This window comes from Telopea speciosissima, chromosome 2, assembly GCF_018873765.1.
Source record: "Telopea speciosissima isolate NSW1024214 ecotype Mountain lineage chromosome 2, Tspe_v1, whole genome shotgun sequence".
Lineage (NCBI taxonomy): Eukaryota > Viridiplantae > Streptophyta > Magnoliopsida > Proteales > Proteaceae > Telopea > Telopea speciosissima.
In genome coordinates, this window is record NC_057917.1 from 33176282 (window position 1) to 33248370 (window position 72089).

The 72089-nt window shown below is 40.2% G+C and overlaps 1 protein-coding gene across 1 annotated transcript; it reads left to right on the forward strand.

Annotated features, from left to right (window-relative positions):
- Positions 1 to 39356: 39356 nt before the first annotated feature.
- LOC122650657 (uncharacterized mitochondrial protein AtMg00810-like) lies at positions 39357 to 40433 on the forward strand. The gene has a single exon (XM_043844052.1). The coding sequence runs from the start codon at positions 39357 to 39359 to the stop codon at positions 40431 to 40433; it is 1077 nt and encodes a 358-aa protein (XP_043699987.1).
- The last annotated feature ends 31656 nt before the right edge of the window (positions 40434 to 72089 follow it).

A 72089-nucleotide genomic window follows, 5' to 3' on the forward strand; every position in this document is an offset into this window, starting at 1 on the left:
CTAAGGTTTGAGGTAATCTTAAACTTCTTAGTATTTTACTTTATGTTTTAATTGAGTCCTCTTACTCGGAATCAAGAGTAGTGAGTCCTCTTGCTCGAAATCAAGATTGGTTGAGTCCTCTTTTTCGGAATCAAGAGTAATTGAGTTCTCTTGCTCATTTCTCAAGAGTAGTTGTACTAGTCCTCTTGCTCTTACTCAAGATTCTAAATAGTAAATTTCTCTCTAAGGTGAGAGGACTGGACGTAGGCACATTTTGGCCAAACCACTATAAATTGCTTGTCTCTTTGCATTGCTTGTCTTTACTCTTCTCTATCTTCATTGTTGTTTTTAATTTCGCATAGTTCTTTTAATTTTTAAATCTACACCTATTCACCCCCCTCTAGGTGAATTCACATTTGGTATCAGAGCGGGAGCTCAAGACCGTGATTATTTTTCAACCCAATTAAGAGTTAAAGACCATGGGATCCTCTAGCAATCGAAGGATTGAGGGATACACCATTACTAGACCTCCCTTCTTTGAAGGTGAAAGATTCTCCTATTGGAAGAATCGCTTCAAGAACTTCGTGTGTGTCAATAACATTGACAAATGGGAAGTTATAGAGAATGGACCTAATACCATAGACAAGCCCAAAGAAGAATGGACCCCAGCTGAAAAAGCTAAGATGCAACTCAATTATGTTGCTATAAATTATCTCCAATATGCATTAGGAGAAAAGGAGTTTAATAGGACATGCATGTGTGACTCCGCCAAGGAGATGTTTTATAAACTTTTAGTAACCTATGAAAGTACCTCTGAAGTTAAGCAATCTAAGATTGACATGTTAGTGAATGAATATGAATTGCTTAAAATGAAAAATGTTGAAGATATATATGCCATGTTTACTCGATTTACTAACATCGTGAACAAGTTGAAAAGATTAGGTAAGGTTTACTCCAATGGTGAGAATGTTCAAAAGATTCTAAGATCTCTCTCAAAGGAATGGAGACCCAAGACTACAGCAATCAAAGAATCCAAGGACATCGACAAACTAAGCTTGGATGAACTGTGGGGATCACTCCAAACTCATGAGATGGAGCTCAAACAAGACACCAAGGAGATTGAACCAAAAGAACTAAAGAAGAAGGTTGTAGCGTTCAAATCATACCATGAAGTAATTGATGATGAAGAAGAACTATCTAGTGATGAGATCGAATATCTCTCAAAGAAGTTTTCAAAGTTTCTAAAGAACAAAGGCAAAGCCATACTCAACAAGAGAAGACTCTCAGGAGACCAAAAAGGTAAAAATGCTCTTAAGGAAAATAATGATTCTTCTTCAAAAGCCATTGTTTGCTACATTTTAGGGGAGATTGTCTAAAGATAAAGAAATATAATAAAATATACAAAGCCGAACACTCCGTCGATTCAAGCAATGAAGAAGAGGAAGACGAAAAATCTCAAGAAGAAGAGCAAATCAACCTTGCTTTTGTGGCTATTGAAGATGAAGAAAATGAAAATGAGGTAACCCCCACTTCTCCATCTCATAAGAATAAAGACTTTCTAGAATTAGAAGAAGCCTTTGAAGATCTTTACCAAAGTAACATGCAATTAGCTATTACTAAAATGAATCTCTTAAAAGAGATCAATACCCTCAAAGACCTAAACACAACTCTAACTTCTCAAGTAAATATCTTGAAAGAAGAGAAAGAGAAGTTGTGTAAAGCCTTAGAGTCCTTTACAAATGGCGAAAAGACCCTTGATATCTTACTTGGAAATGTCTCCAAAGCATCTTTCAACAAGGAAGGGCTAGGCTATGATGTGAACATGAGTTCAAAACAAACCCAAAAGCCAAGTTCAAGTAAGATAGCAATCAAAGGAACTAAGAAAAATAAATATTGTAACTACTGCAGAAAGAAGGAACATTCTCTTGAGGAATGCTATTCCAAAAAGAAAAATCCTCAAGTTAAGAACCCCAATCCCAAAGGAAAGACTCAAAGTCCAAATACCCCTCAAATTATTGTATGCAATAACTGCAACAAGAAGGGACATACTATCTGGGAATGTCATCACATGAACCAATCTTTTCACCATCCTAGAAGACCTTACAATGGTCAAAACAGGAGGAGTCAACCAAAGGTGCAAAGACCTACTAGAACTCCACCTAAGATGCAAAGACTTCCCAAAAACCAAGGTTCATGTAGAGTACCCCAAAACCAAAGACCTTGGAAGCCCCAATCATACCCAAATTGGTATGGTAATCAAAGGGAAAATGGATACCAAATGGTTTGGAGACCAAGAGGAATATATGATACTGACATTGACGGACCTAATATACAATGGGGACCAAATTTTTATTAAGTTCTTTTCCTTCTATCCCCACTTTTTGATAATGCCAAAGGGGTTGAGAAATGGGGAGATAAAGTGGTAGTTTCTCTCTTGAACATATATTGTCTTCATATTGTCTCTTTATATCAATTGATATTATTTATTTGGCATCATCAAAAAGGGGAAGATTATTGGGGTAAATTCTATACATCATCCATTATGATTTTGATGAAAACAAATAAGTTAGTTATTCTAACTCTTATCTAAAAGATGCATAGATAAGAGCAGAGCATCAAGTGAGGGGGAGCACTCAATTCAAGAGATTGATGCTCAAAGCATATTAAACTTGTCCAATCTTTCAAGACATCAAAGAATCATGAAGAATGGAGAACAAGGTTTGAAGACAAAGATCAAGACAGGTTAGAGGAACTCACTTTGAAGATACTCATGTAAAGAAGTGAAATTCAAGACTTGAAGAATTGTGAAGACTTAGAATTGTACTAAGTTGTAAATTCATTTGTTAAAGTCACAATTGATGTAATGCACACACGCACGCATTCATCCATTTAGAATGTCCTTAGGAGGTGTTTTGACCCTTTAGACATGTGACTATTGAGTTTTGGAACCCCCTAAACTAAACCCTTTTGGAATCTCCCAAGTAAGTCCAATAAAGGACTTAATAATGCCAGCAGAGGTTTTATGATCCAGCATACCGGATCATGAAACGGCATACCGGATCAGTGTTGTAATCTCAGGAAAATGCTCATAGTAGCCTTTCGGAGTACGTCGGATTATAATCCAGCATATCGGATCCTGAACAGACATCCCGGATCATAATCCAGCATACCAGATCAGTGTATTACTGTTATGATATAACCGTTATACCTGTGTTTTAAATGGAAGTTAGGTGATCCGGCATACCGGATTCTCATCCAGCATACCTGATTATTTATAGACTGTGGAATCCAAATGTTAATTGGATTCCTAATTGGTCCTAGGCCTCTAGCCTATAAATACCCTCTTGATTAGTGTTCTAAACATAACAATTATCTACGATCAAGAGCTCTAAAAGATCAATTACTCCCTAGTGGGATTATACACTCAAGATCCAAGAGGATCAAAGAAGTTCAATCTCACTCTTACTCCCTTCATACACATTTGCATTTAAGCTGCAAAGATTGAAAGGTAGCACCTATTCTACTAAGGTTTGAGGTAATCTTAAACTTCTTAGTATTTTACTTTATGTTTTAATTGAGTCCTCTTACTCGGAATTAAGAGTAGTGAGTCCTCTTGCTCGGAATCAAGAGTAGTGAGTTCTCTTGCTCGGAATCAAGATTGGTTGAGTTCTCTTGCTCGGAATCAAGAGTAGCTAAATTCTCTTGCTCGTTTCTCAAGAGTAGTTGTACGAGTCCTCTTGCTCTTACTCAAGATTCTAAATAGTGAATTTCTCTCTAAGGTGAGAGGAGTGGATGTAGGCACATAGGCCGAACCACTTTAAATTGCTTGTGTCTCTTTGCATTGCTTGTCTTTACTCTTCTCTATCTTCATTGTTATTTTTAATTCCACATAGTTCTTTTAATTTTTGAACCTACACCTATTCACCCCCCCTCTAGGTGAATTCACACGTTCACTTATTCACCCCCTCTAGGTGAATTTACATTTGGTTTCAGAGCGGGAGCTCAATACCATAATTATTTTTAATCTTATTAAGAGTTAATAGACCATAGGATCCTCTGCAAATCAAAAGATTGAAGGATACAACATTACTAGACCACCTTTCTTTGAAGGAGAAGGATTTTTCTATTGGAAAAATCATTTCAAAAACTTTGGGTGTGCTAATAATATTGATGCTTGGGAGGTCATTCAAAATAGATCGAATGTCATAGACAAACCCGAAGAAGAATGGACTATCACTGAAAAAGCAAAAGTCCAACTTAACTATGTAGCAATTAGCTATATTCAATGTGCTTTGGGAGAAAAAGAATACAATAAAACTTGCATGTGTGACTCATTTTGATAAACTTGTTGTAACCTATGAAGGTACCTTGGAGATGTTTGACAAACTTGTTGTAACCTATGAAGGTACCTCGGAGGTCAAACAATCCAAAATAGATATACTAGTAAATGAATATGAATTATTCAAAATGAAAAATGATGAAGATATCTATACTATGTTTACTCATTTTACTAATATTATGAACAAGTCGAAAGGTTTAGGTAAGACCTATACAAATGGAGAAAATGTAAGAAAGATCTTGAGATCTCTTTCCAAGGAATGGAGATCCAAAACAACGGCTATCAAGGAATCAAAAGATATCGATAAGTTGAGCCTAGATGAGCTATTGGAATCACTCCAAATTCACGAAATGGAACTCAAGCAAGACACCAAGGAAGATGAACCAAAAGAATCTAAGAAGAAGATCGTGGCTTTCAAATCATGCTACAAAATCAGTGACGATGAAGAAGAACTTTCTGATGATGAGATTGCATATCTCTTAAAGAAGTTTTTAAGGTTCCTGAAGAACAAGGGCAAAACCTCATTCAACAATAGGAGATTCTCTAAGGATCAAAAAGGTAAGAACATTTCTAAAGAAAACGTTGATTCCATGTTAAAAGACATTATTTGCTTTGAGTGTAGGAAACTGGGACACTACAAGGGAGACTGTCCAAAAATAAAGAAATACAAAAAGACATACAAAGTCGAACACTCATTTGATTCAAGTGATGAAGAAGAGGAAGACGAAGAATCTCAAGAAGAAGAACAAACCAACTTGGCACTCATGGCTCTTGAAGATGAGGATAACCAAAATGAGGTAACCCCTACATCTTCATCTCATAAGGATAAAGATTACTTAGAATTAGAAGAAGCATTTAAGGATCTTTATCAAAGTAGCATGAAATTGGCAACCACAAAAAAGAATCTCTTAAAAGAGATCAATTCCCTTAAAGACCAAAACATAACTTTGATTTCTCAAGTTAATGACTTGGAGGAAGAAAAAGAAAAATTGCGTAAAGCCTTAAAATCCTTTACAAATGGTAAGAAGAACCTTGATATTTTACTTGGATCTTCATCCAAAGTACCTTTCAACAATGAAGAGTTAGGCTATGATGTGAACAAGAATTCAAATCAAACCAAAGAGCCAAATTCAAGTAAAATAGCAAGTAAGGGAGTAAAGAAGAACAAATATTATAATCATTGTAGAAATAAGGGACATTCTCTTGAGGAATTTTATTCCAAGAAGAAAAGTCCTCAAGTTAAGAACCCCAATCCCAAAGGGAAAACTCAAAGTCCAAAAACTCCTCAAATCATTGTATGCAATAACTGCAACAAAATGGGACATACTATTTGAGAATGCTATCATATAAATCAAGCATTTTATTATCCTAAAAGACCTTATACTGGTCAAAATAGGAAAAATCCTCCAAAGATGCAAAGACCATCTAGAATTCTACCAAAGGTGCAAAAATCATCTAAGAACCAAGTATCAGATAGAGTACCCCAAAACCAAAGACCTTGGAACCTCTAATCATACAAAAAATTGATATGACAATCAAAAGATAAATAAAAATCAAATGGTTTGGAGACCAAGAGGAATATATGATACTAACAATGATGGACCAAATACACAATGGGGACCAAAATTTTATTAAGCATTATTGTTTTGTAGGTACACAAGAGCAACATGGAATGGTACATCGATAGTGACTGTTCAAAGCACATGACATCTAACCCAAAGCTTTTGTCCAAGTTCAATAGGCAAAAAGGAGGATGGGTATCCTTTGGAGACAACAGCAAAGGAAGAATCATTAGAAACAGCTCAATCAAATTTGGAGGTACAGTAATCTCTAATGTTAGCTTGGTTGGTAACCTAAAGTATAATCTACTAAGTGTAAGTCAATTATGCAATAATGGATATTTTGTGAATTTTAAAGCCTCTAAATATGTGATTAAAGATGTTGATGATAATGTGATACTTGAAGGATGTAGAAGAAACAATGTTTATACTTGCATATTTAATGTAAACTCACATGATGCATGTCCTATATCAAAATTTGATGATGCTATCTTATGGCATTGGAAATTGGGATATATAAATGCTAAAATAATTAAATCCTTATCTTCAAAAATTTTGGTGAAAAATCTGTCAAAGTTGAACTTTGATGAGCAACACACTTGTGGTGCATGTCAAAGAAGTAAACTAACAAAGGTTTCCCACAAGGCCATAAAGTTAGTTGCTACTTCTAGGCCTTTAGAACTACTCCACCTTGACTTATTTGGACCTATCCAAACTACAAGTTTAGGAGGTAAGAAATATACTTTTGTTATAGTAGATGACTATTTTAAATTCACTTGGACTCTCTTTCTCAAGCATAAAAATGATGCATTTGAGGAATTTGTATCTCTTTGTAAGAGAATACAAAATTAGAAGGGTTATTTGATCACCTCTATCAAAAGTGACTATGGTGGTTAATTTGACAATATAGATGAATTTGGAGACTTCTGTAGAAAGCAAGGTATAACTCATAACTTTTCGGTTCCTAGAACACCACAATCAAATGGTGTGGTTGAAAGAAAAAATAGAGCAATCCAAGAAACCGTAAGGACAATGATCAATGAGTACTCTTTGTCAAAGTATCTTTGGGCCGAAGCCGTTTATACGGCATGTTATGTGTTGAACCGAATTTTAATCACCTATTCTTGTGAAAACCCCTTATGAACTTTTTCATAATAAACTTCCTAAAGTTGACTACTTTAAAGTCTTTGGTTGTGCTTGTTTTATTCTAAACACAAAAGACAACTTAGAAAAATTTGAAGAAAAGGTCGCTGATGGTATATTTCTAGACTACTCCACAAATAGTAGAGTTTATAGAGTATTCAATAAGAGAACTCTAGTTGTGGAAGAGTCTATGAATGTTAAGTTTGATGAATCTATAGCCAAGGATAAATATAAAGGCTTAGAAGAAGAAGATGAAGATGAAACACATGAAATTAGGAAAAGAGTTGAAAATGTATCTTTAGAAGAACCTAATGATCATGTACTTCAACTTCCAAAGGAAATAAGAACTGTCAAAGATCACGTTCTTGACCTTGTTATTGGAAACTTAGAGAAAGACATACAAACTAGAAGTAAAATTCAAAATATTTGTTCAAATGTAGCTTTTATCTCTACCATTGAACCTAAAAATATAAAAAAGCCCTATTGGATAGTAATTGGATAATTGCTATGCAAGAAGAGCTCAATCAATTTGAAAGAAATCAAGTTTGGGATTTAGTGCCAAAACCCATGAACACCAAAATAATTGGAATTAGATGGGTGTTTAGAAATAAACTTGATGAAGATGGAAACATAACTAGAAACAAGGCTAGATTGATTGCTCAAGGCTATAACCAACAAGAAGGTATTGACTTTGATGAAACATATGCACCTATAGCTAGACTTGAATCCATTAGAATATTACTTGCATTTGCATGTCATAAGAATTTTAAATTGCATCAAATGGATGTGAAAAGTGCATTTTTGAATAGTTTCATTAATGAAGAAGTACATGTTATTCAATCTACCGGGTTTAAAGATTCTAAGTACCCAAACCATGTCTACAAACTCAAGAAGGCATTGTATGATTTAAAACAAGCTCCAAGAGCTTGGTTTGAAAGGTTGAGTAAGTTTCTTATTGATAATGGTTTTTCAATGGGTAAGATTGATACAACCTTATTTGTTAAGCATAAGAAAAATGATTTGATTATTGTTCAAATTTAGGTGGATGATATTATTGTTGGTTCAACTAATGAATTACTCTATCATGAATTTAGTAAAACAATGAGTAGTGAGTTTGAAATGAGCCTTATGGGAGAACTAAACTTCTTTCTAGGACTCCAAATTAAACAAACTCCTAATGGAATCTTCATTAGTCAAACTAAATATCTTAAGGAGCTTTTGAAGAAGTTTGACATTAATGGACAAAAATCCTCTAGTACCCCTATGAGTGTATCAATTAAATTGTCCATAGATGAAGATGGTACACAAATTGACTCTATAAAATATAGAGGAATGATAGGTAGTCTATTGTCCTTAACGGCTAGTAGACCGGACATAATATTTAATGTTTGTGATTGTGTTAGGTTTCAAGCCAAACCTATGCAATCCTACTTAAGTGCTGTCAAAAGAATATTTAAGTACTTAAAAGGGGACCCCAAGCATTGGCCTTTGGTACCCAATGAACAATGACTTTGACTTTATAAGCTTCTCCGACGCTGATTTCGTCGGATGTCATATTGATCGAAAGAATACAAGTGAAACTTGTCACTTCCTTGGATTGCGTTTGGTTTTGTGGTTTAGCAAGAAACAAAATTTTTGTGGCTTTGTCTACCACCGAGGTTGAATACATAGTAGCCGGACAGTGTTATACACAAGTATTATGGATGAGGCAAACTCTCCAAGATTATGGAATCAAGTTTGACACTTCCTCCATCCAGTATAATAACAGAAGTGCTATAAATCTTAGTAAAAACCCAATTTTACATTCAAGAGCAAAACATATTGATATTCTTCATCACTTCTTATGTGATACAGCTCAAAGAGGTAAAATTCGACTTGACTTTATAGAGACCGAGAAGCAACTCGCAGATATTTTTACAAAATCCCTGAGTGAGGAGAGATTTTGTATGCTAAGAAGAGAACTAGGGATATGTAACCCCTTTGAATGATTAATTGTATCTTTATTATTTTCTTTTCTATCCCCACTTTTTGATAATTCCAAAGAGGAGAGAAATGAGGAGAAAAAGTTGTTATGAGAACAAAATGGATATAGTTTTCTCTTTGAACTTATTATGCAATTAATGTTTTACATTTCTTGAATATTGCATTATTTTTGGTTAATATTTATCATCATCAAAAAGGGGGAGATTGATAAGGAAAAGTCCTCATACATAAACTCCAATCATCTATCATGATGATTTAAATATTTTGATGATGACAACAAATAAATCGAAGTGTACTAACTCTTGTTTAAGATGCATAGATAAGAGCATGGCACCAAGTGAGGGGGAACACTCAATTCAAGAGATTGATGTTCAAAGCAAATTGAGCCTTTGTCCAATCTTTCAAGACATCAAAAAAAAATGGAGAACAAGTTTTGAAGATAAAGATCAAGACAAGTTAGAAGAACTTACATTGAAGACATTCAAGTGAGGTTCAAGACTTGAAGAATTCAAGTTGTACTTAAGTTGTAATTGTGTTAAACTCTCAAATGATGTAATGCACACACACAAGCATGCATTCATTTAGATAGACTTTAGAAGGTTAAAATTAACCCCAATTCATGTGATCAAACCCATTTGGAAATTCCTCAAGCTAGTCCAACAAAGGACTTAACATAATTTAGTAGAATTGGTTGATCCGGCAAATCGGATCATAAAACGGCATACCGGATTAGATGAAATCTCAGGAAAAACAATTCAATAGGCTTCCGGCGTGCGCTGGATTGGGATCCAGCATACCAGATCACTTTTTGCCTTGTTTTACCCTGAACCAGTATACTGGATCATGATCCAGCATACTAGATCATGATATGACCGTGGGAAACCTGATCATTGAATCAAAGGCTATTTTAAGAAATTTGGTGAACCGGTATACTGGATTAGGAAACAGAATATCGGATTATCTCTGTCTAATGAATCCGATTTTAAGATAGATTCCTAATTAGTTTGAGCTGCCTAGTCTATAAAGAGGCACTTGTTTATGCTCTAATTACTACTAATCATCATCATTAAGAGACTTCACTATAAGCTCTAATTACAATAGCCTCAAGTGAGCATTCAAGCATTCATTCAAGTATATTCTCTCACATCCTTCACTTCACTTAGCATTAAGCTTCAAGTTAAAAGGTAGCGTACTCTACTAAGGTTAAGGTAACTCCTTCTTTAGTACTCTTTTTATAAATGGTAGTTTGAGTCCTCTTGCTCGGAATCAAGAGTGGTTTGAGTCCTCTTTCTCCGAATCAAGAGTAGTTTGAGTCCTCTTGCTCGAAATCAAGAGTAGTTGGTTGTTTCAGTCCTCTTGCTCGAAATCAAGAGTAGTTGGTTGTTTGAGTCCTCTTGCTCTTAATCAAGATTTGTACGAGTTCTCTTGCTCACTCTCAAGATTATTTTTAGTGGAATTCTCTATAAGGTGAGAGGAGTGGATGTAGGCAAGTTTTGGCCGAATCACTATAAATCTTGGTGTTATCTGTGCAAATTTTTTTGTCTTATATTGAAAACATTTTTATTTCTACAAAAATTTATATTTTCCACTACGTTCACCTATTCACCCCCCTCTAGGTGAATTCACACCCCGAGGCTCTATGCCTCCAAGGCCTATAGGCCATGAGGCACTTATGCCAAACAAGGCCTATAGGCCATAAGGCATGATGCCACTAAGGCCCGTCGGCCATGAGGCGCTCATGCCACCAAAGCCAACATGCCACTAGACAAGAATAAAACTGAAAAGAAGCAAGACTCAAACACAAAGATTCAAGGTAAGGATAACACTGAAGTTCTAAAAGTAACTACACATCCATGCATCAAGTTTAAAACAAAGTTCGAAACCAAAAGTAAGTATGATAGGATGAAGAGAAGTCAAAGTATGATAGGATGAAGAGAAGTCAATCTCCAGGCCAAGAGGAGAAGTAGTGGCAACGTCACGATCCGGCGATGACACCGTCGAAGATGAAAGAGAGGGAACCCCCAAAGACTAAGGATGAACTATGATCGGAGATAGGGCCACCTCCATGGTTATTGCTACCTCATCAATGTCCCCGGTAATAGTGGTAATATCACGATCTGGAGATGGTACCCTCGAAGTGGAAGGAGAGGGAGCTCTCGAAGACGGAGGAGGAATTACAATCGGAGATTAGGCCACCTCGACACCCTCCTCTGGAGGAATAACAGCTGTTGCTGCCTAATCAAAGATAGCAGCGGCAAGCGGGACATAGCTCTAAAACTCAGAGAAATCATAATCAGGATCCCTCTCAAGGATAAAATTCACGGTTTCATTCACGTCTATAGCATAAACCTCATCATTGTACTCATAGAACATATCTTCACAAGCTCGGGATTCCTGAAACTCAGCCACTGCCTGCTCATGACCGTAAAGAATATCAACCTCATGCTTTTGCTTTACGGCATGAAGCTCATCGTCGAGTGCTCGAACCCTAGTAGATAAGTCTAAAGTCTCAGTCTCCAAGGTGGCCTTCTGAGAAGTCAGTACATAAATCTCCTTGGCCACCTTCCTCTCTCGGGCAGCACCCTCCTCTCAAGCAGCATTTCGCTCCAAGACTTCCCTCTCCAGATCCCGCACATACTGAGCCTGTAGAATATTTTAAAAGGCATGTCTCTCGTAGCGTAACACCGCTTCTATGGTACAATAAAATAGTTGCACACAAGATAAAGTCAGCAAACCCCAAATACATGAGAACATAAGGGAAAGATAACGAAATGCAGACTCACAGAGGCCATATCTCCATAGAGAGGCTTTAGCAGTGCCAAGTCAGAAACACCCTGCTAGAGATCGCGCTCAAAAGGAAGCCGACCCTTATCCACCTACTCTCGAGCAATGTCCAGACTCGCCATGATAGGATCCCCATTGTGAATATCCCAAGAGGGACCAAGGGGGGAGGCAGAGGCAGATCCTCGCCGGAGCGCTAGAAATAGTAACAGGGGGAGTGATAGCGAGAGCAGGCCGAGGAAGCTTAAAGATGACAGAACCCTTCTTTCCACCCTGAGAGCTGGGACCACCCTTCCTCTTTGCACCCACAACCAAGACCACACTAGGCATGGAGGTCAGGAGGGTAGCCACATCAAAATGACCCATCATAGTAGGAATAGAGGAAGCATCCTTGCGAGGATGCGAAGCCTGGGGAGCCGCCTGTAGAGCCACCATCTTCTTAGCGGCATTGGCATGGAAACGATTAGGGTTAAGTTGAAGATTCACTAGAAACAGCAACATAGAAATAAATTGAGTTAGCATCAAGACAAACAAAAAGAGAATCAAAGCACAGATGAAGGACCAAACCAAGAACTCACCGGGACTCAACTTCTAAAGGAACAGAAAGGCTTTCGACTCCAATTGGAGAACATCAAACTTGTTACCCTTCAGGAACCAAGTGAGAGACTCGTTCTCAAAGTCATCAGGTCGAGAGAATAGTTCACACTCCTCAGGTCGATCGCCCCCAATGGGCCCAAAGTGGGCATTACGGGATCGTGACAAAGAAAAATCGATCCCTCCAATGCTTAACTGAGTTAGGGATCCTCTCGAAGAAGTCAAAGTTGGCGAAGGGACCCTTGAGGGGACGATGGAAAAAATGGTACAACTCATCTCCCCTCCTCAACATATAAAAATGTGAGAATAAAGGAACAATAGCAGCACGACCTAGCCAAGCAAAGAACACAAAGAAGCCTAGGATGACCCTCCAGGAGTTGGGTAACACCTGCCCGGGGGTGAGATGCCAATGGTCTAACACCAACTCAACAAACATAAGGATAGGGAAGCGAAGGCCGAGGGATAATGAAACCTCATAAAGGCATATCTCATCCACCTGGTGGGAGAAAGCACGATCACCTTCCTCAGGGGCACGGAGGATGATCTCAGAAGGAATGTGATATAACTGATGTAAGGTCACTAGGTCAGAGGTGGTCAAGATACTCTGGTACTGTCCCATCCTACTAGTCATATCCATCACTGGGGGAGACACCTCGGAATCATCTCCATCAAAACAACCGTCTAAACCTGGGCTCTCGTCAGTGCGGACGGGACCAGTGGCACCCTCGCCATCATCACTAAGTAGAGGTCTAGGGTAAGGCAATGGAGGGAGGGTGTCCACATCAGACTTAGACTAGGATGAGCCTGAAATAGGCCCATCAGTGGCGTACCCCTCGGGAACAGCATCAAGATCAGAGTCACTCGACATGGCCATAGGAAGAGAAGACTTACTTGGATGAAGCTCCCCAACACCAAGTCAAGCACCTTAAGAGAGAAGGGAGCTGCAATACGCCCAAGCAAACAACCAAGTTAGGACCCCCAAAAAAAAGTTTATTAAATTAAATTTGATGGTAGCCAAACCTATAGGAGACCGCGCAGGAGAGATGGCTGAGACCGAGGCACGCGAGCGAGACGATTGAGACTAAAAAAGAGATGGGAGAGACCAAAAAAGAAAATGAGATGGGAGAGACCAAAAAAGGGATGGGAGAGAACAAAAAAGAAAAAAGAGATAAGAGAGACCAAAAAAGGGATGGGAGAGACAAAAAAAGAGGAAGAAAAAGTAAAATCTCTCAAAGAGGAGAAAATACAAACACTTGGGGGGGCAAGAAAAGTGGACTTAGTAAAAAGGGGTGAAGATGGGTAGAGCTCCATGGAAGAGAAAGAATGAGGAAAAAGTGAAAAATGGAGAAGTGAAGAATGAAGAGAAAGTGAACAAAAGAAGACATAGAAAAGTGGGCAAAAAGAAAGAAAAGGAGGATAAAAGTATAGTAGGGGGTTTGAACCCCTCACCTCTCTCACTCACTAATAAGAGAAAAAGTCATCTACCTCAAGATGCAAAGATCATCCAACGGTCACGAGATGCTCATCATAAAGCTCCCTCTAAGAAGCTTTAATTGCAATAAGCCCCTCACAAGCTTGAAGATGACAAGGACACTACTCTCTTGAGCACTCCGTTCCAAGAGAGTGGGGGGTAAGTGATAAACCAAAAATACACAGGCCAGTCCCGAGATGTCACATGTCCTGACCCAGAGAGGTTGGCCCAAGCCAAACCACGACAGAACCCATTCGACAAATCCAAGAGGAATAGACCCAAGAAGTCATCCAGAGACCAAGTCTTCCATGCAAGCCAACAAGGTCCAACCATGATGTCACCGCCAAGGTCTACGTCATCTTATCATTAGAAGGACATTATTCCAAAGAGATGTGATCGTATCTGAACTCATACATCAAGGATCGTTATCCAACACGTGAAGAACACACATATCTATCTATTAGGGAATCTCTTCCCTACCAGGACTCTACGTCTCATAAAGAGACCCCCTACTACATGATAGACTCTTCCATGAAGAATACTTATCACCAATAGGGACTCTCCACACCGTCATACTCAACTATAAATACTCAGGTATTCTAACCCATTATTCATCTTGAGTTCTAGTAATTCATCTGTTGCTAAGAGTGATCTAACTTAGGCATCAAAGAGTCCTAGGCCAGAAACACATTGGTTCTCCCTTATCCTTGATGTCCTTTTGTAGGTTGCAACACCTGAAAGACCTACCGGAGTTTTCCTGACGCAACACACCCCAAAACCAAAAAAAAAAAAAATCATCATAGTGAACACTGTGCTCTCCTTGTTGGCTCTTGATTACCCAGTTCTGCTATGTATCTGATGACGGTGCTTCCCCTCTTATATTCTATGCCATCTTCCAAGCATCAATATTTATGTATTTCTCCGATGAGTCCAGCAAAGCCATCAACTTTCTCTCACCGGAATAACAGTGAGTGGGGCGGGGTTGCTGAAGGGGGTGGTGGTCTGGGTGCAGGGATAGTAGAAAAAGGGGTTGGAGCGCCAGGGGCTGGGGTCTGGGGTCAGGATTCAGGGATAGTGGAAAAAGGGGTTTGAGCACTAGGGGCTAGGGTCGAGGTTTGATGGAGAGAGAGAGAGAGGGGTTGGAGTCGGGGTCACAGAAAGGACAGGGAACATGGAGACAGAAGGCAAGAAGAAGAAAGAAACAAGAAGATTAAAAAAGAGAGAAAAAGATGAGAAATGAATAAAGTAATAAATAAAAGAATATTTATAAGAGGTTTAGAGATCAATTCTTGAGGGAAGTATTCGTAAGAAATTTTTTTTTATAAGCTAGTAGTTAGCCTAGTGGTTATAATTTAACCTAATTAAAGAGGTTTAAGGATCGATTCTTGAGGGAAGCAATTAAATGCAATTTTATTTCGGAATAAGGTTAGATCCAAGGACCAAATCATAGGAGCTATAAGGGGTGATGTCATTGCTAGACTTTCATCTACTACTTTGGTGGGAGACCCTACCATTTCTAATGATTACATTGCTTCTAAATGGTGTCTCCATGTGCAATGGTCTACAAAAATCCCGAAAGCCTGCTCATGGTTATTACCTAGTAACAACATGTTTGCTCTTCATTGTAATGGTTCCCTTTCAGGTGATAGGGCTACTTATGGAGGGCTAGTTTGTAATTGTAGGGGGGATCCTATAGTTGCCTATGCTGGCCATGGTGATACCCTTTGTGTTCTAGCTATGGAGCTTACTGCCATTCTTAAAGGTATCTCCCTTTGTATTGAAAGAGATATTTTTAAGATCTCTATTAGATCAGACTCAAAGCTGGCTATAGATATCTTAAATGGAGAGATCATTGGCCCTTGGAAAATTCAAACTACGAAAAGCAAGATCCTAGCAAAAGCAAGATTGCTAAGAACTAAAGAATTTGTTCATGTTTGGAGAGAACAAAACCAACCTACAAATTTCATGGCCTCTTTCCCCTGTAGGCCTTTGGGAATTCTTTGGGAGCCTGGGGATTTCCCTTCTGAGCTGAATGTCGTCAGTAAGAAAGACTCTGATTTTGTAACCTTCTATAGGATGTAAAGTTGTTTTTTTTTTTTTGTGGCTGTATCCTTTTGTTTGATAGGGCCTGTCCTATCTTGGCTAGGGTCCTCTACCCCTTTCGAGGGTTCTTAGAGGATGCCTTCTTCTGTATTCTTTTTCTTTCTTAATACAAAATCTTTACTTATAAAAAAAAAGTAAAAAATAAAAGAATAAAAAGTTGGGTTAAACCAAGGGTTAGGGTTAGGTTAGGTTACACCAACCCGGGTTAACCTAGGGGTTGGTGTAGCTGGGGTTAGTTAGGAGTTAAAAGTTGGCATTTAAAAACAGACCATTAGATTTGGTTATGCCATGTGTCGTACTCTCAGGGGGAAATTACAAGAAATTACAGATTGGGAAATGGAGAGGAGTAAAATCAATTAGTTGTGTGATGATGTGGCTGATAAAAACTATCCTTTAGGATAACCTGGCAGGTCTATGGATGATTACAGCATTTAGATTAGAATCAGAGGATATTTAGGTCAAATAAATGGGTGGAATTAAGTTGAGTTCGAATTTGATGGCTCAGAACTTGATTGGAAGATGCACTTGGCCCTTTAAATGCAAGTCCGGTAATAGTGGAACTCCAATTGCCATATAATTCCTTCTTTGGCAACAATTTTAAATTTGTTTCCTTGCTTGTTATTGTGAATTTTATTTTATTTTATTTTTGTGCAAGAGCCCCCAACCCCGAAGGGAAAGGGGAATTTATTCATAGTTAAACATGCAATACTCAAGGATGGAGCATGACACATCTTCAAAATCCATGTATTGGAATTGGGTCAGAGACCGTCATACACGTCAGGACCCTCTTAACCAGGGAGTTAGCAAAGCTCTTAACCTCCTTTGGAACAAATAGAAAGTTACAAGCAAGAAAGTATGGAGAAATATGCAAGATGCCTCCTCTACAATAGATCTAATCTCCGAAGGGGATTGTGCAGCATTCCATTGGAAATCGGAGAATAGATCCTTATTATCCGATTCCACTATCAACCTATCAAAACCTTCTGATATGGATTCAAGCAAATCAGACTGGATGACCATTGCTTCACCAATGATAGGTGATATATCACTAAAACTTTAGTCTATTGGATGATCGACATGTGGCAAGATTTGAGGTCAGTCCATAGAAGTCTTTGGAACCAATGATCAATGGCGCATTAGACGGTAGAGTATAAATCCTATATCTAGCACAGATTTTTGGGTGGTGTAGGCATCAATCATTTGTCATTGGGAAGTGGAGAATGGACAGACGTCATCCACGTCTTGTATACATCCTATCTCAACGTATCAAAGCAATGTTACAATTTAGTAACATTAAATGAAGGCATCCTCAAGATAGTCCAATATCCACCGAAAGTGCCGATTATCTCCTGGCAAGCCCACTTTGCATTAAGGCATGCTCACGTAAGCCGTCTTGGATCGCAAGTGACAGGAAATCACGTCATGTCAAATAAAGTTGCATCCTCATGATCACCTATAAAGGGTAGATGAAAACCTTGGGTAAAAGGGGGGGGGGGGGAGAAAGGGGGAGAGAGAACTCAACTCTCAATTTTAGAACTAGTTCTAGACGTAATTCAACTATGGTCAAAGAAGCTTGATTTGGTTCTATAGACAGTGAATTTTGTCACCTCCAGGTGTAGACGCTGAATTTCGTTACCCCCCAGCGATGACAACAATCAGACGCTAAAGACTAGCAATGCCCTCTAAGCCCATTTTCTTCAGAGTAACCCGGACACCCACTGTTCCACCTCATTTCCACCCACGGTCCCTTGTATCCTTGTTACGACCCTGCACGATGCCCCCACCCAAAACCACGGCTTGGCAGCATCGCGCGCAACTATGGCACCGCGTGCAGCTGCGATACCACATAGCAGTGCCGCACCCGATTGCAGTGCCTGGCCCAGCCGCGGCACCGCACGACAACGCTGTACCCAGCCAAGAATGCACCGTGCGGCAGTGCTGCACCCCAAGCCACAGCGTTGTTGGGGACCCAAAAAGTGATTTTTTTGCCCGACGATGTCGTAGATTTCACTGTGGCACCGCCAGATGGGATTTTTCCTATAAATACCCCCACCTCTCATTTCAACAAGTTCCAAGTTGAGGAGAGGGGGCACCCCCAGAGCTTCAGTTTTCTTTTTTTCCTCTTTTTCCTAGTTTTGGGGCCCTGCCCCAGTCCGATTTCTAGCCTTTGAGCCTCGTCCCTCTATCTGGATCCTGGGTCCCCCGGATCCACCTTCCCTAACCCGTTTCCACCCAAAGCCCCAAAGTCTCCCATGGCCTAGTCACCCTGCCCAATATCATAAGGCCTAGTTTCTGAAGCTTTCCAAAATCGTTATTCTATCTGAGGTTCTAGTGGCCGACACCTATGTGCCGTTACTCTGCCCGACAATCTTGAGCCTAGTTTTTGAAGCTTTTTGACGCTGTTATTCTATCCGGAGTCCTAGTGCCCGACACTTGTGAGCCATTATTCTGCCCGACATCCGGGAGATTACTTTCCAAAGCTTTTTTATGCCATTATTCTGCCCGAGGTTCTAATGCCTGACACTTGTGCGTCGTTACTCTACCCGACATCCGGGTGATTACTCTCCAAAGATTTTTTGATGTCATTAGTTTGCTAGATATTTGGGCAATCACTTTCTGATGCCGTACTCTGTCCGACGAAGGACAAAGCCAGACTTTTGCCTCCACTTGAGAAATATATCTAAACCCAAACAAATCACCCAAAACCCACTCACTGAACTCGAGTATCACCCGACGTGGTTGACATGAATCTCACCGGTGCACCTTCTATCCATCGAGTTGGGTAGCCTAAGAATATAAGAGCAAACTTTAAATGAAATATAGAGGGGGTCCTATGTCATGTGATGAGCATATTTATGTGTGAAATCTTAGGGCATAAAGCATACATTTTACCACATTGGATAGAGTTACTTCGGTGCTTTCGTGAGCTTTTCAGGTTTTAGGTGAATTCTTGTGAAAATGGAGCAAAAGATGCTAAGAATAGCCGGAAGCACCCAGGAGTCGAGAAAATTAAGTTTGGATTGAGCACTGAAAGAATCACGCCAATAAATTAAATTTGAATGTGATTACAGTAGGCCCCTTAGCATGATTTTAAGGTGTTAATAGTATGGATGCGTAGCCCGTCGAGTCAGCTTCACAACGGTTCAAACGGCACTTGATTCCGAGTTGAAACGAAGAAGTTACGGCTGTTTCCGTGGATGGAGGTTTATTTGTAATTATTGACAATAGGCCGAGGACAAAATAAAGTGAAAGTTTGGATTCTAGGGGCCTTAGCGCAATTATCAGAAGTTATCTTTCTGTCATCCGAAAGATTCCATTTGGAAGGCTCTGGAGCAGTCCAACTTCAACTTGAGATATCTTGGGCTCCCGAACTCCAAATTGGATAAAATTTGGGTCTATTTTGGGTGATTTTTTGTAAGGAATACAACAGTGAGGCCCATATAAGCATCCCATGCTCCACGATTTTTGAAGGACAGATTTGACATTTCATTAATTATGAGTGGAATCCTAGTCATCACCCTTGCTCTCTCTCTCCTCCAACTTTTCAAGGGCACTTTTGGAATTCTACTTGGGATAGATTTCTTTTGAAAGATATTCTCTCATCTATGGAAAGTTGAAAGGTCAAAGATGCCTTGATCTCATTGCTTGGAGAAGACACCTACAAAGAAAATGAAGCACAAGCTAGAATTAGAAAGTTACTTTTTAATAAATAGAAGGTTTATGTATCTAGGATTCTTTTCTCTCCCTCTTTCTATTTTTTTTCTTTTTTCTTGGGATTCAAGGCATTGTAAAAGAGGAAGGAGAAGAGAATATTCTCTTTTCTTAGGGAATATTTCTCCTACCACTTCCCTCTTCTCTTTTCTCCCTTCCCCCTATAAATACCCCTTGCTCTTTGGGTTGTAACTAGTTGATTTTTAAGTTTTTTTTAGTTCAGTTTTTAGTTAGTTTCTAGTTCAATTTTAATTCAATTTTTAGTATATTTTTTTTAGCTCAATTCATTAGTGAAATTTCTTCTTCTCTTCTTCTAGTTTTTGCTTTCTAAATTCTAGTTTGATTTCATGCTTTCATTTCCATAGTTGTAATGCTTTTGATTCATGCTTTAATTTTATGTCTTCAATATGGTTGTAATAATTCTAGTTTAGTTTCAAGATTCCTAGTCTAAGTTCCTATGTTGATGACAAGACGTGGAGATTTAAAAGAGGAAGCTATGGTAAGTTTATTCAAGTATTCATGCAAGCAAGTTCAATTCGATTTGGTTCACTTTGCATTAGTTTTCAGTTAGTTAAATAGAGTAGCGTATATCTCCTCATGTTCGACCTGTAGCTATGATTGACCCGTATGCTTGCGGTATTATTTTAACTCAAACAAGTTTTTGGCGCCGATGCCGGGGAGATTATTGTCCACTTTATTCGAAGTGCTTTATTTATTTTACCTTTTCTTCTATTAAAAAAAATAAAATAAAATTTTGAAAACCTCATCTTGTTTCTCTTCTGTTTCAAAGATTGTGCGGCCAATCTAAAGTCCTTCTTATGCTCAAGCCCAACCTCTTTTGGTGTCGCTCATAGGATTAAGTTACCTATGACGCTGCATCTTGACTTGGTTGGGTGGAATGACATATGACTTATCTTTGGAGGTGACCAACTTTAATAACAGGAAAGCAACATAGTGAGTGCCTTGGAAACAGAAATGTATAGTAGTCCTCCACTCTACTTTAGAATCCAATTGGAGTCGCCCGTAGGTGGCTCTTAAAGACTATACGGGTTCCCTTGCTGTCAACCTATATGGCAACCTTACAGCTTTGGAACCATTGTTTCGATTTTTTAGGGCAATGCACCAACTGTCTATTTATTCCCTCATGTTTTTAGTGAATTCTTTCTAGTCTTTTATTTTTTTTCTTTAATTTTTCTAAGGGAGACCTCAATTTGGGATAGGTGGTTATTTTAAACATGTCTGGAATAATGGGAGATACACTTCCACATATGACTTTTGGGGAAAGATGGAACTATGCTAAGGCAACCATGACTTTGGAGGAAATGTTTAAACAGACTAGGGAAGCCAAAAGTAGTGAGATAGAGAACAATTTTGCACCACACCAATACAATTTTGCTCCCCAACCCAACTATGGGCTTTCGGGAAATTTTGATTGGTCACATCCCCAGACTATCCATGTTGTGGAAGGATGCCCTAATCTTTATGGGGGTAGCTATGGTGATGAGAATGTGAGTCCTCTATTTCAATACAATTCTTTTAGAACTTACAATCAGGGGTGGAGTGAACATCCCAATTTCTTGTGGGATCAATGGAATAACCAAGCTGGACCACCCAATTTTCAATATCATGGTCAGTTTGGTCCTCCAATGCCCAACCCTCCATTGAATCTCAATGGGCCACCTCTCCTTGAACCATATCACCCACCCCCTGAGTTTCAAAACATGGGTGAGGAGGCCAGACTGAATGAGCTTGAGAAATACATAGCCCTTTTCACGAAAAGCCAAAATACCATGGAGAAGCAACTCTCTCAACTGATCACCATGGTGCAAGAGGAGGAAAAGGGTACATTACCTAGTCAGCCTGAACCTAGTCTATGTTATCAGATTCCTGTTCAGAATGAACCACCCCATCCCCAATTTAATGATATTAAAAATCCACCACCCCAGTTTGAGGTTAATGAGAGTCACTCCCAACAAGATACTTTTTATGATGATTTATTTGTTGAGATTGAGTCTCCTAAAGATATTAGTGAAGCGAGGTTTGATGAGCTACCTGGGGAAGTCCACCTTTTGCCTGAAATTTATGATTTTAGTGAGCCTAGTGTTTTTATTGATTTAGAATATGATTTTCATGATAGCATAGAAACCCAAGAAATTCGATCTCTCCCTCTTTCTTTGGAAAACCCAAATAATTGTCATTTTGAGGATTCCATTGTCTCACATGTTGATTTGTCCAAACCTCCTAGGTTTGATGATTTTATTGAGGAGGACAATGTTAGTCATGATGCTCTTCAAGCATATTATCATGATCCTTATTTGGCAAACCAACTTCTGCAACGAGCGGATAGTTTTATTGCTAGGATTGATTTGAGTAAACCTCTCATTTTTTATGATTATTTTGATGAGGTTATTCATGATCCTTTTTATGCTTATTGTGATCCATTTTTTGGTTGGTTTTTTAAAGAATGACAGGTGTTCTACACTACAAACGGGAGAGAAGGGACGGATTTATGGCCTGAGTTTTAATGCCTTCATTTTCAACTGTCCTATGAGGACAGATTTTTCTATTGGATACTTCTCAGTTGTGCTTAACTTCTATATTATTTCTCGCTTTACTAAAATTCATGGTCGAGTATTTTCTGGTTCTGAAGCTCTTTCTACATTTACTGGCCATGGATTGAGATTTTTATTGCTGCTCCTAGCACTTTTTGTAGAGCTCATGACTCTTCATGATCCTCTTGTTGATTATATCTGGTAAGCCCCTTCATCTCCTCCCTTATCCTTATTATTTCTTTTATGCATGCATTGAGAACGCTGCATGAATTAAGTGTGGGGGGGATGTTGGGCTTAATTGGTGAATTTTGATTGTGGTGGTAGTTTGGTGTTGTGCATAAGTTTCTTTGATTACGAAGCAAGAGAGAGAGGGAATTAGGTGCCCTAGCATGCGAAATGATAAAAAAATCCCTTTTCAAGGACGGTAATTGGTATGTATCCGGTGAGAGGGACTGAATTGGACATTATGAACGCTATTTCATTTGATGGCTAGATTCCTCTATGTGTTTTATGGACCCCTTGATCTTTTGGCTAGTAGTTGAGACCAATTTGTTTGTGGCAAGGCAATGCATGAAAGTGAAAGTGAAAGAATAAAAAAATAAAAAATAAAAACAAAAAAGAAAGGAAAGTGGAATTCCTTGGGACTAGACAGGGCACTGTGCCTCATGAAGCAGGGTGACTTGATCGAAATTCCTTAGAAGAAAACTCAAAAAACTCTTGCATCAATGTCTCAATGTCTTATGGATATATGCAAAAAACGAAGCTACCAAGTATTTGGGTGTCTGGTGTATGCTCCACCATATCATTCAGAGAACAGTAGTGGAGTAGAAATAGAGTTTACTGTTGTGAAAGAAAAGTGTTTTCTGCCTTAATGCCTGAAAAGAAAGTATGGTAAAAATACTCAAAGCCTAAGTCTTTGGTTCTATCGATGCTATGAGTGGTTTACCTGAAGGTGAGTAGTGTTCTGAAGATATGAGGAGATCCCTTAATCTTGATGCATGCTTATTACTTGAATTGATGTGGGGTGATAAAATTCAAGTGTGGGGGAATCTTTGGCTCCTCGATCTTTAGTTGAGCATTCTTAGAGCTAGTGTGCACTATCCTACTTATGCCATGATTAAAATTTGCAGCATTCATTTACAATTGAATTTTGGGTGTATATCACTACAAGAAATTGGGCCTACGACGGCGTTTTTAAACGCCGCTATAAGTCCAAAAAAAGCAGTCATAGGATATAATGGCGTTTATAATTTGTGCCGTTGAAATGTCGGCGAAGGTACCGCCGTTTTTGTACAATGGCATTTTTTTAGTGTGACTGTGTATGTACCTTTTTCGCGGCATTTTTTAATAAATGCCTGGAAAATTACTACAACGGCGTTTCATAAGTGTCGTGATAGGTATTGAATTTCTTTTTTTTTGCGGCATTTTTCAATAAACGACGGGAAAAGTGTATTACAACGGCATTTAAAAAGTGCCGTGATAGGTGTTGAGTTTATACTTTTAGCGGCGTTTTTTACAAACGCCGCTATATGCATTTAAAAAAAAAAAATTTATTTCTATATTCAATCCATTAACCTGTTTCAAAGATAATAGATTCATCATGTCACCTATTTTTATATCCAAACCAAATTCATATATAAAACAGAGATATACCTCATCAAATACCCTACCCATTTCATATTCGAAGTGCATCCACAAAGATGGGATGAAATAAGAGATTTAAGTAAATATATCCAAGTCATGTTAAAGTCTGATATATTTAAAAAGCAATGGATTGAAACAGAGATTAAGTGATCAATAGTCCAAATTAAACTCAAATCTGACCCATTTATAAGCAATAGGTAGAAACAAGGACTGGAGCAAGTAATTATCCAAATCAATAGACTGAAACAGCGTGTCCTTTTATGCACAAATTCAAAATTCATCACAGATCATCTAAAAAGAATTCGGAGTTTGAGATGCTCAAGTCTAACTGATGCCTTAACACACTTGAGGGGATTGTAATCTAATAATTGATGGTATATCTCTAGAACTGTCAACAGTACAGTTATAATTGCCTCTTCTTACAAAGATGATTACTTTAACCATAGCATTTCAAGATTCCTAAATCATGTGGATGTACCGAGGAGCACCGCCAAAAAGATCGTCCGGAGTAGATCTCGCACAGAGGTAAAGTCTACATCATCGCATTAACTTGAGCCATTTGAAGAGCTCTCTTTCTTGCCTCAACAGCCAAACCCGTCAATCTATCTTTTCCTACCAAGGCACAAGTTAAACCAAGAAATTCAATATTTTCATATGTAGACTATCATAACCTATTAAGTATCAAATAAGCTTCCCCTTACCCAAAAAAAAAGCAAGTAAGCTTCCCAATGATTGTTCACTATGTAAAACATGAAAAAGAAAAAGAAAGAGGGAAGTCCGAATGGTGGGTATCAACACCAGACATTCCCATAGTTATTTGAGATCCGAAGATTGTGAGGATGAGGCTACTCGAAAGAACTCATCTTTTAAGAATCCCAATGCAAATAGAAATCCTTTCATCCATACTTACCATCTATGCAAGCCCAATTTCCAATCCCTTTCATCATGAGAAACAAGACTCATGATATGCATTTTGTGGCACATCCAACATACCCCCAAAGATCTGAAAAACACACCCACACAAGTCACATGATCTGATTTTACAACCCCATCCCCAAAATCACCAAACACACACACACATGAGCTCGACTAACTACAATGCTTAGCAAAAGCTTCATCAATTTCATTAGAAGTAAAATCACAAATTTGTTGTCATATTACAATATAGAATTATAAAATAAAGTACAAATTATAAAAGAGCAATCTTACCGTTGTGCCGAGGCCAACCCTCTTACATTAGCATCTTCAAGTACCCAATCCAATTCTTCAAGCTTAGGAGATAACTATGACATGAATGCTACCAATTTCTCATGATCATGCTGTATTTCCTAGAAATTTACCAAACTGTTATAGTCAACTTCAGTTTCAAATTAGTTGTAATGTGGTCATCCCTTACCTGCCATTTCTTGACAAAAAAAAGTAGAGAAATCACATGCCTTGGTTGAAGAGGAAGGGAAAAAAGAAGAAAAGAAACAAAAAAAATGTCCACCACGCCTATCCATGAAGCTTTTCAAAATCCAACATAACTAATCATCCTTGTTCCTATGACTTGACCCATTCTAATGTAATTCCATTATTCATGTAGAAAGGCTGTGGGCCTTTTAGTTAAAAACATGCCATGTTTATGCATGTAGAAAGGAAAGAACTCAATCTTCACATACAGAATAATAAAGTAGAAGACAACTAGGAGGAATAGTTTCTGCTTTATATCCCCTTCTCTAATGGGACCAATTCCCCAAAGGAAACTCTAAGAAAGATGAAGAGAGATAGAGAGGTTAGGTTTAGAAGAACAAAACAGAATTTTTTTAGTTTCTTGATCCAAGAGCTCCAAACAATTGGATTAAAACCCTAAAGATGGAAATGGAAGAAAACATATTTAAACATTTATGGGACCCAATACCAAACCCCCCCCCCCATACACCACTATTCCCAAACTGAGATATCCACTGAAATTTCTTGATTCCAAACCTCTCAAATCCAACAGAATAAATAATAACTTACCATATTCCTGTCAACCCACGTCAAGCTATATATCTCTTCACCATATTCATAGTTTCATTCCTGCAAGCAACACTTAGAGAGAGAGAGAGAGAGAGAGAGAAAGAGAGAGTCTACAAAAGAGGGCAATATATTACAAACCAGGTTATGTATGTACAAAAGAGAAAATCTATTAAACTTTCTCATAAACATCAAACATATCTCTCTCTCTCTCTCTCTCTCTCTCTCTCTCTTTGTAACTCCATCTCTAATTTACAATCAACCTGTAATGGTTGACAATGTTCTCATAATATGTTCATAAGTATGAATATAAAAGCAAGTTATGTCTATAAACTATCTCTGATTCCGGGTTCAAAATCATACTAACCTAATTAGTAACAATAAACCAAAGAAAACCTAAAGGAAATGAAATTAAGCAGATCAATACATAATGAGTAGAAAACAAATAAGATTTAACCTACAAAAGTCTCTGAAAATTGATCAAATGCAGAGAGAGAGAGAGAGATTAGCAACTAACCTTTTTTCCCAGTGAAGAGAGGTGGAGCTCTTAGCTAGAGACGAAGTCGGGGGTCTGTTGCTCCCCTACCATGGCTGTTGAGAGGAAAGATTAGGAATGAGGATTTTAATTAATAACTCAAAAATGCGAATTTGTTGATAAGAATCAAAGGCAAGCGAAAATGAGCATCCAAGTCCATTGCGGAGGGTTGCCCAGGTCATCACCGCAATCTGTCCCGACTTAAGTTTGATCCGAATCAAAGATAATAAGAGAATTATTCAAATAGTTCAAGTTCTAACAAAAATGGGAGATAAAAATAGTAAGACAATTATTCAAATAGTTCAACCCCCAGGAGGGGAGAGATTAGTGAGATGAACTCTTGCAAGTTGGAATCTATTTATACACACAAGCCTCAAGTTTGATCGGGATTAAAGTTCATACAAATAATGATTGAGAAAGGGAACCAATTGTCTAGAGGTTGGATGGCTTTATACAGATGGTAAAGCTCCTTGGGTAGCATCCATTTACTTTGCATCCCATATTTTAAATATGAAGAGATTTTCCAAAGACTAGAAGGAAAAACACGAATTTAACACATGCCCTTCTTAGAGAAACTTCAAAACTGTACATAAGAAGATAACACAGTCACCATGCTCATTCCGAGCTAGTTGATCAGTCAAAATACAACATTACAACGTACAAAGAGACAGAAAAAAAGGGGGGGGGAAAAAATCCAACCAACTGACAACTGAACTCTTACTCCAAAAACGAATACATTTCGTACATAGAATGCAAGCTATAGAGACAAAGAAGAGACCTAATTATCCAAGGAACTACGCTCATAACTTGTCAAATAAGTACACCTATACATAACGCAAGATACGAGAGACAGCAAACAATTTATCAATGCAGCATTATGTATCACTAGAATAATGCATTTGTGATGGCTATAGTTTCACCAACTATATAGTAGGATTTGTTACATTGTTGAGGTTTTAATGGTTTCACTCTTAAAAAAGGAAGAAGAAGAGAAAAAAAAAAAAGACATCCACAGCAACTAGTAATTAGAGCTAGGTAATTTCTAATAATGATTAGAATTCAGAACCAAACAAGATATCAAAAATCTAACATCCTAAACACAATTAGAAACAAATAGAACAAAGATGAAAGTAAAACCTATTCTATTTTCTTTTTCCCCACCTTTGTTTGATCAAAACAAATCCAAATTAGCTCAAATTCTAGTGTTTTCACTTTTCACCATCACATCACCAACATAGACACATGTTCATACATATATAAACTACATACACAGAATGAATCGAAGCAAAATGAAGTTGTTATTCCTCAAATGTCTGCAACAGCTTTGCTTCAAAAAACTGCTCAAATGGGTTCAACAGCAAACAGTGGAAGTGGTTCTTTGCTTAGAGGTTTTGGCAGTTCTTCATTAAGTGGTCCTAAATCTGACAGGTCTCACTTGACTGCTAATTTTAGGGCCAATTTTGGAGGTGGTGGGGGTGAAACATTGTCACAGATGGAAAATGAAAATCATCTCCAAGATCTAATCAATTCTCTAGCAAATGGTGGCTCCTCCATTTTTGGAGCTGCTTCAGGAGGAATCCCTACCTTTGGAGTGAATTGCAATAGTGGTGGACATGAACAAGAGACCAATTTTGGTGGATTCAATACAAACAGAATGTCATTGGAACAACAACACCATCAGATACCAATTTTGGAAACATGGAAGAACCCAAGTTGCATCAAAATCTTACAGTGACACTCCCATTACAGCACACAGAGATAGAGAGAGACAGAGAGAGATTCCTTCATGCACCTTCAAAGGTGGAAAAGAAAAAAAAAAAAGAAATCTTGGGTGGTTTCTTCAGTTTCCTCTTTAAAAAAAGAAAGTGTCCTACCTGCTACCTAATAGTAAAGAATATATAAATGGTGAATTTGAATTCTATGGGATTGGGTTGGGTTGACATTCTGTGAAGACACAAAACCACACTTCTCCTATTGTCACACTTCTCCTATTGTCTTTCTACGTTGACTCCTATTCACTAGAATGGCATCTCTCCACTCCACTCCTCTCCTCTCCCCTCCTCCACCTCTTACCATCCTTTTAAGTTTTATAAGTTTTATCCATCTCTTTAACTGCTCTACTTTATATTGATTGCTTGTTGAAACGTCAACATCTTCTCTTGGGGTCTCAATCTTTCTCCTCCTCTCCTTTTTCCTGAATTGACTCAATCATTGACAGAGAAGTTAGTGGAGGTCGATCTGACTCTATCCATAGTCCATACGACCATACCCAGTAGTATTAGTACTGTAGTATGATATATCAACACCTCACAGGCCATAAAGCTCTATAAAGCTCCATAAAGCTCATGCCCTCAAAGCGATGCCGCCGACAATCCCATTAGAATTCCAGAAATCAAACCCATCTTTTTTGGTGCTTAAACGAAGCAAAAGAATTGAATGAACGAAGACGGAAGAGAGAAGTAGAAAATACTCTCCTCCCTTAAAGATCAAAATCACATGTTCATACATATATAAACATAAGTAAATCCAAAGATAAACACAGAATGAATCGAAGCAGAAACAGAGAGAGCAGGAGAGAAAGGAGAGTTTAAGATAAAAAAAAAAAATTTAAAAACAACAGAATTAACTACAGAAACCTAAACAAAAGAATTTGGACAAAAAACTTGAAATACTAACAACAGATCAAACACAAGAACTAACACTTTCTGACGAATCAAAACATGTAAGTAAAAAGGAGAGAAGAAGGGTTCAATGGGATCAAACCTTGTGGGACTTGCGAGAATTGGTGTCGCCGATTCACTGTTGCTCTGTCGTTTGAAAGGGATTTCAGAGAAGTTTGACGGTTGAGGGGAAAAAGATTTGAGAGAACTTTGAGAGAGAGATGGAAAGAGCGGGGGAAACGAAAATGTTTTTGAGATGGAGATGGGAAGCACGGGGAAGTGAAAAGATTTTGGGGTTTTTTATCGCTGCAAACTATTACTTTATACGGCGTTTATCTATAAACATCGTTGTATTGTGACATACAACGGCATTTCTTTGAAAACGCCATTACAAAAAATATTAAACCATTATTAAATAGTAAACTACAGTGGCGTTTGTTTAAAAAACCGCCGTGGAAACTAGTTTATTTAACGGCGATTGTGATAAACGCCGTTATATATGCATATATGACGGCGTTTAAACCCATACGCCGTTATACCTTTATATATCACGGCATTTTTAATAAAATGTCGGTATATCTTCACATATGACGACATTTGTAAAATATGCCGCAATAACTCAACCCAAAGTGCCGCCATTGCACCAATTTCTTGCAGTGTATTCACTACAAACACTCACGAGACACAACTCGTCTACTAGGGGTAACCTAGGGGTTTAAATGCTTGTTGCACATGGTAAGTGCAACCGTGATTCATACGAAAGTGAGTTAGGATTTTTTGCATTCTAGGTTAGTTTTTCTTTTTGTTTTACTTGAGGACAAGTAACGTTCAAGTGTGGGGGAATCTGATGAGCACATTTATGTGTGAAATCTTAGGGCATAAAGCATACATTTTACCACATTGGACAGAGTTACTTCGGTGCTTTCTTGAGTTTTTCAGGTTTTAGGTGAATTCTTGTGAAAATGGAGCAAAAGATGCTAAGAATAGCCGGAAGCGCCCAGGAGGCGAGAAAATCAAGTTTGGATTGAGCACTGAAAGAATCACGCCAATCAATCAAATTTGAATATGATTTCAGTGGGCCCCTTAGCATAATTTTGGCATATTAATAATATGGATCCGTAGCCTGTCGAGTCAGCTTCGCAACGGTTCAAACGACACTTGATTCTGAGTTGAAACGAAGAAGTTACGGCCGTTTTCGTGGATAGGAGTTTATTTGTAAGTATTGACAATCGATCGGGGACAAAGTAAAGCAAAAGTTTGGATTCCAGGGGTCTTAGCACAATTATCAGAAGTTATCTTTCTGTCAGCCGAAAGATTCCATTTGGAAAGCTCTGGAGCAGTCCAACTTCAACTTGAGATATCTTGGGCTCCCGAACTCCAAATTGGACAAAATTTGGGTCTATTTTGGGTGATTTTTTTTAAGGAATACAACAGTGAGGCCCATATAAGCATCCCATGCTCCACTTTTTTGAAGGACAGATTTGACATTTCATTAATTGTGAGTGGAATCCTAGTCATCACCCTTGCTCTCTCTCTCCTCCAACTTTTCAAAGGCACTTTTGGAGTTCTACTTGGGATAGATTTCTTTTGAAAGATATTCTCTCATCTATGGAAAGTTGAAAGGTCAAAGATGCCTTGATCTCATTGCTTGGAGAAGACACCTACAAAGAAAAGGAAGCACAAGTTAGAATTAGAAAGTTACTTTTTAATAAATAGAAGGTTTATGTATCTAGGATTCTTTTCTCTTCCCCTTTCTATTTTTTTTCTTTTTTCTTGGGATTCAAGGCATTGTAAAGGAGGAAGGAGAAGAGAATATTCTCTTTTCTTAGGGAATATTTCTCCTACCACTTCCCTCTTCTCTCTTCTCCCTTGCTCCTATAAATACCCCTTGCTCTTTAGGTTGTAACTAGTTGATTTTTAAATTTTTTTCAGTTCAGTTTTTAGTTAATTTCTAGTTCAATTTTAATTCAGTTTTTAGTATATTTTTTTTAGTTCAATTCATTAGTGAAATTTCTTCTTCTCTTCTTCTAGTTTTTGCTTTTTAAATTCTAGTTTGATTTCATGCTTTCAATTCCATAGTTGTAATGCTTTTGATTCATGCTTTAATTTTATGTCTTCAATATGGTTGTAATAATTCTAGTTTAGTTTCAAGCTTCCTAGTCTAAGTTCCTATGTTGATGACAAGACGTGGAGATTTAGAAGAGGAAGCCATGGTAAGTTTATTCAAGTATTCATGCAAGAAAGTTCAATTCGATTTGGTTCACTTTGCATTACTTTTTAGTTAGTTAAATAGAATGGTATATATCTCCTCGTGTTCGACCCATAGCTACGATTGACCCGTACGCTTGCGGTATTATTTTAACTCAAACATCATGCCCCCAAGGTTCAAGTTGAGTTTCAATCGAGACAGCACAGACCGACTGACGGATGGAAGCAATAGGGTGAATCCATCCCTGACTCCGTTCAAGCCAAAAGGTCAAAATATGAGGGACGGATTCATGGATGGAACATCCATGTGAATCCATTTCTGCATCCGTCCAAACCCTGAGACATACCCGAGAGCGAACGAAACTACGGACGGAACCTCTTTATGAATTTATCCCTGCATCCGTTGGTCCCTGAGACATTCCCAAGAGGGAACGGAACCACGGATGGAGGCAACAGAGTAAATCTGTTCTTGCATCCATTCGAACCAGCTACCTGAATACACTGGACGGACTTACGGACAGAACCACGACGGTGACTCCGTTCGTGCATCTGTCAGAGTTCTTTCCAAGATTTCTTTAGGTTTTCTCCTCCATCTTGGAACCTAGAGTTCACATGGCACTTAGGGTCATAGAGAGGAGTCTTAGGCCTTCCTGGGGTCACTAGAACCTAGGCCTACCTTATGGATCCAAGATCACATAAGGATCTAACTCCTATTTTGGTCCAACATAAGGTTTGGGGTTTGAAAACTAGGGAATCAGTAACAAAAGCTGTAAGGTAGCTGATAGGAGCCTACATTAGAGGTTGGCCTTCATTATTAGAGTCCCATTTAAGGGCTAAGCCTCACCTTGAGTCCCAAATAGAACCCTAGGTTAGCTCAAATTTAATAAACCTACTCAACTCAAGAATGTAAATGGAGAAGAGGGAGATACCAAGAGATAGAACATCCTTGGTGAGTGGAGCTCCAATCCCAACTCTGGCCAGCCTTGAAGATCCACATCCTCCTTTCTCCTTCTTCCCCTTTTTTGCTTTTCTTCAAACCTTGTCCGAACAGCAAGAGGAGGGAAGGTAGGGCAGCCAAACCCCTTTGGCATGCCTTCCATCTTCTTCCTTTCCCCTCCCATTCCTCTTCCATACTTCTTCTTCCTTTCCTCTTTTCCTCCAAGGTTTTGGCTTGGAGGGAGCAAAATGGGAGAATCTTGGGCTGAGCCCTATCTTTTAAAGATGAGAAGAGGCTTTAGGGCTTGTTTGCCTAGGTGCCTCTAAGACTAAGGATGGTCCTTTAGGTTTAAGTGGGCATTAGAGCATGTTTGGCTAAGGTCACAAACCCTATTAAGTCTAATTGGTTAGGACACATTTGGCTTAGGCTAAGGTCCTATAAATGCATATTAGTTTTAGGGCTTGTTTGGCTCAAGCTAAATAGAAGAACCTATTATTCTTCTAAGTTAAGTCTTGCGAGCCTACTTTCATGGCCCAACTAACCAGAAGAAGGTAAGGGTGGGAGTCCACCTTGTCCATGGACCTAGTTATGGCATCTGGGACACGGGGGCATGGATCCCACATAAAAATACATCAAAAGGGCAGGAAACAATACGGGCGGTTTCACGAACGGAACCAATCTAGTGAGTCCGTTCGTGACTTCGTTGCTGCTGTCAGGGCCCAAACCTCAAGGAAAGTTGCGAGGCTTTGACCCGTACTTTTAGGACTTCGAGGGGATTCCCGTAATAGGATTTAGGGTCCAAGGTCACAGGTGTTGACCATTGCCATCACGGCATTTCCCGTTAAGTGAATGTCTAATTTGACCCAGGTATTATAATGCATTTTAAGTGCGGGTGTAACATTCCCCTAACCTTATAAAAATTTCATCCTCAAAATTTGACACGTCTAAAGGCCTCAATGGGTGAGGATTGTTAAATAACAATACACAGACTAAGTTAGGGGTCCGGTCAAAGTGGGGCAGTACCTACATGGCACTGCAAGTCAGCACTTAAAATTTCTCTTTTTCACAGAGTCGCATTACCACTGGGGGTGTGGTTCACAGTAACCTGAGGCTCATTTGGGTTAAGAGTTGATGATTAAAATATACAATTAAAAATAGGGCCTCGACATTAGGTTAAGCTACAAGGAACAGAAGGTTCCTTTGATCTTCCCGATCCGGTCGGTATTATACTCTGGTCATCCTTGAGTTACAAGGTTTAACTCTATCAAATCTTTCACACAAAGTTTGTATTTTGAATGCTTTCACTTCGTATCTTTACATTACCTAACCCAACCTTAGAATGACTTGGAATATTGATGGAATCTCCTATTGTTCACTCCTAGTACGAAGGGAATGCATTTGGTGACCCATTACCCCATTCATATCGGTTGTTGGAAAAGGTCCTGTCACACTCTTCAGTTCTGGCCTTCACGAACTCATAAGTCCACAATCTAACCTTCCAATAGAAGTAAGTCCATATTAGTCCCCCTTCGAGAACTAAAACAATCTCCTACCAGCTTCGATCTAAGTCATTTCTTTTAAGCATGTCCTGCCAATTAACCTACCCATGATCTACCCAGGCCATTGTAAAATTCATTGACTACTAGCCTACAATTGTCTTGATTAAAGTCAGAACTCGATCTAGTTTTAACATAGTACGATCAAGACACGGCTATATTAGTAGTACATGAAAATCATCCTAGTTAAGTATTTAAGGAGTAAGGAAGGTACCCATTCGGTTTCAATCTTTTTAATATATATAAATATATGAATACAAAATAAATCCAATAATTGTACTCATAACCCTAAGAATGTACCTGCTAATATGGTTAATTCACAAGGGTAGGCAAATCTTAAGTACGACGCACTAGGTCATTGGAAGTTCTAAATGTTGTTTGGAACTCCATCTATGAATCTAACTTAAAGTTTGGATGGATCATGCAAAATTCCAATTAGGGTTGTACTAGCTTGTGACGTGTCATGAATGACTTTCACTTGTACAAGTTCTCCATCAGTCGTTTAGACTAAGTTATCTAAAATAACAAACTTGACATTAGGTCGTTACCCTTCTTGCTCTGCATAGCCACAAATTTGTATTTGATACTCTCATTAAGGTTTCCACACTGTATAGGTTTGGTCCCCTTAACTAATTTAGGTTTATTCGATCATGAGGCTTAAGGACTTTCATCCTCAAGGGTACATCATTTTCTCTCATACAAGAGGGAAGCCACAACATACACTAATGCCTGCCATTTATTTAGGGCTTGTCCAGCTAGTGCAGGCCCAAACATTTGACCTCAAAGTATAAAATAAAGATCAACAACATAGGCATAAGTTTAGGGTATAGGCACATAATCATCACATATAGATGTGGCCACAAGGTCTCAAAATCTGGGCTCAAATTCTCAAAAGAAAAAGGATGGACTCACGAATGGAATCATTGCTATGAGTCTGTTCGTGGCTCCATCGCAAAATAGGCAGGACGAATTGACGGACGGATTATGTAACATGAATTAGTTCGTTCTTCTGTTCTTAGAAAGCTTGGTTTGGTAAAAATACCGAGATGAACGGAACTATGGACGGACTCACGATGGTGGATCCATTCGATGTTCCGTGCAGTTCTAAGAACAAAAAAATTACAATTTTGTGCTGGGCGGATGCACGGACGATAGTGGATCCATTCGTGCATTCGTTCGCTAAATTTTATAAAAATAAAGTCATGAGTTTTTCAAACTCATTTTGGCTCCAAAGGGCAAAAAAGGAACCGAAGCATGAAGGATCTCCAAGAAGCCTCCATTCGTGCCTCCCTCTCTGTGATTTTGGTGAGCCAAGACCCCAAGGTCTATCTCCTCTGACTCTAGGTAAGGTTCTCTCCCTGTTTCTCCCTTCTTTTCCCTGATTTCCACTCCCTGTTTCTCCCCTAGGGTTTTCGGTTGCGCCACCTCTTTGTTCATTCTTCTTCCTTTGTTCAAAGGGCAAAACCATTAGGGATTAGCATGTATTTATCTTGTTGTTTGTTTTTCCAACCCATGTGAATACCGAAACCATGCCAAGACTCTATTGGGGCTAAGGTTTTTGATTGATTCCAACCCTAACCGATCCATGACACTATTTTAGTACATTTTGTAAGCATATTGTGTTTTTGATTGAATTCAAAATTCCTTTCAAGGAATTCTAGGGATTATTTGTCAGGTCTACCATAATTAGTTGAATTTCTTCAATTGTTCCTAGGTAGTGGTTGGGATAGAATTTTCAATTTCTCACTATTTTGGGAAAAGGCTTGACTAATTCCATTGTATGCCCTAACATATCATGGAAAGTAATTTCATTGACATATCCTCAAGCATGTTTCCTTGTTTATGTGGTTGTTGGTATAAAATTTAAAGTTCATCCCCTCCCTTTTTATTAAATCTTTGTCTATTGTTGGGGTTCTCATTTAATCAAATTACTTGTTTGATATTTGATTGGGGATATAGGGTAGCCAAGAGTATAGGTTGTTTTATCGGTCTCATCCGTTCATGTCTATGCCCTAAGGGTTTTATATGGACTTTTACATATATATCTTATCTCTTTCCCCAAGTTAATCATACTTCCCAATGGTATCTATGTCTTGTCTACTTGTTATGTAACCTTTCTCATTCAAGGAATTCCCACATGACATAAGCATTTGTATCTATAGTTGTACTTGCTAATCATATTTTATTTATTCCAGTTTGGCTCAATTATTGTTGTCTTTTTGGTGGTCTCTTGTGTAGGAAGTATCTATAGCTCCTCATAGGTGAAGTGATTTAGCCATAGTGCCAGCTCCTCCTCTCGCCTTCAATGTGGGGCGGTTTGTATTAGCGAAAACTGAGGAAATTTACAGGGAACATCTCCATGATAGAAAGATTTTGGTGGAGAGAGATACTAGAGAGGAGGAGTTTATCGCCTTTAAGGTTGGTATTAGATTTGGTAAGCTGAAGTGGAGCAGTATATTAACTTATCCAGACTTCTATGACGCCACAATGAAACCTCAGTTATCACGAGGGAGCCTACGTCAGTAGAAGCCATCAGACCATCCAGTGGCAGACCCCGATAGTCATCACTATCCCTGACCTGGCCTCTCTCCCCCACAGGCAACAGGTGCTCAGACTATCCAACACATAAATCCCTGTTGTCAAGGGTTGTAGCATAAGGGAACAAGAATCCTAGCCACAGATATACTACATGCAAGTCCTATCTTCCCGAGAGGTATTTCGGGTGCATTAACGTTCCATTCCATCTAGTACCCTGGTACCAGCATGGCACATTGCATATAGGTCAGGATGAAAATCAACAAGTTCTATAATTAAATCTGGGCTTCTGATACTGGTACACCCGGCACCATGACCCAATACAATAATGAAAACATTACCACATCACATTCGTAGCAGTTCACATTCAAGATAAGTAATGCAACTGTGTAAGATGCTATAAATCATATAATATCATGATAATGAATATTTAACACACATATCCAAACCCAAACAAATCACCTAAAACCCACTCACCGAACTCGGGTATCATCTAGCATGGTTGACATGAATCTCACCGGTGTACCTTCTATCCATCGAGTTGGGTAGCCTAAGAATATAAGAGCAAATGGTAAAAGAAGTATAGAGGGGTTCTATGTCATGCCCCAAAGGTTAAAGTTAAGTTTCAACCAAGACAGCACAGACAGACTCATGGACGGAAGCAGCAGGGTGAGTCTGTCCCTAACTCCGTTTAAGCCAAAAGGTCAAAATATGAGGGACAGATCCATGGATGGAACTTCCACCTGAATTCATTTTTGCATCCGTCCAAACCCTGAGACATACTCGAGAGCGAATGGAACTATGGATGGAACCTCTTTAAGAATCCGTCCCTGCATCCGTTCGGTCCCTGAGACATTCCCGAGAGGGAATGGAACCATGGATGGAGGCAACAGAGTAAATCCGTTCTTGCATCCGTTCAAACCAGCTAGCCGAATACACTAGATGGACTTATGGATGGAACCACGATGGTGACTCCATTCGTGCATCCGTCAGAGTTCTTTTCGGGATTTCTTAAGGTTTTCTCCTCCATCTTGGAACCTAGAGTTCACATGGCACTCAGGGTCATGGAGGGGAGTCTTAGGCCTTTCTGGGGTCACTAGAACCTAGGCCTATTTCATGGATCTAAGATCACACAAGGATCTAACTCCTATTTTGGTCCAATATAGTGTTTGGGGTTTGAAAACTAGGGAATCAGCAACAAAGGCTGTAAGGTGGCTGATAGGAGCCTACATTAGAGGTTGGTCTTCATTATTAGAGTCCCATTTAAGGGCTAAGCCTCACCTTGAGTCCCAAATGGAACCCTAGGTTAGCTCAAATTCAATAAACCTACTCAACTTAAGAATGTAAATGGAGAAGAGGGAGATACCAAGAGATAGAACATACCTTGGTGAGTGGAGCTCCAATTTCAGCTCTAGCCAACCTTAAAGATCCACCTCCTCCTTTCTCCTTCTTCCCTTTTTCTTCTTTTCTTCAATCCTTGTCCGGACAGCAAGAGGAGGGAAGGTAGGGCAGCCAAACCCCTTTGGCACGCCTTCCATCATCTTCCTTTCCCCTCCCATTCCTCTTCCTTACTTCTTCTTCTTCCTTTCTTCTTCTCCTCCATGGTTTTGGCTTGGAGGGGGAGAGATGGGAGAATCTTGGGCTGAGCCCTATCTCTTAAAGATGAGAAGAGGCCTTAGGGCTTGTTTGCCTAGGTGCCCCTAAGACTAAGGATGGTCCTTTAGGTTTAAGTGGGTATTAGGGCTTGTTTGGCTAAGGTCACAAACCCTATTAAGTCTAATTGGTTAGGACACATTTGGCTTAGCCTATGGTTCTATAAAAGCATATTAGTTTTAGGGCTTGTTTGGCTTAAGCTAAGTAGAAGAACCTATTATTCTTCTAAGTTAAGTCTTATGGGCCCACTTTCATGGCCCAACTGACCAGAAGAAGGTAAGAGTGGGAGTCCACCTTATCCAAGGACCTAGTTATGGCATCCAGGACATGGGGACATGGGTCCCACATAAAAATAAATCAAAAGGGTAGGAAACAGTACAGATAGTTTCATAAACGGAACCAATCTACCAAGGTCACAAGTGTTGACCATTGCCATCGTGGCACTACCTGTTAAGTGAATGTCCAATCTGACCCAGGTATTATGATGCATTTCGGGTGTGGGTGTAGCAGTTATGATCCAAGTACTCACTGTCTTTACATCTCTCGTGATGTTACTTTTGATGCACTCACACATTTTTAACTGATAGGCATCAAATTCAGGGGGAGAATGGTGCTATGGTTGATTATAGTGACTTTGATGTTGATGTTGAATTTGCACCTATCCCATTACCAGATGATGGGATCAATCAAGATAACAATTTGAATAAGGATGTTGACAATCCTACCACTATTGATAATAGAGACACGACTGGAATAGCTCCAACTCTGGCTTCTCCTGTTCCAGCAATAGTTCTTCTAGTTCCTATACTTTTCTATGACGGTTCGTAGGTCAACTTGGGTTCCCAAGCCCTCGACTTGGCTAAGGGATTTCTCTACTTACCATACTACTCAATATCCTATTCAAGCTTGTGTTTGTTATGATAATATTTCTCCAAAGTTCTAGAGTTTTTTATCTGCAATTGATTCTCACAAAGAACCAAACAATTTCTTAAAAGCCAGCAACCTTGTCGCGTGGTTTAAGGCCATGAATGATGAACTTCAAGCTCTTGACCGCAATCATACCTGGGAAGTGGTCTGTCTTACTGATGGGAAGCGACCGGTTGGTTGTCGATGGATCTATAAGATCAAGTATAATAGTGATGGATCTGTTGAAAGATACAAGCGAGACTTGTTGCAAAAGGGTACACCCAAACCTATGGTGTTGACTACAAGGAGACCTTTGCTCATATAGTTAAAATGAACACTATTCGTGTTCTCATGTCAGTTGCAATTAATTATGGATGCCCTTTTTTCAAATGGACGTAAAAAATGCGTTCTGTCATGGAGACTTAGAAGAGGAGGTCTACATGGATCTCCCACCTGGCCATTCCTTAGAAAATCAAGATGGGGGTGGTTTGCAAACTTAAAAAGGCTATATGGCCTCAAGAAATCACCACGTGCGTGGTATGGAAAGTTCAGTGCGGCGCTTATCAAATTTGGGTTCAGAAGAGGAGAATGATTCTTTAATATTTGTCAAAACAAGTGACAATGGTATTGTGGTGGTCCTAGTGTACGTTGACAACATTGTCATTACTGGCAACAATCTCTCTAGAATTAATACTCTCAAATATCATTTGAGCAAAGCATTTGATATCAAAGATCTAGGTAAGCTAAGATATTTTCTTGGCATTGAAATTGCTAGCTCCCAGAAAGGATTGTTCCTCTCTCAACGAAAATATGTCTTGGACTTGTTAAGAGAAACTGGCAAACTGGGAGTTAAACCAGGTAGTGTTCCCATGGATTATAGTAGTAAATTTACTACTAATGACACTTTATTGCAAGATCAAGTGTCATTAGTAGTAATTTACCTGACAATTACTAGACCTGACATCGCCTTTGCTGTTAGTTATGTAAGTCAATTCATGCAAGCTCCTACAGAAGGGCATATGGAATTGGTTGAGCATATTTTACAATATCTAAAGTCATCTCCAGGAAGAGGAATCTTGATGCAGAAAAATGGTCACACAAAAATTGAAGGATACACCGATGCTGATTGCGCAAGTAATCCCACGGACAGAAGATCGACTACTGGTTTATGTACTTTCGTTGGTGGAAATATTGTTACTTGGAAGAGTAAAAAACAAAATGTTGTGGCCCGTTCTAGTGTAGAAGCTAAGTATCGAGCCATGGCATCTGCTGCAAGTGAGATTGTGTGGCTTCGATTGTTATTGAAAGAATTGGGGTGTGACTCATCTTCCTGTCCTACAAATCTGTTCTGTGACAATCAACGTACAACTCGCATTGCTTCAAATCCTGTCTTCCATGAAAGGACCAAACGCATAGAGGTGTACAATCATTTTGTGCGGGAAAATGTGCAGGATAAAACAATTGAAACTCCATATGTTCGGAGTGAAGACAAACTGGCTGATATTTTCACAAAGGCATCGCAGAAGGGTTCATTTCAAGATATGATTAACAAGTTGACCTTTGATGATATCTTCGCTCCAACTTGAGGGGGAGTGTTGGCATGACCATATCTTCTATTTTTAGTAAGAGATATTCAATCAAATATTGTGATTTATTGTATTTCCTTAATTCCCTTCTGCTATGTATAGTATGCTGGCTGTATTCGTATCTATTTAAGAATATGATCTCTTACCCAAGAAAATAAGAAAAATTGGGAGTTTTACCCGAGGACGTAGGCTTCTAAGAAAGCGGAACCTCATTAATGGCTGTGTCTTCTCTGTGTGTGTTTATCTCTGTTTATGAACAGTGATGCAGAAGGGGAAGCCAAGTCATCCAAGGGAGTTGACAGTGAGGAATTGGTTTATTAAGAGGTAATCGTGGTTAGCCTTATATATAGGATCGTTTACTGCCACAATGTGTGCAAGTCATGCCATGTGATGTGCAGGAGGGTTGGGATCACAAGAACTACGAGCAATGACTGTCAGTTTTAGAGCACAGAGAGTTCCCCTTCGTCTTTGTTAGAGCTAGGCACCTCCATGACAACTGACAACAACAACAACGACAACGATGAATAGAGGAAGATAGAAAGTAGGAGTAGGGTGGGGGCGCGGTTAGAAGAAGAGGGGAATGGTCACGGGGTTGGGATTGTAGCAAGGGTGGGGGTGGTTGTGTGGTTGCACTCCAAGGAGGAAGAAGAGAAATAAAATAAGAGAATAATAAAAAATAATATAACTAACATGGAAGCTTGTGATGAAACCAGTTAATAGGTTAATAATAGGTGGTGTGATTTGGCCATTACAAAATTGTAGGGGAGAAGAAGGGGTAAGTATCCTGTTAGGTCACATACACCAAGATCCAAATTATCTAGGGTTTGGATCATACCTGAATATGTACGAAAATGCAGCGGAAGAAGGATCAAAAGCCATGTCGATGGTTACGAGCATGCAAGCAAATCTCCACGATCACGACAGGCTTCTCCATAGAGAATTCCACACCACAAATCCCTGGGAAGAGATGGAATCCCAAAGAGAACACAAACACTAGAGAGAGGGAGAATTTGGTTTCACAGATCTACAGGTCTTAGGGTTACAGGCTTTCTATAGAAAGCCAAAACCCTAAGACCCCTGCCCCTTTTAGACTCCCACTGGGAATCTATCTAAGAGGGAGGAATAGACTCAGCCACTTAAGTGGCTGGTCATTCCCATGCACACCAGGGTTGGGTCGGGTCCGATCTGCCCCTTGTGAGCGGCTTGGACCGGGCCTAGCCTGTGTTCTATTTACATCTCCCACTCACCCACGTGCGGCGCAATAGTTTAACTATGCATCCAAGTCTCTCTCAATTGTGTAACTCTCCATACAGGAAATGGGGTGTGCGACCTATCGAGATAAAACAGGGTAGAAGTATTATATCAAGCTTCCACCTAACCAACATAGTACATCACTCACAAACAATCTCGAAATACCCCAAATGATCCACTTACATCAAATCTAACACTCTCGACTCCTCATGATGAGCAGTGTTAATCCTTGGTATGTAATGTACTCATGACCGCGTCGATCACAAATACGACACGTCGCCCGGGCAATGAGTCACATAACAAAGATGTAACATTCGATGGTTTTCCCTGAGGCCCTCATGTCAATTCAAATATCCCCAATAGCTTTCCCAATCACTTCCCGCTGGACCGCATCATCCATGATCCTAAGGAGAACCTCAAAGTAGCGTCATTGGGTGTCTTTTTCATAACATCGTCTCAGGTAATAAGGGTATTGTGAGATTAATATATTCCACGTGGCTCACACAATGACGAAGCAGGAATCCCTTCGATCACTCTCACTATCAGTCGTCATGAGCACATGCAGTATGATATGTATGCTATGGCATAACTCCCACTAGGAGGGGCATGTCACTCGCAATATATAAATGCCATACAGATCTTAGTCTAGTCGCTACTTTGAGCGCCTAACCTGAGTCTCTAGCATAGTCACCCTTATGGTTTCTGCCTAGAACCTCAAATCTGGCTTCTAACAGGCTACTTGGAAGTGTGGTGTCTTCCAAGTTGGACCAAGTAAAGGTCTCATCTTAGCTCTAACTAAGGCGCCATAGAGCACACATGCTCATGGGCTCATCTCGCTTTCCATGCCCCAGCGCCGAGGTGAATCACCCATGTGAGTGGGTCGATTCCATGCCTGGTGACATCTTTACAAATAATGAATGTATACGCACAAGATTACTCAAACAAATATATGCTCATTAATAAATGTAAGAGAAGTACAGATAAATGTCCATCACAAACAAAGTGTTCCCAAAGAAAATACATATCAAATCTGCTTGATTCCCAAGTTCCTAATGTGAACTAGGAAAACATCTCTGGCAATAGGCTTAGTCAATGGATTAGCCAACATATTGATAGTGGAGATATGCTGCAAAATAACTTCACCTCACGCTACCATGTCTCGAATGTAGTGATACTGTATGTCAATGTGTTTGGCTCTACCATGGAATTTGGGGTCCTTCACAAATGCAAGCGCTGTTGTGCTATCATAGTGTATGAGCACAACGTCGTCTGAATGAGCAGAAACACTAAGTCTTTGTAAGAACCTCCTGAGCCAAACGGCCTCCTATATAGCTGCCGAACATGCAACGTACTCCGACTGTATCGTGGATAGGGGGATGCAGGTCTTTTTTTGCTACTCCAAGTGATAGCCCCACCTCCCAAGACAAATGCATACCCCAAAGTGGACGTGCGCTCGTCTCTATCACTGGCCCAATCAACATCACTATAGCCTCTCAGTCTCAAGTCTGAACCACTGAAGGTGACCAAGAGGTCTGTAGTGCCACATAAGTATCGAAGTATTCTCTTTATTGCCTGCTAATGAGCTATCCTTGGGTTACTCTGATAATGGCTCACTATGCCGACGGTAAAGCAAATATCAGGACGCATGCACATCATCGCATACATCAGACTGCCTACTGCTACTGCATAAGGTATTTTGGACATTTGGTTTCTCTCTTCATCACCACTCTTAGGGCATTGGTCGAGGCTCAAAATGCATGCCTTGTTCATTGGGGTGTCAATGGGTTTTGAGTTTTTCATATAGAATCGCTCCAGGACTTTCTTTATGTAAGTCTCTTGAGACAAACTAAGAAGTCTCCTAGCGCGATCCCTCACAATCTTCACGCCCAACACAAATTTGGCCTCACCCATGTCCTTCATCTCAAAAGTAGAGGACAACCACTCTTTAGTGGCAACAATCATTTTAGTGTCATTCCCAGCCAATAAGATATCGTTAACATAGAAGAATGGGATAAGAAACCCTGCCTTGGACTGTTTAATGTACACATAGTGGTCCTCTTTAATCATATAAAATTCCACAGTGGTAATGGCATGGTGAAATCTAATGTACCACTTCCTGGATGATTGCTTAAGGCCGTACATGAAACATTTGAGACGTTCTCAAAGCCCATAGGTTGAGCCATAAAGATCTCCTCGTTCAGTTCTCCATTGAGAAAAGTAGTTTTAACGTCCATTTGGTAGAGTTCTAAATCCAACTTTGCGACAATGGCTAGAATGAGCCTTATAGAGGCCATTCTCACTACAGGGGAGAACGTCTCATCATAGTCTATACCCTCCTTTTGGGTATATCCCTTCGCCATAAGACGTGCCTTATACTTGTCAATTGATCTATCTGTCTTTTGCTTGACCTTCAGGACCCAATGGCCTTGCTCCCAGGTGAAAGATCAACTAACTCTTAGACTTGGTTCTTACTCATAGAACTCAACTCGTCTTCCATAGCAGCTTACAAAATTTCCATAGCTGGAGAAAAGGGCGCCTCACTCACTGAGGCTGGCTCATCCTTGTCCCTTGGGACACAGACGAGGGTAGCACCCCCTTCAATCCCAAAACAACGTCAGGGAAGGTGTCCACGTGCGCTTTTATGCGTAGAGGGTTCTTGACCCACGGGTTATGCGCTTTCATTAGGTAGCGCACTCCCACTGGGTTGATGATCGCTCTCACCCTCTCTAGCAATCTCTTAATGAGTATTTAATTCCTCACCCTCGCCAAGAGTATGTGAAAAGTTTTCATCAATCTCTATCTCAAAGAGATCAAGGTCTCTGCTAGTGTCACTGATGCTAGGGAAATCGGTCTCAAGAAAATCCACATTGCGGGACTCATTCTCTATCATTCCTCTATCTTGATGTTCACCATACACTACATAGCCTTTCAAGGTATTAGAATACCTTATAAAGATACTCTTTTTAGCTCTAGGGTCAAGTTTCCAAAACTTATGGGAGGTACTATGAACATATCTTGCATAACTCCATGGTCGCATATGCCCCAAAGTGGGCTTTGCGCCTTTCAATAATTCATAGGGAGTGGAAGGAACAGACTGTGATGGCACGTAGTTAAGGACGTAGGCAACGGTCAACATAGCATCCCCCCAGAAGGATATTGGGAGGTTGGCTTGCACCCTCATCAACCTAATCATATCTAAAAGCGTCCCATTCCTTCACTCCGCTACACTATTTTGTTGCTGGGTGTTGGGAATAGTGAGCTGTCTGGTGATTCCTTTTTTCTCATACATCTCTTTAAATTGGTCTGACAAATATTTACAACCTTGGTTAGTGCACAGAGTTTTTAAATTCTTGCCTTGTTGATTCTCAATCTCTGCTACAAAGTGTTTGAAACAATCTAGCGCTTTGTAGCGGTGAGCGATCAGATAGACATAACCAAATCGCGAGTAGTCGTCGATAAATGTGAGAAAATAGAAAGCACCATGACGTGCCTTCATGTTCATTGGTCCGCAGATGTCCGAATGGACAAGCTGTAGGGTCTGGGTTGGTCGTTCAGCCTTTCCAAAAGGCTTTCGGTGGGCCTTATCTACTAAACAGACCTCACATTCTGGTAGATTGACTTTAGCGAGTGAGCCAAGAAGGCCTTCTTAAGCTTGCCATCCCTTCCTATCTCGACCTATGTGTCCTAGTCTAGCATGCCATGTAATTGAATTAGGACTAGCATTAGAATCAACTACAAAAGATGAAGAGAAAACAACAGGAATTATTAAATCTAATTTAATAAAATCATTCTCAAGTCTACAATATCCAAAAACACTACCATCTAATCATATCTCCAATGAGTCACCATAAAAAATAAAGAAATATCCTAAAGTTAATAATGCAGTAACAGAAAGTAGATTATATTGGATTTCTGATGTGTATAGCACATCATGAAGTAGCAAGATGCGCCAAGTGAGCAAGGTGAGCTGATAGGTTCCAACTCCTCGAATTGCTTCACTCGTGCCCATTCCCATAAAGATACTTTGGGTGCCATCCGAAATATTTCTATAATCTACGTACCCTCCTCGATCTCGAGCTATGTGTTTTGTTGCACCTGTATCCATCCAGCTAGATTGGATTTGGGCAACCAAAGCATGTGTATATACAAAAGTACAAGGAGAGATGGGTAAAAATGGTACCTGCTTCGCTTTAGTGCAGTCACGAGCGAAGTGCCCATCTGGCAGTTATAGCACTTGACTTTGGTGAAATCTTTCTTTCTACCCCACTTGCTACGTCAGCAATGCCTAGTTGGTGCAACGTCCTAAGCTTGGTCCTGATTCCTAGTGGTCCTTTGTCTCTTGCACTTAGACCCATTCTTGTGTTGCCCTGCTTGGGCGACAAGGGCATGTGATTGGGTTGCCTCTAGGCGCTCCGCCTCTAGTTCCACATGAGCGGCAATATCGTTAAAAGTCTTGATAGTGTTGTTATGTGTTATAACTATCTTCATTTGCCCCCAGGAATCAGGCAACATCCTGATAACGGCTTGTACTTGCTGCTCATCGATAAGGTGTATCCCAACATCATCCAATTTTTGGATCATATCTTTCATGACCCTGAGGTGTTCAACGATAGTGTGCTTGGGGTCCTTACGGTACATCTCAAACTTCAAGGTCATGGACCTAAGCCTGGTAGTGGATGTACCACCACAATCGAGCTTTACCTGATCCCACATGGACTTGGTAGTCTCGCACTTCTCATACTGGCCAATGAGATCATCGTGCATTGTGCTTAACATAAGAAAGCACGCACTATGATCTCTCTTAAACCAATTATCGTAAGTCTCTTTTTCTTGACGGTGACGGGCAGTAGTACCTACTTTGGGTGGGGTCATTTTAGTGGTCAGGAGTTCAAAGTAATCTTGCTCATTAAGAAAGAACTTGGCCTTTCGGTGCCACATGTCATAGTTGGTGCCATCCAACTTGTTGCCTTAGTTAAGGCTAGCAACTACACTTTTAGAGGCCATCACTACAATGTGTAGGGGAGGACATTTAGTATAAATCCATAAACCAAATTTGTTCAAGAAATCCTAATTAAAGTTAATGGTTCATTTTCCCACACGGTGAGATAAAAAACTTTGCTAAGCTGGTAATCAAATCTCACATTGTGTGGGTCTAAAGACGTATAATTTTAATTGAGTTCGAACAAAAATAGGAGGAAAAAGCATCTCCTAACCACAATTTAATTCACCATACATCAGGTGCACAAGGGACTCACATAAGAGACCCAAATTGATACTTGAAGTGATATGCCGAGTCGGTACGAGGTTATGATACGCAGTGTAGTAGCTCCCATTACATGGCTTCTCAAAAAATATTAAAAATTACAACCGGTTCTTTGCATTCAAGATTCCTACTATAAGCTATCGGCAAGCACTGCACTTTGTATCACTTCTAGGTACCAACTCTAACGCACATACATCTAAAAAAAAAACATATCACTATGTAAGCACCAAATCCATCCCATGAAAAATTAAAAAATAAAACCACATGGTATGCATGGGATGGGGTGTTTGATAACATTACCCCAATGGTAGCGTCAAACCGGTCTGGATCGCAATGGGGGGTTTACAATAGCTAATTTAAATTTGCAAACGCATAATAGCAAAAGAAAACAATTAAAACCCAAAAAAAGGGGCCCACAACCATAAATATAAGCCTATTAAGGAAAAAAGTAAGGGGTAGGTGAAGGGATTCACACTTCACCCATCTCCTTCCCCCAAAAACCCAAAAAAAAAAAAAATTCTTAAAAAAGGATTCTAATTAGCTCTTTTTTTTTTTTAAATCCTTGGGGCAGGCCACCATGCCAATTGCCTTGTGGCACCCAGCAGCGGCAGCAGTAAGCGCACGGCCAGCTGCTACCACTACTGTGTACATAGGCATTCTACGGGCAACCATAAAAAAATAGAAAAAAGATTCTATTTTCGAAGAAAACCATGAAAAGCATGATGACAAGCAATCAAATTAATGGCCCATTATGTTTTCATCCATCATTCATCATGATTGCTTTTTATGATTGCAATCATGATGACCTATTTTTTTTTTCTTTCTTTCCTTTCTGATTCTTTCTTCTTCGGGTTTTTTTATTTTTTTTATTTTTTTACTCGGCAGCAGCTGCTTGGCCCAGCTAGCAGCTGTTGCCATGTGTACGCATTGCTGCACACGGTCGTGGAAGCACAGGCCATGACCAGCTGCTACCGTTGTTGTGCGTGACCTAGGTCGTGCGCGCTCCTACACACATCCACGACAGCCGCTGCTGCAAACGTGCACCAAGGGCAACAAGGTGTGGAGAAGAAAGAAAAATACGTGTGAACAATAAGCCAATAGCTCTACTACCATTGTTAAGTCACATACACCAAGATCCAAATTATCTAGGGTTTGGATCATACCTGAATGTGTATAAAAACACAGTGAAAGAAGGATCAAAAGCCAAGCTGATGGTTACGAGCACACGAGCGAATCTCCATGATCACAATAGGCTCCTCTACAGAGAACTCCACACCACAAATCCCTGGGAAGAGATGGAATTGTAAGTCAAACTTTGGTCCAGGGATAAAACCATGGTTCCCTAGGGAAACCAATTATAAACCAATTAGGGTATTGCACGCCCTGGGTTAGCCCATGGTGTCCCATGGGTGCCCCATTTAAATTTTAGGGTTTCCCATGGTTACCCATAGGAGCCCTAATGCATCCCTGTTAGGGTTTTCCCTTCCCTCATATGTCCCATGCAATTATGGAACGCAAAAGGGACGGAGAAAACCCTAACAGGGATGCACAAGGGTTCCCATGGGCAACCATGGGAAACCCTAAAATTTAAATGGGGCACCCATAGGACACCATGGGCTAACCTAGGGCGTGCAATACCCTAATTGGTTTATAATTGGTTTCCCTAGGGAACCATGGTTCTATCCCTGGACCGTAGTTTGACCTATAGTATGCTATCAAAGCCAAAAACTAAGAAGTATTCCTTAGTCCTTCTCAGGTACTTAAGGATATTCTTGACAGCACTCCAATGCTCCCGTCCAGGGTTAGATTGATAACAACTTACCATACCTACTGCATAGTAAATGTCCGGCCTCGTACACAACATAGCGTACATACGACTCCCTACTGCTGAAGCATAGGGAATCCTCTTCATCTCTTCAATGTCCTTCCGAGATTGAGGACATTGAGATCTGGAAAGACTGACTCCATGTCGGAAGGGAACACTTCCCTGTTTGGAGTTCTCCATGCTAAATCTGGCCAAGACTTTGTCTATATAGATAGCCTGTGACATGCCTAGCATCCTTTTCTGGCGTTCTCTCACAAGTTTGATCCCAAGGATATAGCTAGCTTCACCAAGGTCTTTCATCAAAAAAGTTGTGGATAACCACTATTTTACTGATAAAAGAAATCCTACATCATTACCAATCAGCAATATGTCATCTACGTATAAAATAAGAAAACATACTACCCTCTCACTGATCTTCTTGTAAATGCATGGTTCATCCATGTTTTGATCAAAACCAAATGATTTGATTGATTGATCAAACCTGGTGTTCTAGCTCCTGGAAGCCTGCTTCAGTCTATAAATGGTCATCTGCAATTTGCACTCTTTTCTTTCTTCCTCTAAGGAAGAGAGCCCCTCTGGCTGTTCTATGTAGATTTCCTCTTGAAAGAACCCATTCAAAAATGCAGTCTGCACATCCATCTACCAGATCTCATAATCAAAGTGTGCATTACTAGCCAATAAAATCCTAATGGATTTCATCATCGCCACTGGTGAAAAGGTTTCCTCATAGTTTATACCCTCTTTCTGGGTATAGCCCTTTGCCACCAATCTCGCTTCGAATCTTTTGACCTTTCCATTTGCACCCTTCTTCCTCTTGAAGATCCATTTGCATCCAATTGGTGGATCGACTAGAGTCCAGACCTTGTTGGAATGCATAGAACCGATTTCAGAGCGCATCGCCTCCAGCGACCTAGTGGCATCAACATCCTTAAGAGCCTCAGAGTATGTCATCGGATCATCATCCGATTCAACCGATACCATGTGGAACTCTTCCACTGTTTTCTCTTCGGTTAGAAGAGTAAGCCTGGTGGGAGGTCTAATAGTCCTCCCACTGCGTTGAGGTTGTCAAACCCTGTCCCAGACTGACTAGAATCTTGACTGAAGAATAGGAACCCCTGATCAGGCAACCAAGAACACTATGGAGTATCACTCCAGTGATTGAGATTGATGAAGAAACCTTGTGTGGATCATCCTATATACCTGTTAGTAGATGGATCACTGACCCTTGTAGCTGCACAGCTCATAGCATAATGTATTGCTTGGACTCCAGGTATTCTCTCTCCTCTCCATAATTATGGGACCCACCCCTGGAAAAGTGTGTAAAAAAATCTAATTGGCATGTGGGGACAATGCCCTAACCATGGGTCAAACCCCTCTGAGAGCCCCATTGAGATTCAGCCTTGCTGAAATCTCTGGGCGATGCAAACAAGGCCCAGAGACATCGCCCAGAGTGCAAAATAGCATATTAAATTGATTTTAAATTATGGGGACCACTCATATTGGACATGGGCACCCTCCATAGGTAGAGGGGAGTTTGAGGGACCACCACATACCCCTGGACCACTGTGGACCCACTAGTGTGCCCAGAATGGCTGAGAATGCAGTCAAAAATGCATTTTCAAAAGGGGCCTTAACTAGCCAAATAGGCCTTAGTCAGCCTGGGCCTATAAATACATGTACCTCAGCTCATTTTAGAGCTCTTGGTACTATTCAATTCATTGGAGAGGGAGAAGACAGAAAAGAGAGGAAAAGAGAGGAAGAAGGAGAAGAAGGAAGAGAAGAAGGAAGGATTGGGAGGCAACTTTGCATCCAAAGCTGGGATTCGAGTAGCACCGCACCTGTGCAGGTATATAATCACTACCCCTGCCTGCTACTCCCTTTTATGCTTGTATTTTAATGATTTTCCTGCTCTCTGGCAGCCCAGAACAGTTGGGAACTACCTAGAACTGCTCTAGATCTGCCATGCAAGTATGAAGCATGGAAGATCTGGGAATTTTAAGTAATTTTACAAATCTATTCTACTAGTCTTGTAGCCGAAATCTAGCTGTGCATAGCTGCACTGCCTAGTTTCACTGTTTTTGACTATTTGGAGCCCTTGATGCAAGCTCTGGCTGCATGGGACCTAGCCCTAGGTGGTAGCAGCCCTAGATTACCATTTGATATGTACATACAGCTTTGCATGTGACTGAAATCAAGTTCTAAAGCTAGGAAATTTTTTGGATTACTATTCACTAGGCTGTCTGGGCAGCCTCTGGCAGCCAAGTGGTGGGCCTAGTGGAAAATCCACATGGGCCAAAATGAAGATCACCCCTAGGGTCACCTAATACCCTAACATGGATAGGGGAAGGATTTGGTCACTGCCCATAACCAGCAACCTAGGAATCTCAGCCAGATCTCGTTTTGAAGACTCTAGGCGATGCACCCAATGCCCAGAGACATCGCCCAGTGAATGAATTGCTGCTGTTTTGATGTTTTGACTTGGGGAACCTTATCCATTGGCCATGGAACTGTATGGGAAGGTGGAAATTGACCTAAATGCCCTTTCCCATATCTATTTAAAGGAATACATTCTTGGGAACCCAAGTAGGCCCCGCAAGACTTGGAAACCCTGCCTGTGCTTGGTCTTGCAACACTGTCAAGTTGAGGATAGCACTGTAAGTCTATTATGACCTAGGGTCAGGTACTAATACTATAAATGACCATTTTACCCCTAGGCCACCATCTCTGGATGATGCATCGGGACATAGGCCTAAGGCCCAGTGCAAGGCCTAGAGAATTCCAAGTGAAGATAAACTGAACACCGGGTCAACCCAATGAGCTTAGGTTAACCCTAGGACCACCAGAGATAGATTGGAATATTAAAATGACAATTTGTGATTTATATCTAGGATTTGATCCTACGCTCAAGGCTTACAATCAGACTGCAGTTGGAACTGAATTTGCAACCGAGTTCTTAGAACCAGACCCAAGTGAGTGAAGTATTATCATATATGTATGTGTAACTGTATTACTTTGCCGGCAATTAAAATTCTAAATTTATAAATCCTGTGTTATTTAAATTTTGTTCAATTACTCAAAATATTACACATTGTGTCACACCCCAAACCGCCCCCTGGGAGGATTGGGTAGGTGACCCGAATTGCATAACGGCAATCCGCCAAATCCCACGGATCTAGAAGCAGTGCTTACATTTATGGAACCACATTCATTCACTTTACCAAAGGCAAGATCAGAGTGTTGTAGACAAACTACAATTGCAATAATAAAAGGAAGCACAGTGATACGGGGAAATGATAATAATATATACATAAGAAAGGTTGTACATTTCGTACCAACCCACAAACATAGAAACAAAGCTGACAGAAACAAAGCTAGAACTACCATATACATATATATATATATATATACAAGGTGAGCATACTCAACCCTAAAAGAAAAAGAAGTAAAAACTACAATAGAACCATAGTCAGAACGGGGATAAACTCCAAGCAAAAACAAAAAGGAGTTCCAAGATAAAAAGCATCAGATGCGCTCCTCAACGGTCTTCTTCAATGACCATCAAGAAAGTACGCAGGATCGGTATGACCTCCGTCGAGGTCCACACCAACATCATCGTAACAACCATGACTCTCCTCCTCGAGATGAGCCTCCATGCCATAGTGGCATCGATCTGCAAATTCATCTAAGAAAACAATGTATAACAGAGTGTGAGCCCCACCGAGCTCGTGAGCAAATCATATCATCATGCATGCACATGCAATCACAATTCACAGTTCATATGATCGTACATGATGTGCAAGTCCAAATTATTTATTAGCCACCTAGCAATACAACTAAGTCAGGTCTGTGCTACTACAATCCCCAATACCTATATCCCTGGTGCGGGCTTCTAACCCCTTCCCACGATACACCCATTGAGTTGTTGGAGAGGGCCAGTCAGCTCCCGCATTAGTCACCAAGGTCAGCCCGACCAGCCCTCTGTGATTAACCTGTAGGGCAATCCATTTCTTTTCTCTTTTCTTTTCTTTGGCTTACAACCCAGATTCACCATTCTGGTGTTCTTTCTCATTCATTCACCATTCCGGTGTTCTTTCATTTCTTTTCATTTCTTTTCTCTTTTCACATATTCATATGGTCACCCTCACGGGCATCCAACACCTAAACCCCTGTTGTCAAGGGTGCGTAGCACGGGTAATGAAACTCTTGCCCCATGTCTATATGGCATCGTATGAGTCGGGTGGTGTCAACCGCATCCCATTCTACGGGCTACCACAGGCCTCATTTCCAAGCCGGCTACGGCATCTAATCTAACATTCACAATCATCAAATAAGAATTCACAATGTTGATCAACAAACAGTCATTATGCAGTGATTTGAGTAACTTTAATCAGAAGTAAGTAACACAGCATTCATGTTTAAAATTCTTAATTGCCGACATAATATCATAATCACACATGCACATATGATAATATTATTCACTCACCTGAGTTGGGTTCTAAGACCTCAGTTACAAACTCAATTTCAAAAGCAGTTTGGTTGTTGACCTCGAGTGCAGGATCAAATCCTAAATACAAATCAGATAATGTCTTATTAAGTTTTCAGTCTATCACGGGTAGTCCTAGGGTTAACCTAAACTTACCGGGTTGACCCGGTGTTCAGTTGGTTCACACTTGGAATCACTGGGCCTTAGGTCATGTCCGGTGCATCATTCAGTGTCAGTGGCACAAGGGTAAATTGGTCAGTTTCAATAGTTGTAGCTGACCCTAGGTCATATCAGGTCCACAGTGCTATCCACAGCTTGCCTGTGTTGCAGGACCAAGCACAACAGGGTTTCCTTCACCTACGGGGCCCACTAGGGTTCCAAAGTATTCCTCCACCAAGGACAGATGTGGGGAAGGGCTTTTTGGTCATTTCCCAACCTCCCACAGTGTCCCAAGGCCAATGGGTGAGGTTCCCAGAGCCAGATCATCATTCCAGCAATTTTCCATTCACTGGGCAATGGCTAGCAATCGACAAATGGGCTGAGATTCTAAGGTGGGGCTTCTTGGGCAGTGTGCCCAACATCATCCCATGCATGTTAGGGTACTGTGAAGCCCCTGGGATGGTCTTCATTTTGATCCAAATGGATCCTCCACTAGGCCCACCATCAGGCTGCCAATGGCTACCCAGACAGCCCAGTGAATAGTATCACAGGGTTTTTTTCAAGCATGGATCTTAGTCCCAGCCACATGCAAGGCTGGAAATGGACGCAAAACAGTGGTTCAAGGCTGCAACCACCTGGGGTTTGGTCTCAGCAGCCATGGCTCACATCTAGGGTTCCAAATCAAAGGGCAATAGGGCAAACCGGCAATGCAGCTGTGCACAGCCAGGTTTTGACCCAAAGAACAGTACAACAGCCTACTAAAATTAAACAAAAATCATAGATCTCCCATACTTAAGGCTTGCATGGCAGATCTGGAGCTGTCCAAGGCAAACCCTAACCATTCAGGGCTGCCCAGGGAACAGGGAATCATTCAAAATTCAGTAATCTTAAGAGGACAGCAGGTTTTTATGAAGGTTTTATACCTGCACAGGGAAGAGAAGCTGAATCCCAAGCTTGGATGGGTGGCAGCCTTCAATCCCCCTTCCTTCTTCTTCCTCTTTCTTCTTCTCTTTCCTCTTCTTTCTCTTCTTTCTCTCCTCTTTTCCTCTCCACGAATTGAGCAGTAACAAGAGCTCAAAAGCCCAAAACTCATCTATTTATAGGCCTAGCCTTCACTGAGGCTTGTTTGGCTATGAAGGTCTCTTTTGAAAATCAATTTTTAAACTGATTCTGACTGATTCTGGGCACACTGGTGGGGTCCACAGTGAACTAAGGGTATGAGGTGGTCTCTCAGACTCCCCTCTATCTATGGAGGGTGCCCATGTCCATATTGGGTGGTCCCCATAATTAAAAATCAATTAAATATGCAGAATCACTCACTGGGCGATGTCACTGGGTCTTGTCTGCATCGCCTAGTGCCATCGCCCAAAGAATTCCAGCAAGCTAAAATTCAATGGGGCTTACACAAGGGTTTGACCCTTAGTCAGGGTATTGTCCCCACATGCCTTATGGGAGATTTTACACACTTTTACATAGGTGGGTCCCACTGTTTGGGAAGGAGATAGATTACCTGGAGTCCAGGCCATACATCATGCAATGAGCTGTACATTTGGAGGGGTCTACTGTCCATTTTCTGACAAGTATATAGGATGATCCACACAGGGTTTCCTCATCAATCCAAACCACTGGAGTGATACTCCACACAGTGTTCTTGGTTGCCTGGTCAGGGATTCCTGCCCTTCAATCAAAATGCCAGCCAGTCAGGAGCAGGGTTTGACACATTGATTGTCTGTTGATCAACACTGTGATTCTTATCTGATGATTGTGAATGTTAGACTAGATGCTGTAGTCAGCTTGGAAATGAGGCCGGTGGTAGCCCGAAGTATGGGATATGGTTGACACCGCCCGACTCATACGATGCCATATAGACATGGGGCTAGAGTTTCATAACCCGTGCTACGTACCCTTGCCAACTGGGGTTAAGGTGTTGGATGCCTGTGAGGGTGACCATATGTATATATGAGAAAAGGAAAAAAAAATGAAAAGAAAAGAAATGTGTTTGCACCGGATTGGTGGGCTATAAGCCAGAAAAGAAAAGAAAAGAGAAAAGTGATGGATTGCCCTACAGGTTAATCACAGAGGGCTGGTAGGGCTAACCTTGGTGAACAAATACGGGAGCTGACTGGTCCTCTCCGACAACTCAATGGGTGTATCGCGGGAAGGGGTAACCAAGCCCACACTAGGGATACATGTATTGGGGATTGTAGTAGCACTGACCTGACTTAGCTGTATTGTTAGGTGGCTAATAAATAAACTGGACTTGCATATCATGTAGGATCATGTGGATTGTGGTTACACGTGCATGCATGATGATATGTTTTGCTCATGAGCTCAGTGGGGATCACACTCTGTTATACATGTTTTTCTTAGATGATTCTGCAGGTGAATGCCGCTGTGGCATGGAGGCTCATTATGAGGAGGAGAGCCCTGGTTATTATGATGATATTGGTGTGGACCCCGACGGAGGTCATGCCGATGATGCATGCATTCTCGGTGGTCATTGATGAAGACCGTTGAAGAGTGCACTTGATGCTTTTTGTCTTGGGGACTCCTTTTTATTTTTATTAGCAGTTTATCCCCATCTTGCTTGTTGTTTTGTTGTAGTTTTTCTTACTTTCTTTTTGGGGTTGAGACAGCTCACCCTATAAATATATATATATATATATATATATATATATATATATATATATATGTATTTTCTTTAGCTTTTGTTCTTGTCAGCTTTACTTCTCAGTTTGTGGGTAGGTTTGGGGAATGTATCCTGACAAACATATGTATGTATATATTATCATCATTTCCCGTATCGCTATGCTTTCTCTTTGTTATTGTAATTGTAGTTTATCTGCAGCACTCTGATCTTACCTGTAGTAATGTGATGAATGTGGGACCGTGTAATAACTGCTTCTAGATCCATGGGATTTGGCGGACCGCCGTTACGCAATTCGCGTCACCTACCTAATCCTCCCAGGGGGTGGTTTGGGGTGTGACAGAGCTTGGTATCAGAGCGTGAGGCTCTTCTTACATTCACAGAGTGCAGATTAGGGTTAATAAGCTACCAACACTAAAACAAGTAATAACTAAAAGCTACAGGGGAGGTAGATGCAATTAAATAAAAGATGCATAATTTCCATTAAATTTAAAGACAACTGTGGCTGAGCCACTACATAAGTTTGATTGGAAGTATTACTTCAATAATTACATAAGCTGACAAAAAAGAAAACTACATGTATTCCCAACAAAAAAAAATTAAGTACATAAGCTAAAAAAAAAGATATGTCTGAACCACGTAGCACTGAGTCAGAAGCTGGCTGGAAGAAACTACTCTGGCGGAGGCAAGTTGCCCGATGGAGGCTGTGACTAGCGTGAGTCAACACGGTAGAACCTATCCCAAAAGTCCAGGCGCTGCTCTACGGACACTACTATGCTCTCCAAGGAAGAGAAGCCCTAAACCATCCTGGTCGACATGTCAGAAAGCTAAGTGCTGAGACCCTGAAAATGTGACATCATCTGTGTCCACTCAGATGACCCTGGCACCTGCGAGCTAGAAGCACCCGTCACTCCATAATCAGGTAAATATGTGAACTGTGCACTAATGCCCTCAAAGCCGCCCTGCTCCTCACCCCGAATGTCTCCCTGGATGTCACCCTGCTCATCACCACCCTATACCTCATCCCTCTACTGCTCATCTCCTGGCATCCCCATCTCCTCATTCTTCTGTGGATCACCTCCTGGCACCTTCATCTTCAGTATTGAGGTCTTATCAATGGGCCTGAATCTATCCTTCCCTATATACTCACCCGCTAAAGGAATCTTAAAGTGCCGAAAGACTAAGGTAAGGAACTTCCCATATGCAAGGTTCCCATCAGATGGGTTTTGTGCATGATATAGCATAACCTGGAGTAATAGGTATGGGAGGTTTATGACTGGACCCCCTCTGCCTGCTCCCAATAGGCAGTATGTGATATACGCTCTCATCATAGAGATGCTACCCCTATTACCGCCCTTGGGGTAGATGTTGTAGGTTACACACCTACTAATTACTCGGGCACTGGCCTTATAGGAAGCCTCAGATTTAGGAGTGTCCTATGAACCCGTCAATGCTTTAAAGACCTTTCTCCTGGTCTCCAAAGAGAACATCTCAGAAATATCATCACGGGGCTTGTAGTAACATCTCTCCCCAGTGTTGGGCAGCCCCAATATCCCTGCTAGTGAGGCAGTGGTCAACCTAATATCCACTCCCTTCACTCTACTCACCAATCCAAACTCTTGTGCCCCAGATGACACCAAGTTGCAATAGAAATACCGAACCAAGTTGGGATAACAAGGTTCAGTAGGAGTCAACATAGAGGTCCAACCCAAGGTGCTGAATCTAGTAGAGAGACTGTATTGATGGAAGTCATCCACCCGTACTACCCGACCATTGACTATCTTGAGGGACTTAAACTTGTCCCAATCCTTAAAATGCTCATACCTAGAGAAGAGGAATCAGTCAAACTCGGGCTCCTTCGAAGATGAATCGTCCCTAGGTGAAGAGGGAGGCATTGTGGATGATGATGAGGAAGAACGATCGCTCTCAACTCGTAGCCTCTTGCGGGCTACCGATTTCCTAGCTGTGCGATGACTTGTAGACATTAGGCTATAAAAAAGAGAAAGAAAAAAAAAGTTCGGGTTATGGAAAATGGGTAAAACCCTAGCTAAAACAAGAATAAACTAAGAAAAGATCTACTGTGGAGAAAAGGATTAAGAAATTTTACTTAGGCTTGCGTGGATTCGCGAAAGACTCAAGGAAATGTGAGGATTTGGTGTGGAAATAGTCCCACTACCCTCTAAAGAGCTTTTCTAAGTGTTTACAAAAGTTTAGAGAAAGAATGAGATGAAATGGGCCCCTCTCGGACTCATATACCTGCGCCCTGATTCTCTGGGCGATGGCACTGGGCGATGCATCCAACACCTAGAGACATCGCCCAGTGAATGCATTTTTGCTGATTTTGTGTTTTAACACATGAGCACTGTGGTTTTACCCAAAATAACCTCAATAAACTTGGGAAAGCGAGTACTTATATAAAAAAATATAATCATATTTGGATTATAAAAGAAAATATATAAAATAATAAAATATAATTGGCTAAAACTAATTAATTAAATAAATACAATTGCATAAAATTAAGGGAATACAACTCCTGCATGGGGATTACAGTAAGACTCATTGAAAGTTGAAATCCTTTGTTTTGTTGCTAAGGTAGGTACCTTATGATAGGTAAATATACATATACATACTCTTATGAGGATTGGTGTGTGTGTAAGATATTATGTGCTTGATATTGTGATGTACAAACTGAGTGGAGTGATGCTATGCAAAACCAAACATAGATATGTAGGTATGTTGTAATACGTATTTACGACGTGTAGGGAGCGTAGATCTTACCCTATCCAAAGTCTAGGTCAGCCAAATAGGTTGTCTAGCCAATCAAAACACTTTAGATGCTAAGGTACCTCGAGCCAACCCAAGTATATTTTTATTGATTCTTAGTCATTTAAATTCCGGTAGGCATGTACTTAAATCTTTTAATTAAGTATAACCTGATGCTTAGAACCATTTTCTATGACAGGACCCATTACCTTAGCCAAGGCTGGAGACCCCAGCATCATGATCTATATTAGACAACTACGAGAGAGACTGAGACGGATACAACTAGTACTACCCCGAGCTGAGAACTGGTTGGACTTTTTATCTAGCCCTTGCTGCCATTTGCTGACCAGGGGAGCGAGACTTTTATATGTCCTTAGCTGAAAAAGTAAGAGCCGACATAGAGTACCCACTTGCGATGAAGTTTGTGACGGGAAGGAATCTGGAATTGCTTGCCTGTTAGATTAGGTAAATAATTAAAAGTCTTTTACTTAAAAATTTGAGGTCTCTCATATAGTGTCATGCATAGCATATCACTACATAAAATGTTTAAGAAGAGAAACAAAACACAAAGTGAAAGAAACACCTCATAATAAACAAAGATGACATATCTAATAACCCACCTTACTGGTGCGACTCATGAAGTTCACTGGAACTATGGACTAGGTTTGTACCTGCACTAGTTAGGAAATAATTGTTGACCCCGATGAGCGATATTGGAATATTTAACATGCTCCTCTTTTCAGAGAAGCAACAATGGTCAACACAAGAAGAAGCTCACATGGTGGTCGCAAGGGAAAACAACCTCGTGTTATACCAAACTGAGGCTCAAAATTCTGAGGCATCGGCTACTTCGTTAGAGGCACCAGCGGATGCACAAGCTACTACTGCAGCACCTCAGCCAAATATGGCAGCCGGCGATGTAACTGCATTCATGACCATTATGATGCGGACCATGCAACAACAATAAGAATTGCTTGGTCAGATGTCTATACAATTTACAACCATGATGCATGAATGTGCGGTACCACCACCACCACCCAACCAGCCCGTACTATTTCCACCACCTGTGACTCAACACTTAGCGGAGAACTCTACCGCCAAAGTTATGGAGAGATTCAAGAAACTCCAACCGCCTGCATTTTCCAAAATAACTTCCGAAGCAAAGCAGCTTCGCCAGCCCGACCAGCAACAAGTCAAGTGAGCCAAGCCTCAACACATGCTGTTCCACCCTATAAGTCCTATGTGTGCAATAAAGAAGGGCACATGGCTAGAGATTGCAGATCACGTGGGTATGGCAACACCTCGCCGAATCATCCCTACGCTAGACCTTTTCAGCCATGGGACAATCGGACGCCAGGAAAGGTGTTTGCGATGACAAATGAAGAAGCTGAGACGAACCCCGATGTATTGACAGGTAAGTTTGCTGAACACTACTAAATTATAGGGAATAACTGGCTTACTTCATGTAACCTAAATTATGTATGAACCCTAGGTACCCTGAGTGTCTCGACCGTACCTGCACGAGTATTATTCGACTTGAGCGCAACCAACTCTTTCATTTCTACCACTTTTACGAGTAGGATGAAAGATCAGCCAAGAGACATCGGGCACGAACTAGTAGTCAGCACACTGATGGGTAGTGTTGTGAGTTTGAAGGAGGTCTACAACCCTTGCCAAATTGAGATTTGTGGGAAGAATCTAACCGCACGATTGATAAAGTTGGATATAAGGGATTTTGACGTAATACTAGGCATTGATTGGTTATCTGTCTACGGTGCAAACGTCTTGTGTACGGAGAAGAAGATAGTGTTTAAAATGGATGATGGGCCAATCCTCACCTATTAAAGTGAACTAAGAAGGAAACCCAGGAGGATAACCTTATCAGCCCTCCAGGAGCGAAAATTTTTAGATGATGGATGCCAATGCTTCTTAGCCACTGTGATGGTTACGGAGGTGAAGATAAAACCCTTGGACGAACTTGAGGTAGTCAGAGAATTTCCTGATGTTTTGCCAGAAGATCTGATGCATCTACCGCTTGACCGCGATATAGAGTTCGCGATTGATCTAATTCCTGGTGCAGCACCGGTATCCAAGGCACCATATCGGATGGCGCCAATCAAACTGAAGGAGTTGCAGGTTCAACTTCAAGACCTACTGAAGAAGGGATTTATACGGCCCAGCATATCACCCTGGGGAGCACCCGTGCTATTTATTAAGAAGAAAGATGGTAGTATGCGGCTGTGTATCAACTATCGCGAGCTGAATAAGCTGACTATCAAGAATCGATATCCACTGCCGCGTATCGATGACCTATTTGATCAGTTACAAGGAGCAAGAGTTTTCTCCAAAATCGATCTTAGGTCGGGATACCATCAGTTCAAGATCAAAAGCGGCAATATTCACAAAATGGCATTCCAAACTCGATACGGACATTACGAATTCCTGGTTTTGTCGTTTGGATTAACCAACTCCCCAACAGCGTTCATGGACATGATGAACAGAGTATTCCATGACGTATTGGATAAGTTCGTCATTGTGTTTATTGACGACATTCTGGTGTACTCCAAGAATGAGGAAGAACACGCTCGATACCTTACTTTTGTGTTACAGCGGTTGCGAGAACACCAACTTTACGCCAAGTTCAGTAAGTGCAAATTTTGGCTATGCTAGATTGGTTTCTTAGGACACATCGTCACCGAGGATGACATCACAGTGGATCCAGGAAAGGTGAAAGCGGTTCTCGAGTGGGAGACTCCAAAGAGTGCCATTGAGATTCGAAGTTTCTTAGGATTGGCCGGGTATTACCGCCAATTTATTGAAAATTTCTCACGGATTTTGGCACCCATGATAAAACTTACAAAGAAGGGAGCCAAATTTGAATGGAATGAAGCATGCGAGAATAGTTTTCAGGAATTGAGAAACCGATATGTGATAGCTCCAGTCTTGACCAATTCGGATGGCACTGAAGGAATGATGGTATATACTGACGCATCCAGGACAGGATTGGGTGGCGTCCTGATGCAAAAGGGTAAAGTAGTCGCCTACGCCTCCAAACAATTAAAGGAACACGAAAAGAACTACCCCACTCATGACTTAGAGTTGGCAGCGGTAGTCTTCACGTTAAAGATATGGCGGCATTACCTATATGGTGAAAAGAGTGAAATCTTCAGCGATCATAAAAGTCTGAAGTATTTCTTCACCCAGAAGGAGTTGAACATGAGACAAAGGCGGTAGTTAGAACTTGTAAAAGATTATGACTATGAAATCTAGTACCACCTTGGTAAGGCTAACGTTGTAGCTGATGCATTAAGCAGAAAATCTCAGACTGCATCTCTCGCTTCCTTAGTCGTACGCAAGCAGTTGGTAGAAGAAGGTTGAAAGTTTGATCTGGAATTTGTGATCAAATGAACGGCTGTACAATTAGCAGCCATGGATCTACATCTGTCGATACGAGAAGAGGTAATTGTGAAGCAACCATTACACCCCGAGCTGGCCAAGATCATTGGGGAAGTACAACAAGGTGTCCATAAGGACCTAGACTTTTCTTTGGCCCATGATGGTGCACTGAAGTTTCAAGACAGATTGTGCATGCCTGATGATTATGATGTCCAAGACCGAATCCTTAAAGAGGCGTACAACTCACCCTATACAATCCACCCCGAAAGTACAAAGATGTATAAGGATTTGAAGAAGTATTACTGGTGGATGGGAATGAAAGAGACCATACCAATATACATGTCCAAGTGGCTCACCTGTCAACAGATAAAAGCAGAGAGACACCGACCGTACGGTTTATTGCAGCCACTCCCCATACCTGAATGGAAGTGGGAAAGGACCACTATAGATTTCATGACAAATCTGCCCAACACTAGGAAGGGCATGAATGCGACTTGGGTGATCGTAGACGGACTAACAAAGGTAGCTCACTTCGTACCAATCAAGATAAGTAATTCAATGGAGAAGCTTACCCAACTATATATAGAAAATATAGTCCACTTACACAGCGTGCCTGTCAGTATTGTGTCTGACAGAGATCCTCGATTTACCTCAAGGTTTTGGAGGAGTTTACAAAAGGCATTAGGATCTCAACTAAATCTTAGTACAGCTTTCCATCCGCAGATGGACGGACAGTCAGAAAGAACTATTTAGACTCTGGAGGATATGCTTCGGGCCTGTGTTTTGGAAATGAACAATAGTTGGGATGCTCACATACCTCTGGTGGAATTTGCATACTATAATAGCTATCACTCCACCATTGGCATGGCACCATTCAAAGCTCTTTATGCACGAAAATGTCAAACTCCGCTACATTGGGATGAAGTTGGTGAACGAAAATATCTCAGGCCTGAGATGATACAAGCGACCTGTGACAAGGTGGATGTCATAAGAGAGAAGATCAAAGCAGCCCAGTCAAGACAAAAAAGTTATGCGGATAATCGAAGGAAGGACATTGAATTTGAAGTCGGAGAGAAAGTGTTCCTTCAAGTGTCTCCAACTAAAGGATTGCTACGTTTCAACAAGAAGGGCAAGTTGAGCCCAAGATTCATCGGTCCATATAAAATCCTTAACAAAGTGGAACCCATAGCATACCAACTGGCATTACCACCATCTTTGTTGGGCGTCCACGATGTTTTTCATATGTCGATGTTAAGAAAGTATATCAACAACCCGACGCATGTATTATCAACTGAACTTGAATAGTTGGACGTGGATATAACCTATGAAGAGCAACCTATGGAGATATTGCATAGAAAGGAGCATAACATCCATAACCGCACTGTCGCATTCATAAAAGTTCGATGGGGGAAACAATCCCATAGAAGAAGCTTCATGGGAGCGAGAAGAAGAAATGAAAGAGAAATATCCTCAACTCTTTGAATTGCAAGGCAAGCAAATTTCGAGGACAAAATTTTTGTAAGGTGGGGAGAAATGTCAAACCCTGCCCCTAACTGACTTGAATCTTGACTGAAGGACAGGAACCCCTGACCAGGCAACCAAGAACACTGTGGAGTATCACTCCAATGATTGAGATTGATGAAGAAACCTTGTGTGGATCATCCTATATACCTGTCAGTAGATGGATCACAGACCCTTGCAGTTGCATAGCTCATAGCATAATGTATTGCTTGGACTCCAGGTATTCTCTCTCCTCTCCATAACTGTGGGACACTTACCCAGAAATTTGGGACCACTCATATTGGACATGGGCACCCTTCATAGGTAAAGGGGAGTCTGAGGGACCACCTCATACCCCTGGACCACTGTGGACCCCACCAGTGTGCCCAGAATGGTTGAGAATGCAGTCAAAAATGCATTTTCAAAAGGGGCCTTAACCAGCCAAACAGGCCTTAGTTAGCCTGGGCCTATAAATACATGTACCTCAGCTCATTTTAGAGCTCTTGGTACTATTCAATTCATTGGAGAGGGAGAAGAAAGAAAAGAGAGGAAAAGAGAGGAAGAGAAGAAGGAAGGATTGGGAGGCAGCTTTGCATCCAAAGCTTGGATTCGAGCAGCTCCACACCTGTGCAAGTATATAATCACTGCCCCTATTTGCTGCTCAATTTGATGCTTGTATTTTGATGATTTTCCTGCTCTCTGGCAGCCCAGAACAGCTGGGAACTACTTAGAACTGCTCCAGATCTGCCATGCAAGTATGAAGCATGGAAGATCTGGGAAGGGCTGTCCTTCAACAAATGGTGCCTGTCCTTTAGAGAAGGGCACTAAATTAACTCCAATGACTCAATGGATGGTCTGCTCCGGATCTCTGGGTAAGTGTCAAGTAACGGGCTGGGAAGGTGACACCCAGCAACCGCCCGGCCGTCGGTCGGTCTTCCTAGACCAATCTCTATTGTATTCGGTTGTGTTATACGTATTAAGCACCTAATTAAACTATTTTTTTTTGTGTTTTGATATCTTTGTTGAAATTTATGGACCTAATTAGGCTAATTAAAATTAATGTTTTAATCCTATTTACTACCCCTAAGATAGGTGATTATGTACATTATCCGCCCTAATTAATCTACTTGATTTATTTTATCTAAGTTAGAAAATCTAACTCTATGGTCAAAAACATGGTCAATTGTGCAAAATTATTAAGATCCTAGGGCAATGGTAATATCATGGATAAGTTTGATAAACAAAATGGCGTAAGGATCAAAATGACCAAAATTACAAAAATGCCCCTAGAGGGCAAAATGCATGAAAAACTCATGAAAAAGAAAAATTATGCTTAAAACATGCTTATGAAAGTTAAAACATGCAAATAAAGTTATAGAAACCTTTCTAGGACCCTAAACATGATTCGGGCGCAAAATGACCAAAATACCCCTAAGGGGAAAATGGTAAAAATGTTAGAACAAGAACTTTTAAGTCATTTCAAGCATTTGATATGTCATTAAACATTTTGAAATTGCTAAACATTCTAAGTGAGCCTACTGGATGGCAGATTGAGCTTGCATTTGGTAGATTACCTAAATGCCCTTGAGGGCAGAAGTGACTTTTTATGCATGGTTATGTTTCATGATGGGCATGCATGCATATGAAAACATTATAAAACAACTTGATACAGGATTTAATGCTTAGAAATATATAAATATATTTTTTTGATTTTCCTGGATTTTCACAACAAATAGAAAAATGACATCTACATCCCTAACATGGTAGGTAACACCTATGAAAATGATCAAACATTCATGTCAGTGATTAATGATCCCATAAAATCAATCCTAATGAAATATGTATCCCATAATTTTTTTGTGAATTTTTATGCATTTATACTATTTTTAATATTTCCTGAAATGCTAAAAAGAAGGGAAAACAAATAAAAATACAAAATCCCCATCACAGATCCGAATTGGATCAAACCAGAGCCCATTCCCACTAATCAAAATATGATCTTTAACATGGTCATAATAATTTGGTCCAAATACCCATCCACATGTTTAGATTTTACATAATCCAAAATCCTTCATAGGGGCAAAAATATCATAAAAACCATGATTTGGAGCTTGAGAAAATTAAGGAATATCAAACATAGTGATAAACATCATCCCTGAAAATTTTAGAATTTTATCACTCTTGTGTTACTTTTGAAGATTTTTTAATTGAAAATAGCCTCTTTGAACTAAAGAAAATAAAAAGTAATACATAAAAATAAATAAAAATATGTTAAAACTATCCTTGAAGGGTGAAAGTGTCTGGACTCAGTTTACATATCCTTGGATGGCTGGAATTATCGATGGAAAGCACCGAAAGCCACTCCAAGTGTGGTTGCCCCGAATGGTAAGAGTAGTGAACAAAGGGTATTTAAGGAATTTTATATGTCTATGGGAGCATGATCTGGGGATGTCTCTGGCATGGATGGATAGAGGGGAGAACGAGCTTCACAATGATAATTTTTTCATGAATTTTCTCTGTCTTTAAACCCTCCAAGTGGCCTACTATTTATAGGAAAAAATCTGTTCAAAATGATTGAATGAGCCCTGGGGTATTGATGGCAGGGAACCAAAGGCTCTAGCCTAAATGGTGGGAGTTTGTCCCCTGCCGACAGTTCATCCCAAACAGCTGCAGCCTAATGTGATGACCAATCCCCTCCTGACACATCTAAAGTGAGGGAAGCAGAATCGCCCGAAGGCGTTAAACTACGGTCATTAAATTGATGAGAATAGTCTTGTTGGCTGACTTAAAATGATTCCAGGCTCCCAGCTCCCGCTAGAAGGGCACCTTTTGGTTACTACACATTTCAAGATGGCAAATGGCACTATGAAACTATTGCACGGAGATGGAGAATGCACACTGAATACGTTACGGGGTCCGGATATGAGTCCCTTAGGTCTTTAGATTCTCCTTTTGTCGAGTCTCCTTCTGTAAATGCCTCTTGATGTGCTTATTCCATCAGTTATCAATAAATTATCTCTTTCCTACATAAACATTCTTCTTTACTCTTTGCTTTCACTCAATGTTGAAGATGATCTTCGTGATGATAAAAGTGAAAAGAAAAAAAATGGTGTCGAAGTCTTGACAATTAAAGTTCTTGAGCTTTCCAAACATCTGATCCCCTTCAAATGAGTACGGAGCTTAGAAGAAGATTTCACTTCATTGAACCTGTTAAGGGAAGCCATCCTTGACCGCTAGCTATGACAAATAAATCCTAAAACATTGGAATCCACTAGTTACCACTTTGGGCCTCAGCCTGCTCATTTGGAAAACCTATTTTAGCTTACCCGCTAACCCATCATCAAAGTACCCTTGATATACTTAGTCCTAACTGCTCCCAGGGTCTGATTGGAAACATTTTCATACCAAAATTTGACGTTGCCAGGAGCAGTAAAGGGAAAAGGAGAATCCCCGAGATTTAGATGGTGAAAAGAAAAATCCTATTCCAGAGAACATTCAAGAACCTAAGCTAGGGACAAAGAAAAAAAATGAGTTAAAAAAAAAAAACAGTGATGACAATCCAAGAAAAAAAGAACAAGAAAAAAAAATCAAAAAGTCAAGGGAATGCATTAGTCTGAGCAAGGTTGAGAAAAATTCTTACAAGTAACCGGGGGCAAAATTGTTAAATTTCTCGGTCTAACTTTTGGAGAACAAAATTGTAAAATCTCTTAGTCAAACCTTTGAGAGGATCTTCGTCGATGGCTCTTAGCTCACCCGGCTATGATGGAACTCAATTATCAAGGCTTTGACACCATAAAGCATGAACTACGTTCGACCAGATTCCCGACTTGGGATACGTAGGCAGGTTTCAAGCTCGGTCACACCACCAATCACATCTTTTCATCAAATCTAGTTTTCTTACCATCATCAGGATGGAACTACGTTGTGACCTGATTCCTCAAAGGGAGGATACGTTGGCAGCTTAAAAAAAATACAACAAGCTCGGTCCAAATAAAAAATCATAAAAAAAGAGACTCATCACTCATATCATCTATGTCATCCAGCTTTTTTCCATTCCCAAAGATCGAATCTCTTCTGATCTTAATCTGTCAGATTTCGAAACCCTTTTCTCCCCTTAATGTTCATCCACTGTGCACTTCCTAATCTCACTAATAAACTCATCATTCTCCAATCATTCTCCATGAAATTTGCCAACCTGGCCATCAACTTCATCATAACCTCTGGCTAAGATAAGTCTTTTATCTCAACCGGAACATCCCACCTTGTAATCTTCTATTGTTATCCGGATCCAATGGCATGATTACATTATTGAAGACTCCGTCAGTTATTTGTAGGTCGACATGATACACGGTAGACTCCAAGTAAAACAAGAGGGAAAAAAAAAGGAAGAAGAGAAAAGAAAAAGAGATTCTCTCTCTCTCTTGGATTAAAAGGTAGTCCACTCATACAAATTCAACCGGCAAGCTATCATTGGATGATTCTATAATAGCTGAGTCAAAAGTCAAGCCAAGTCTAAAGGCAAGAGAAGATTTGACTTCAAGGTAACATGCATCAATGAACATGTCATGTCAACACAGAAGACCAGGGGGCATCAAGAAAGGATGGTGTATGATTCGGGAAGGTGTCCATATAGATGATGAAACACATCTACCAATCCATTAGAAAAAAAAAAAAAACCATCAATCTCAGCCATCTGAAGATCACCACCAACTCACCATACAATCAAACCATCCAAAAACCATTGCTACAATCCATCATCACCGTCACCACTGTCTTCATTTGAACTTGGAGTCTCTCCTTTGCATGAACATAGCGTTAGGATTGTGCGCATGAATATATGTTGCGAATTGCATGCTTTTGTTTTGCAAGGAATAAATCACCAAAGTTCGCAAGCTCCTTTAATTAATAGCATTGAGACCATACAAGTCAGACTCATAAATTCAAATTTATCGATAGAGTGCATTTTCACCCGACATCGAATTTGCCGATACAGTGCATTTTCATCCAACATCGAATTTGTCGATAGAGTGCATTTTCATCCAACGTCGAATTTACCAATAGAGTGCATTTTCACCCGACATCGAATTTGCTGATATGGTGCATCTTCATCCAACATCAAATTTGTCGTTAAAGTGCATCTTCATCCAACATCAAATTTGCCCATAGAGTGCATCTTCATCCAGCATCGAATTTGCCGATAAAGTGTATTTTCACCCGACATCGAATTTGCCAATAGAGTGCATCTTCATCCTGCATCGAATTTGCCGATAGAGTGCATTTTCACCCAACATTCGAATTTGCCGATTGAGTGCATTTTCACCTAACATCGAATTTGCCGATAGAGTGCATTTTCATCCGACTTCGAATTTTCCAATAGAGTGTATTTTCATTCAACATCGAATTTGCCGATAAAGTGCATTTTCACCCAACTTTGAATTTGCCGATAGAGTGCATTTATTTGTCCGACATTGAATTTGCCAATAGAGTGCATTTTCACCCAACATCAAATTTGCCGATTGAGTGCATTTTCACCCAACATCGAATTTGCCAATTGAGTGCATTTTCAACCTTCGTGTTATCTTCTAGTCTAATCTGCCAAGGAGTGCCGATACTAGCTGCATACATTTTTCCCCAAATAACTGTATTTCTCCCCCTAGTGAGTCACTGTTTTGTATTACTACTGGAAACCATCAAACCAACATCCATTGTCATTGTTGTTTATCATAGTGTTATTAGCCTATTGCATCCATTGTCATTGTTGTTTATGTCGTCTGTCAGCCCATGGAGAGCCCCGTCAGACAATATCAGTCACAATGCACTGTAAGCTTTACTTGTTTCCATTATAGCTAATCGTATGATAAATTACCTTGATTTCATCAAATTTCATTCTACACAGCCTTAATTTTATCGTATTTCATTATACACCATATTTCACCGATGGTTTCAAATTCCCACATTCATGAGCAAGATGTGGGAAGCTTTCGTTTTTGCTCCCCTCGTGTCAAAATTTGAGTCATTACTTTGACTTTCGTACACTGTGTGCCCTCATGCAAAGGGGGCATTCTGTAGACACTGAATTTTGGCACCTTGGAAATGTGACTCGGTGATGATGATCAAAGCTCGACTGGCTTACGTGGTGACCAAATGGTAAAAAATTACCAATTTACCCTTACCCCACTTTTTGTAACCAAACTATCCCAAGTAGAGCCCAAATCCCTAGGATAGCCTTATTTAACCATTTTAAGCCCACATGTGAAATTTCACTCCAATCTGACACCTTTTGTCAAAATGATTGTTTTACTCCTAGCTTAGTTCTCGGTATCTAGACCGCCCGATTTAGCCCAGAATACTTTGGATGACCTTATTTGGTCATATTAAGCTTTAATGTAAAGTTTTGGCCAATTCAGACACCTTTTATAAAAATGACCATTTTGCCCCTGGCACGGTTCTCGATATCTGGACCACCCGATTTAGTCCTAAAATACTTTGGATGACCTCATTATATGTATCTACGGGATGGTGGTTATTTATTATATATAGTTATTAAAAGTGGGATAAATTTAGGGAGATATTTTAGGAGTTGAGAGAAATTGTAGGAGTGGGGAAGTGGGTAGTTAATATTAGCCGTGTATTTATTGATATATGAAGTAGAAAGAAAGGAGAAAAATATTAATTAATTCTTAAGAGTTTACCTTGAGAGAGGATTGGCGACCTCCCAATTGCACCAGGACGCCATTGCTTCGTCTGTAAAGCAAAACTCTATCCCAAATTTATCTCTCTCTTCCTCTCTTTCTATCCCTACTATTTCTCTTTTATTTTATTTTATTTTCAGATTATCTTGCACGTAACAAATGGCATCAGAGCCAGGAATGGCGGAGGAAATCGACCGTCCCGGGTCTATATGGGTGTATCCTCCTCTGTTCAACGGCTAGATGGAAGCGATCTGTTCAACAAAGATTGATCGTCTTGGGTCCATACGAGTTTTTCATCAGGTTTTTCAAATGTTGGTATTATTGGACCGACAAGTTCGTGGGCGTAATATTGGCAATTGGCGGAAGCAACTTGGGAATTACCCAAACAAGATTTGGGATCCAGGTGGAATTGTTTTTAATTTTTATTTGTAATTTAATGGTCTTGAGGACAAGACCAAAATTTAGGGGGATGGAATGTTATGTGCCGATTTTTATTTAGGTGTAGCTCTTTGTGATTATAGTTAGTTATTAATAATTTATTACTAATTATATGTATCTACGGGATGGTGGTTATTTATTATATGTAGTTATTAAAAGTGGGATAAATTTAGGGAGATATTTTAGGAGTTGAGAGAAATTGTAGGAGTGGGGAAGTGGGTAGTTAATATTAGCCGTGTATTTATTGATGTATGAAGAAGTAGAAAGAAAGGAGAAAAATATTAATTAATTCTTAAGAGTTTATCTTGAGAGAGGATTGTCGACCTCCCAATTGCGCCAGGACGCCATTGCTTCGTCTGTAAAGCAAAACTCTATCCCAAATTTATCTCTCTCCCTCTCTTTCTATCCCTACTATTTCTCTTTTATTTTATTTTATTTTCAGATTCCCAGCCTGTAACTTGACACTTACCCAGAGATCTGGAGCAGACCATTCATTGAGTTATTGGAGTTAATTTAGTATCTTTCTAGGAAGGATGGGCACCATTTGTGGGTCCTAGACCCTGATCTAGGTGGCGACTCCCTATACCATCAATTACAATCCCTGCGCCACTCCCACACTCTGGTTGCACAACGCCAGAAAGAGGTCGCAGATCGATCTTCGTCCGTTGCGCCTCTTTGTCAATCCATGCTAGATATATCCCGAGACCATGCTCCCGTAGATATATAAAATTCCATAAATACCCCTTGCTCACCACTCTTGTCATTCAGAGCAACCACATTTGGAATGGCTTTCAGAGGTTTTCGATGACTATTTACGGTCAAATAAAGTTACCCAAGCTGAGCCTAGGCCCTTCCACGATTCAAGGGTATTTTTTACATATTTTTATATATTTTATTTGATTTTCTTTACATAAAGAGGCTGTTTTTCAGTTACAAAAATATTAAAAATTATAAAAGAGTAAGAAAATTCTAAAAATTTCAGGGATGATAGTTACCACTGTTTTTTATGTTCACTAATTTTACTGAGCTCTAAATCATGTGTTTTGGGACACTTTTGCCCTTGTGAATATTTTTGGGTTTTATAAGAGGGGGCCCACAAAATTGGATTCATGCTTAGCCACTGACATGGATGTGTAGAGCATGTTTATCTTAGTATGGCACTGTTTTGGTTTTGTCTGATTCGGATTTTTAATATTTATTTTGTATATTCTTTGTTCTAATTCATGTTTTTACCTTCTA

Bases quoted from the DNA above. Each gene is read 5' to 3' on its own strand.
- LOC122650657 (XM_043844052.1), top strand. From the start codon at position 39,357: ATGGCCTCAAGAAATCACCACGTGCGTGGTATGGAAAGTTCAGTGCGG.